This window comes from Salmo salar, chromosome 13 (assembly GCF_965601325.2).
Source record: "Salmo salar chromosome 13, fSalSal1, whole genome shotgun sequence".
Taxonomy (NCBI): Eukaryota; Metazoa; Chordata; class Actinopteri; order Salmoniformes; family Salmonidae; genus Salmo; species Salmo salar.
In genome coordinates, this window is record NC_138303.1 from 96262224 (window position 1) to 96333797 (window position 71574).

General features: G+C 43.1%; 1 long non-coding RNA gene and 1 pseudogene across 1 annotated transcript; one reads left to right on the forward strand and one right to left on the reverse strand.

The window, feature by feature from the left end:
• Positions 1-11523: 11523 nt before the first annotated feature.
• Positions 11524-14047, reverse strand: LOC106568257 (uncharacterized). The gene is made up of 3 exons (XR_006758468.2): positions 13789-14047; positions 12829-13326; positions 11524-11783 (listed from the first exon to the last, which is right to left on the reverse strand). It is a non-coding gene; the product is annotated as an uncharacterized LOC106568257 (long non-coding RNA).
• Positions 14048-20874: 6827 nt separating this feature from the next.
• LOC106568243 (membrane-associated transporter protein-like) lies at positions 20875-55911 on the forward strand (annotated as a pseudogene).
• Positions 55912-71574: the final 15663 nt, after the last annotated feature.

Below are 71574 nucleotides of genomic sequence, written 5' to 3' on the forward strand. Positions count from 1 at the left end.
CGGGTAGCCGGAAAGTAGAGCATTGCAGTAGTCCAGCCTAGAAGTAACAAAAGCATGGATTAATTTTTCTGCGTCATTTTTGGACAGAAAATTTCTGATTTTTGCAATGTTACGTAGATGGAAAAAAGCTGTCCTTGAAACAGTCTTGATATGTTCTTCAAAAGAGAGATCAGGGTCCAGAGTAACGCCGAGGTCCTTCACAGTTTTATTTGAGACGACTGTACAACCATCCAGATTAATTGTCAGATTCAACAGAAGATCTCTTTGTTTCTTGGGACCTAGAACAAGCATCTCTGTTTTGTCCGAGTTTAAAAGTAGAAAGTTTGCAGCCATCCACTTCTTTATGTCTGAAACACAGGCTTCTAGCGAGGGCAATTTTGGGGCTTCACCATGTTTCATTGAAATGTACAGCTGTGTGTCGTCCGCATAGCAGTGAAATTTAACATTATGTTTTTGAATTACATCCCCAAGAGGTAAAATATATAGTGAAAACAATAGTGGTCCTAAAACGGAACCTTGAGGAACACCGAAATTTACAATTGATTTGTCAGAGGACAAACCATTCACAGAGACAAACTGATATCTTTCCGACAGATAAGATCTAAACCAGGCCAGAACTTGTCCATGTAGACCAATTTGGGTTTCCAATCTCTCCAAAAGAATGTGGTGATCGATGGTATCAAAAGCGGCACTAAGATCTAGGAGCACGAGGACAGATGCAGAGCCTCGGTCTGACGTCATTAAAAGGTCATTTACCACCTTCACAAGTGCAGTCTCAGTGCTATGATGGGGTCTAAAACCAGACTGAAGCGTTTCGTATACATTGTTTGTCTTCAGGAAGGCAGTGAGTTGCTGTGCAACAGCTTTTTCAAAGTTTTTTGAGAGGAATGGAAGATTCGATATAGGCCGATAGTTTTTTATAATTTCTGGATCAAGATTCGGCTTTTTCAAGAGAAGCTTTATTACTGCCACTTTTAGTGAGCTTGGTACACATCCGGTGGATAGAGAGCCGTTTATTATGTTCAACATAGGAGGGCCAAGCACAGGAAGTAGCTCTTTCAGTAGTTTAGTTGGAATAGGGTCCAGTATGCAGCTTGAGGGTTTGGAGGCCATGATAATTTTCATCATTGCGTCAAGAGATATAGTACTAAAACACTTTAGTATCTCCCTTGATCCTAGGTCCTGGCAGAGTTGTGTAGACTCAGGACAATGGAGCTTTGGAGGAATACCCAGATTTAAAGAGGAGTCTGTAATTTGCTTTCTAATGATCATGATCTTTTCCTCAAAGAAGTTCATAAATGTATTACTGCTGAAGTGAAAGCCATCCTCCATTTGCAAAGGCTGCTTTTTAGTTAGCTTTGCGACAGTATCAAAAAGAAATTTCGGATTGTTCTTATTTTCCTCAATTAAGTTGGAAAAATAGGATGATCGAGCAGCAGTGAGGGCTCTTCGATACTGCACGGTACTGTCTTTCCAAGCTAGTCGAAGACTTCCAGTTTGGTGTGGCGCCATTTCCGTTCCAATTTTCTGGAAGCTTGCTTCAGAGCTCGTGTATTTTCTGTATACCAGGGAGCTAGTTTCTTATGACAGATGTTTTTAGTTTTTAGGGGTGCAACTGCATCTAGGGTATTGCGCAAGGTTAAATTGAGTTCCTCGGTTAGGTGGTTAACTGATTTTTGTCCTCTGATGTCCTTGGGTAGGCAGAGGCAGTCTGGAAGGGCATCAAGGAATCTTTGGGTTGTCTGAGAATTTATAGCACGACTTTTAATGCTCCTTGGTTGGGGTCTGAGCAGATTATATATTAAAGGGCACTTCATTTAATATACAGTGCCTTCAGAAAGCATTCACACTCCTTGACTTATTGCACATTTTATTGTGTTACAGCTTCATAAAAAAAAAAATATATATGTTTTTTCTCATTTACACACAATACCTCATAATGACAAAGTGAAAACATGTTTTTTGACATTTTTGTACATTTCTAAAAAATGTAATACAGAAATATCTGATTTACTTAAGTATTAACTACAATATTGTTGATCTATCCTCAGTTTTCTCAGCCATTAAACTCTGTAACTGTTTTAAAGTTATATTGGCCTCATGGTGAAATCCCTGAGAGGTTTCCTTCCTTTCTGGCGATTGAGTTAGGAAGGACGCCTGTATCTTTGTTGTCACTGGGTGCATTGATATACCATCCAAAGTGAAATTAATAACTTCACCCTGCTCAAAGGGATATATTCAATGTCTGCTTAAAATTAGTTTTTATCTACCAATACAGTGCCTTGCAAAAAAGTATTCATCCCCCTTGATGTTTTTTCCTATTTTGTTGCATTACAACCTGTAATTAAAATTTATTTTTATTTCATGTAATGGACATAGACAAAATAAACCAAATTGGTGAAGTGAAATGAAAAAAAATGACTTGTTGCAAAAAATTCAAAAAAATGTTAAACGGAAAAGTGGTGCGTGCGTATGTATCACCCCCTTTGCTATGAAGCCGCTAAATAAGATCTGGTGCAACCAATTACCTTCAGAAGTCACATAATTAGTTAATTAAAGTCCACCTGTGTGCAATCTAAGTGTCACATGATCTGTCACATGATCTCACTATATGTACATCTGTTCTGAAAGGCCCCAGAGTCTGCAACACCACTAAGCAAGCGGCACCATGAAGACCAAGGAGCTCGCCAAACAGGTCAGGGACAAAGTTGTGGAGAAGTACAGATCAGGGTTGGCTTACAAAAAATATCAGAAACTTGGAACATCCCACAGAGCACCATTAAATCCATTATTAAAAAATGGAAAGAATATAGCACCACAACAAACCTGCGAAGAGCGGGCCGCCCACCAAAACTCATGGACCAGGCAAGGAGGGCATTAATCAGAGGCAACAAAGAGACCAAAGATAACCCTGAAGGAGCTGCAAAGCTCCACAGCAGAGATTGGAGTATCTGTCCATAGGACCACAATAAGCTGTACACTCCACAGAGCTGGGCTTTATGGAAGAGTGGCCAGAAAAAAGCCATTGCTTAATTAAAGAAGGGAAAAAAAAGCTAACACTTTTGGTGTTCGCCAAAATGAATGTGGGAGAACCACCAAACATATGGAAGAAGGTACTCTGGTCAGATGAGGATACAAATGAGCTTCTTGGCCATCAAGGAAAATGCTATGTATGGCGCAAACCCAATGCCTCTCATCACCTCGAACACCATCCCCACGGTGAAGCATGGTGGTGGCAGCATCATACTGTTGGGGATGTTTTTCATCGCAGGGACTGGGAAACTGGTCAGAATTGAAGGAATGATGGATTGCGCTAAATACAGGGAAATTCTTGAGGGAAACCGGTTTGTCTTCCAGAAAGTTGAGACTGAGATGGATGTTCCCCTTCCAGCAGGACAATGACCCTAAGCATACTGCTAAAGCAACACTCGAGTGGTTTAAGGGGAAACATTTAAATGTCTTGGGATGGCCTAGCCAAAGCCCAGACCTCAATCCAATTGAGAATCTGTGGTATGACTTAAATATTGCTGTACACCAGCGGGGGAGTGGGGGGGTTTGGGGGGGGGGGGGGAAATAGTTATGCACGCTCAAGTTGTTTTTTTGTTTTGTTTCACCCAAAAATATTTTGCATCTTCAAAGTGGTAGGCATGTTGTGTAAATCAAATGATACAACCCCCCCCCCCATAAAACAATTTTAATTCCAGGTTGTAAGGCAACAAAATAGGAAAAATGCCAAAGGGGGTGAATTTTTTCGCAAGCCACTGTAGGTGCCCATTGCGTGGCATTGGAAAGCCTCCCTGGTCTTTGTTTGAAATACACTGTTCGACTGAGGGACCTTACAGATAATTGTATGGGGTACAGAAATGAAGTAGGCATTCAAAAATCATGTTAAACACTATTGCACACAGAGTGAGTCCATGCAACTTATTTTGTGACTTGTTAAGCACTTTTACCACTAAATTAATTTAGGCTTGCCTTAACAAAGGGGATTAATACTGATTGCCTGAAACATTGAAGTTTTATATTAATTTGTAAAAATTCCGCTTTTGTCACGATTCCCACCGACAGTGGCGCCCCCTCCTGCTCGGGTGGCGCTCGGGGGTCATCGTCACCGGCCTATTAGCTGCCACCGATTCCCTTTTGCTTTTCCCTTTTTTTATTTTGTGACACCTGTGGTCAATTAGCCATTAGAGGGGCTATTTAGTTTAGCTGGCCCACTCCTGTTCGTGCGGGATTAATGATTGTTTCTTGTCAGACGGCTTATGTTCGTGTCGACGTTGTTGGACGCCGTATGTATTTTCTCCCCTGTGTGTGGGAACATTTGTTTTTTTGTGTGAGTGTATATTAAAAACACCACTACCCTGTGTTCGCTGCTTCCTGCGCCTCATTCCTCCTCCACGATTACCATGCCGTAACAGCTTTGATATTATGGGATATTGGGGTTAGGCCGGTAACACAAAATCTAAATGTAATCCGTTTTTAAATTCAGGTTTTAAGACGAGGGAGAGATTATGTCTACATTAAAACACAAGCTTCCTTATTGTCTGCTTAAAAACAAGATTTAAAATTGCTATATAATATGTTGTCATGACGAACCGGTTTCCTCCTTGTGACATGGGTATCAGTGACGGCTGCTGAGGGGAGAATGGCTCATAATAATGGCCGGAACGGCTCAAGTCAAATCAAATCAAAGTTTATTTGTCACGTGCGCCGAATACAACAGGTGTACAGTGAAATGCTTACTTACAGGCTCTAACCAATAGTGCAAAAAAAGGTATTAGGTGAACAATAGATAAGTAAAGAAATAAAAACAACAGTAAAAAGCCAGTGAAAAACAGCAGCAAGGCTATAAAAGTAGCGAGGCTACATACAGACACTGGTTAGTCAGGCTTATTGAGGTAGTATGTACATGCAGATATGGTTAAAGTGACTATGCATATATGATGAACAGAGAGTAGCAGTAGCGTAAAGAGGGGTTGGCGGGTGGTGGGTGGCGGGACACAATGCCGATAGCCCAGTTAGCCAATGTGCGGGAGCACTAGTTGGTCGGGCCAATTGAGGCAGTATGTACATGAATGTATAGTTAAAGTCACTTTAGATGACCACTGACATGCTGGAGAAGTCTGCTCTTCATGGATGAATCCCAGTTTGAAGTGTACATGGCAGACTGTCAATGTTGTGAACAAAGTGCCCCATTCTGGTGTTCTGGTATGGGCAGGCAGAAGCTACGGACAACAAATACAATTGTGTTTTATCGATGGCGTTTTGAATGTACAGAGATACCGTCACGAGATCCTAAGGCCCGTTGTCGTGCCATTCGTCCACTGCCATCAGCTCATGTTTCAGCATGATATTGCACAGACCCATGTCGCGAGAATCTGTACACAATTCCTGGAATCTGGACATTTCCCAGTTCTTCCATGGCCTGTATACTCACCAGACATGTCACCCATTGAGCCTGTTTGGGATGCTCTGGATCAACATGTACAACATGTTCCAGTTCCCGCCAATGTCCAGCAACTTCGCATAGCCATTGAAGAGTGGGACAACATGCCACAGTCAACAGCCTGATCAACTCTATGCGAAGGAGATGTGTTGTGCGGCATGAGCCAGATACTGACTGGTTTTCTAATCCACGCCCATACCTTTAAAATAATATATATATTTGTGATCAACAGATGCATATCTGTATTCAGTCATGTGAAATCCATAGATTGGGCCAAATGAATGTATTTACATTGACTGATTACCTTGTGAACTAACTCACTGAAATTGTTGAATGTCAAGTTCATATTTTTATTCAGTGTAACATTCCTAGAATGTTTGAACGTTCATGTTTTTTATGGAAAGTTTCCTTAATGTTCTGAGAACATGACTGTAAATAGAACCATGAGGAACACTGAACATTATGCTGAAATTCAGAAATTGATGCAGAACATTTTTTATTTTTGAAATGTTCTCTGAACAATTTGAGAACATGCTTTTAAAATGAACCATGAGGAAACATTATTGGAAGGTTCTATGCAAAAAAAAACATAGGATAACCATGCTCTCACCAAGCTTTAAGAAACATATGGTTCCCAGACCATTGTGTTAGCTGGGTATATTAAAATTATTGCAACAAAATTGGACTCAGGGGGATTAGGCCCTCAGGGTCAGTAATTAATAAGAAACACAAACGAACCGACCATTTTACAAAATATAACATTGAAGTTAAACACTATGTAATATTGAGTGCAACAGTCTGCAGTATAGGATCTTCCCACTGGGCACACACTGGTTGAATCAATGTTTTTTCCCCTGTCATTTCAATGAAATTGTAGAAGGAAAACACAAAGCGTGGATTGTCTGAAATATCTGATATGCTACAAGAAAGGCACGAAAACAAACATCCAATCTGTATGGTAAACCACCTAAATTGATTGCAAGGAGATGGTTGTCTTGATACCACACAACTATGCAGCTATGTAAACTGTGCATGCATTTGATGATTCATAAAGTGTCAGTATCCGACATGACACAAAGAAAAATCAGAGCAAGATATCAGAAAGGAACACGTCTCCAATTTGATTTTAAATTTCAATGCATCAGTTGTAGATTTATGCAAAGGCAACAGCGAATTTAGAGAACGTACACTACCGTTCAAAAGTTGGGGGTCCACTTAGAAATGTCCTTGTTTTTGAAAGAAAGCCCTTTTTTTTCATTAAAATAACATCAAATTGATCAGAAATACAGTGTAGAAATTGTCAATGTTGTAAATGACTATTGTAGCTGGAAAACGGCTATTATTTTTATGGAATATCTACATAGGCGTACAGAGGCCCATTATCAGCAACCATCACTCCTGTGTTCCAATGGCACGTTGTGTTAGCTAATCCAAGTTTATCATTTTAAAAGGCTAATTGATCATTAGAAAACCCTTTTGCAATTACTTTAGCACAGCTGAAAATGGTTGTTCTGATTAAAGAAGCAATAATGCTGGCCTTCTTTAGACTAGTTGAGTATCTGGAGCATCAGCCTTTGTGGGTTCGATTACAGGCTCAAAATGGCCAGAAACCAAGACCTTTCTTCTGAAACTCGTCAGTCTATTCTTGTTCTGAGAAATAAAGGCTATTACATGCAAGAAATTGCCAAGAAACTGAAGATCTCGTACAACACTGTGTACTACTCCCTTCACAGCTCAAACTGGCCCTAACCATAATGGAAAGAGGAGTGGGAGGCCCCGGTGCACAACTGAGCAAGAGGACAAGTACATTAGTGTCTAGTTTGAGAAACTGACATCTCCCAAGTCCTCAACTTGCAGCTTCATTAAATAGTAGCCGCAAAACACCAGTTTCAACGTCAACAGTGAAGAGTCGACTCCGGGATTCTGGCCTTCTAGGCAGAGTTCCTCTGTCCAGTGTCTGTGTTCTTTTGCCCATCTTAATCTTTTCTTTTTATTGGCCAGTCTGAGATATGGCTTTCTATTTGCAACTCTGCCTAGAAGGCCAGCATCCCGGAGTCGCCTCTTCACTCTTCAAAAGCCTAAGATCACCATGTGCAATGCCAATCACGGGCTGGAGTGATGTAAAGCTCACCGCCATTGGACTCTGAAGCAGTGGAAACGTATTCCCTGGAGTGATGAATCACGTTACCTGCCCAACTGCATAGCGTCAACTGTACATTTTGGTCGAGGAGGAATAATGGTCTACCCGGCACAGCAGAAGAGGACTGGCCATAATAGGCTGTAATAGCAGCAAAGGGGGGGACCAACTCCATATTATTAATGCCCATGATTTTGGAATTAAATATTCGAGCTGGTGTCTACATACATTTAGTCATGTAGTGTATAGCAACACATAACCCAGTGGGAATACGACATGATAAAGACGTATTTTACTGGTTGAAATCTGGTCGGGACGTCTAACCAGATTAAGACGTCTTCGTCTTTTTTACGTCATGAAAAATGTGTTAACTGTTTTTTTTGGTTGAAATCTGACTAAACCAGTTATCTGTACTGGACAAAAATATAAACGCAACATGCAAAGTGTTGGTCCCATGTACTGAAACAAAAGATCCCAGAATCTTCCATATGTACAAAAAGGTTATTTCTCTCACATTTTGTGCACAAGTTTGTTTACACCCTTGTTAGTAAACATTTCTCCTATGCCAAGATAATCCATCCACCAGACAGGTGTGGTATATCAAGAAAGTGATTAAACAGCATGATCATTACACAGGTGCACCTTGAGCTGGGAACAATAAAAGGCCACTCTAAGATGTGCAGTTCTTTTCACACAACACAATGCCACAGATGTCTCAAGGTGAGGGAGCATGCAATTGGCATGCTGACTGCAGGAATGTCTATTAGAGCTGTTTTCAGAGAATTGAATGTTAATTTCTTTACCAACATTGTTTTTAGAGAATTTGGCCGCAGACCACGTGTAACCACGCCAGCCCAGGACCTCCACATCCCCTTTCTTCACCTGTGGGATTGTTTGAGACCTGCCACCCGGACAACTGATGACACTGAGGAGTATTTCTGTCTGTAATAAAGCCCTTTTGTGGGAAAAAAAACGAATTCTGATTGGCTGGGGCTGGCTCCCCAGTGGGTGGGCTTGGCTCCCATGTTTTGCGCCCCTGCTCAGTCATGTGAAATCTACAGATTAGGGCCTAATTTATTTCAATTGACTGATTTCTTTAACTGTAACTCATAAACGCAACATTTTCAATGATTTTACTATGTATGTTCAGTATAAATTCCTCTCAATTAATATAAACAATCTATATAAACATGTGCATAGTGTTTCATAGTGTTTGTGGGCCATGAACCTATTGCATACAGTATAAGACAATTGCACAATTACAGTGATTCAAAGTGGAGTAATCCCAGTGGGCAAAACCTGGTTAAAAAGACGTCAGTAAGAAGTATTTTTATTGACGTCTTATTCAGGTACACAAACTGCTTGAAAAATGACGTTTTTTTTAAAAACTTATTTTTACTGATCAGAATATAATGTATTTTTCTGACCGCCATAAGACCAGTTGCTCATAATTGTTACCACTATATTATGTAGCCTACTTGTCATAGTTTAAGACCTCATCGTAACCTGACTACAGCTTATTACCTACTCTTTGAAAAAATGGTTCTAAAAGTGTTCTTCGGCTGTCCCATAGAAGAACCCTTTTAGGTTCCACGTAGGACCCTTTTGGTTTCCATGTAGAACACTCTCTGGAAAGGGTCCTACATAGAACCCAAAAGGGTTCTACCTGGAACCAAACAGGGTTCTTCAAATGGTTTTCAAATGGGGACAGTGAATAACCCTTTTAGGTTCTAGATAGGACCTTTTTTATAAGAGTACTTTAAAAAGTATTGCAAAAGATAACGTTGGATTATGAAAAAATTGTTCATTACATTTCTATTTATTTCCATTGTCAACAATTAAAGTTAATCTGCAACATATTCTTACATTTAAAATAGATCAAGCAATGGCAAAAATCTTTTAAAAAAAAATATATCTTACATCTGCATACAGTGGGGGAAAAAAGTATTTGATCCCCTGCCAATTTTGCACGTTTGCCCACTGATAGAGAAAGGATCAGCCTATAATTTTAATGGTAGGTTTATTTGAACAGTGAGAGACAGAATAACAACAAAAATATCCAGAAAAACACGTCAAAAATATTATAAATTGATTTGCATTTTAATGAGGGAAATAAGTATTTGACCCCCTCTCAATCAGAAAGATTTCTGGCTCCCAGGTGTCTTTTATACAGGTAACGAGCTGAGATTAGGAGCACACTCTTAAAGGGAGTGCTCCTAACCGCAGCTTGTTACCTGTAAAAAAGACACCTGTCCACAGAAGCTATCAATAAATCAGATTCCAAACTCTCCACCATGGCCAAGACCAAAGAGCTCTCGAAGGATGTCAGGGACAAGATTGTAGACCTGCACAAGGCTAGAATGGGCTACAAGACCATCGCCAAGCAGCTTGGTGAGAAGGTGACAACATTTGTTGCGATTATTCGCAAATGGAAGAAACACAAAAGAACTGTCAATATCCCTCGGCCTGGGGCTCCATGCAAGATCTCACCTTGTGGGGTTGCAATTGTAACAGTGTAGGTTCCGTCCCTCTCTTCGCCCCAACCCGGGCTCGAACCAGGGACCCTTGCACATATCAACAACTGACACCCACCGAAGCATCGTTACCCATCGTGCCACAAAAGCCGCGGCCCTTGCAACGCAAGGGGCAACCCTACTTCAAGTCTCAGAGCGAGTGACGTCACCGATTGAAACGCTATTAGCGCGCACCACCGCTAACTAACTAGCCATTTCACATCGGTTACACTCACCCCCCCTTTGACCTCCTCCTTTTCCGCAGCAACCAATGATCCGGGTCAACAGCATCAATGTAACAGTGTAGGTTCCGTCCCTCTCTTCGCCCCAACCCGGGCTCGAACCAGGGACCCTTGCACACATCAACAACTGACACCCCACGAAGCATCGTTACCCATCGCGCCACAAAAGTCACGGCCCTTGCAACGCAAGGGGCAACCCTACTTCAAGTCTCAGAGCGAGTGACGTCACCAATTGAAACGCTATCAGCGCTCACCACCGCTAACTAACTAGCCATTTCACATCGGTTACACAATGATCATGAGAACGGTGAGGAATCAGCCCAGAACTACACGGGGGGATCTTGTCAATTATCTCAAGGCAGCTGGGACCATAGTCACCAAGAAAACAATTGGTAACACACTACGCCGTGAAGGACTGAAATCCTGCGGTGCCCGCAAGGTCCCCCTGCTCAAGAATACATATACATGTCCGTCTGAAGTTTGCCAATGAACATCTGAATGATTCAGAGGACAACTCGCCGTGTTTGGAGGATGAGGAATGCTGCCTATGACCCCAAGAACACCATCTCCACCGTCAAATATGGAGGTCTAAACATTATGCTTTGGGGGTGTTTTTCTGCTAAGGGGACAGGACAACTTCACCGCATCAAAGGGACGATGACCATGTACCGTCTAATCTTGGGTGTGAACATCCTTCCCTCAGCCAGGGCATTGAAAATGGGTCGTGGATGGGTATTCCAGCATGACAATGACCCAAAACACACGGCCAAGGCAACAAAGGAGTGGCTCAAGAAGAAGCACATTAAGGTCCTGGAGTGGCCTAGCCAGTCTCCAGACCTTAATCCCATAGAAAATCTGTGGAGGGAGCTGAAGGTTCGAGTTGCCAAACGTCAGCCTCGAAACTTTAATGACTTGGAGAAGATCTGCAAAGAGGAGTGGGACAAAATCCCTCCTGAGATGTGTGCAAACCTGGTGACCAACTACAAGAAACGTCTGACCTCTGTGATTGCCAACAAGGGTTTTGCCACCAAGTACTAAGTCATGTTTTGCAGAGGGGTCAAATACTTATTTCCCCCATTAAAATGCAAATCATTTTATAACATTTTTGACATGCGTTTTTCTGGATTTTTTTGTTGTTATTCTGTCTCTCACTGTTCAAATAAACCTACCATTACGATTATAGACTGATCATTTCTTTGTAAGTGGGAAAACATACAAAATCAGCAGGGGATCAAATACTTTTTTCCCCCACTGTACAGCAATTGTTCCATAATTCACCCACAGAAATTACATGCATAGAAATACTGGGAGTACATAAAGGCCCATTGATTTATTTGATTTAATAAGAGTGGTGTGAAGAGGTAGATCCTCATCAAGGACCTCTGAGCACAGAAGGCGATCTGGAGCGTAGTGGCCCTCTTGAAGAGTCATGTGATGGGTCAGATCTGGAGTGAAGCGAATCAGCGCATTACAATTTTACCAATTTGAAAAGGACATTCTTGAAGAAACTTTGGAATCAGCTGGGTAAAAGTGTTTCTATGGTACTAGTTAAAGAATTTTGTGGCAGTTACAGTGCCTTCGGAAAGTATTCAGACCCCTTCACTTTTTCCACATTTTGTTAGGTTACAGCCTTACTCTAAAATACATTACATTGTTTTTTCTTCTCATTAATTCTAATTTCTTCTCATTTCTTCTCACACAATTCCCCATAATGACGAAGCAAAAACAGGGTTTTATAAATGTTTGCTAATTTAACAAAAGAACTGAAATCACATTTACATAAGTATTCAAACCCTTTACTCAGTACTTTGTTGAAGCACCTTTGGCAGCGGTTACAGCCTTGAGTCATCTTGGAATGATGCTACAAGCTTGGCAAACCTGTATTTGGGGAGTTTCTCCCATTCTTCTCTGCAGATTCTCTCATGCGCTGTAAAGTTGGACGGGGAGTGTTGCTGCACAGCTCTTTTCATCTCTCCAGAGATGTTCGATTGTGTTCAAGTCTGGGCTCTGGCTGGGCCGCTCAAGGACATTCAGAGACTTGTCCCGACCCCACTCCTGTGTTGTCTTGACTGTGTGCTTAGGGTTATTGTCCTGCTGGAAGGTGAACCTGAGTACTCTGGAGCAGGTTGTCATCAAGGATTTCTCTGTACTTTGCTCTGTTCATCGTTATAGCATAGAGATGTCTTCAACAAAGAGCAACTTGCTCATAATGATTTGTAAAGCAAATCATATCCTATTTAACTTGACTTTTTTTCCAGGTGCAAAACCCCTGTCCTGATTCAGACACCTCATTTGAGTCATGTAAAGTTTCTCCCATTTCTCTTTTGCTCATTCTCCCTGTTGTTCACTAAAACTCACACACGTGCACAGTTGCAGAGAAGAGGAAGAGATTTGCGAATTATACCCATTTCTAACACTGTTTGTGGCAGGAATGATGACAGACAACTTTTGAACAATATAATATTTCTTTGCCTCTTTACATATACTTACATGTTTGTATATAACTTTCTTCTTTTAAGACTGCCAAGCTGTCCTCAATTGGAGAACCTCTGTCCTAGACAATGTCCTCAGGATTATGGAGCGGTGTGTTTATAAAAAGTTGTTAGAATATTACATCATGTATTATTATTAAGCAAAACTTTACCATTTAGAGAGGTGTTAAACATTTTCCTTATCCAACTGTCAAATTTTAAAATCCTCTTTCTTAATGTTTCAGATTGATTACCAATTAATGAATGTCCCACTTCAATATGAAGGGACAGAGGAGCAAACATGCCTTTGCTACCACTTTTAGTAGATTCTGACTGTTAAATATATTTTACCGCACGTTACTGTTATGTCGTATCCTGCATGCCCACATTATGCAAATCGTTAATTTAAATGTTTTATGCTTACAGTAAGTGTCATGAAGTGTTGCGGGCCCTCTGAAAAGTCCCCAAATATGCCCCTGAGCCGTGTTGGAGAAGAATCAGGACAAGGGTTTTGCACCTGGAAAAAAAGGCGAGATAGGATTGGATTTGATTTGCTATGCAATTATATATTATTAGAAGCGGTGCTATTTCAATTGGAACTACTTACACTACACCCTTAGAAAAAAATAGTTATTCAGCTGTCCCAATAGGAGAACCCTCTTGGGTTCCAGGTAGAACCCTGTGTGGAAAGGGTTCTACCTGGAAACAAAAATGTTTTTTCAAAGGGTTCTCCTATTGGGACAGCCGATGAACCCTTTCAGATTCTAGATACCACATTTTTTTTCTAAGAGTGTAAGATCAGAATCTTGAGCAGCTGAACAGCATGTCTCTTGGGCAATCCAGTCTTAGTGAGACCTGATGCAGAGAACTTTTATGATCATCAGCATAGCAAGTACAAACTTTGCTCTTACAATGCTGGTTAGTAGGAGGAAATACACATTGAAGATCAAAGTATCAAACATTTTTGCACACAACTTACTGTAAATGAGTATGGATTTAAGGAGGGGTGGTTCTGATCTCTCCTTTCCCTGGGATGTGCCAGAATATGTCACTGGTAACTGAGTGGGTGGCCAAGCACTGCTGTAGATGCCATACATCCAGTCACTGACATGTGTTAGCAGTTGACGTTACTCTTCAATGACACAGACCCCAAAGCAAATTAGGGGGAGGAAATAGGTTTTTTCAAATCTGTTATGCAGAGAGGTAGATGTTCATTCTTCCCTGTCTTCAGTCATTGTCGTCAGTCATTCTCTCCACAGAACAAAGGGACAGGGTGTACTTTATAACCCAGCTCTAGCCTGTGGTTGACCAATTAGAATTCCTTGCAATAAAACTGGGCCAATGGCCAAATAACAAGTATCCTATTTCAGGGTCAATGTATAAACAATTTGGACCAAAGAGAACTTGCCACGAGTCCTGGACTGAAATTCCTCCCATGTCTCTGACCCATTGATCATTAATCCCCTATTACTGAAAAAACACTTCCATCTATCGTTAGTACTCCAAAAAACAGTTATCAACCAAAATAAGATGTATTTTTCATGATTCAAAAAGACATCATAAAGAAGACGTCTTAATCTGGTTATATGACGTCCCGACAAGATTTCAACCCATAAAAGACGTTTTTATCACGTCGTATACCCACTGGGATTGATTTATGAGTGTGTGATACAAATGCTGTAGCCTGTTTTGGTGACAATTTATTGATGACAGAAAATGTTGCGTTCACAAATTATGATGGCATAATGTATACATCAATGCAATGCCAAAGAAATGTCAGACTTGAGACGTTAAATGATTTAGCATGTCATCTTTGACATCTTAAATAGGATCCAAGCCATAAGTGGTTGACTGAAACATTGTCGCTATCTGCTGGTAAGCATTGTTTATGGTGACTCACTGTTTTAAAATGGGTGGCAATTTGTATATGGCTAAATTCTTAAAGGCACTATGTGTAATTTCAACACCCTGACACTACCACTTTGTTTGGTAACTTGATTGATGGAGCTGGGGAAATACAGCCTAGTATGGGATAGGGTAAGGCATTTTTACTAAGCATTTATCAGATATTCTTCAAGAATGAACATGTAGCCTATAATGAGCAATTGAAATTATTGAACAGCAGGAAATCTTTCAGATTGTGCCCCTGAACACAAACAGTTCCAAGGCACTGATATTCTCGGTTTCCACTAGTTACCACAGCCACAAAGTAAAAATAGTCTATAGGCCTATTGTAAAAAATCATAAATTAAGACCAAAAAGTTCATTTTTGTTTTTAGGGTGAGGCATAAAGCTAGCAGTGTGATTAAGGTTGGGGTTAAGTTTAGGGTTAGATTTAAAATCAGAATTTAAGAAGATAAATTGTAGAAATGGGCGGGGTTTGACGTTATGGCAACTAATGACGACCAATATTCTTTAAACTTCAATTCCCATGCACCACCATCAGGAGTTGGACGTCATCAGGAAGTAACATTGTCAGAAATATTTTGTTCATGGTTTGTTGTTGTTTAGCAAAGGTTGGTATTTCTATGAAATAGAGTTAAGAGAACACAATTTAATACTTTAGACATTGGCACATTGCTATTTCTCTACATAGAATGCCAAAAGATAATTTAGCCTACGAAGCAGCAGTCATTGATTATGTTTAGATTTTAGAAAACCTTGTATCAACTTCAGTGTTTCTCCTATGCTACCCGCCCGACTGCATAGTGCACACTGTAAAGTTTGGTGGAGGAGGAATAAAGGTCTGGGGCTGTTTTTCATGGTTTGGGCTAGACCTCTTAGTTCCAGTGAAGGGAAATCTTAATGCTACAGCATACAATGACATTCTAGACAATTCTGTGCTTCCCACTTTGTGGCAACAGTTTGGGGAAGGCCCTTTCCTGTTTTGGCATGACAATGCCCCCATGCACAAAGCGAGGTCCATACAGAAATGTTTTTTTAGAGATTGGTGTGGAAGAACTTGACTGGCCTGCACAGAGCCCTGACCTCAACCCCATCGAACACCTTTGGGATGAATTGGAATGCCAACTGTGAACCAGGCCTAATCGACCAACATCAGTGCCCTATATTTGTGCATGTGCTGCCCAAACTGCGGCCTTCCCGACTGTAGGCATACCAATAACTGACAAAATAAAGGAAAAACCTGAGTAAATGAGGGATACAAATGATGTTTAGGGGTGTATTTTCCTGGCATTGTTTAGGTCCACGTGTAGAATCTATGTCGAGGAGCATTGAAGCTGTTCTGGCAGCTTGTGGTGGCCAAACACCCTTATAAGTCACTATGTTGGTGTTTCATTTAAATATTATCTCAAGCACATACAGTTGTATGTGCTTGAGATTATATTTAATCCACAGTTCTTTTTTATTTTTTAACTATTGATCCTCTGTGGCTAAATGATGCTCTCTGGTGTATTTTGAACATTGAAAGTGGGTTCCTGTGGTTGTATATTTTTATTTTTTGCCTCAAAGGGCCCCCTATGGGCTTGGGGCCAGCCACTGACTCACACAATTGACCAGTCATATTTATTCAATAAAGGCAGGCCCCCCAGTTACCCATATGTGCTCCTACCTCCTCTCCTTCCCACCCCATTTGACGATTAGCAGAGCGTCAGCAGGCAGCAGCAGGCTGTCTACACTCATTGAGAGCGGGCTCCTGAATCTTCCTATGGTTAGCAGTTGCCGTAAAAATGGTGGCATGGGGCCACCCTTTATTTTGTTATGTTTGAGTCACTCAGATAGAATAAGAACATAGCATAAGAACATAACATAAGCCATGGCAAAATGTGTAGAATTGCAGGAAATGAGCTATAAAACTGCATATTTTCTGTCATCCCCATGATAAAATGTGTAGAATTGCAGGAAATTTGCTTTAAAGCGGCAATCAGCAGTAAGTGTCCCCCTCCTTGTTTCAGTAAAAAGCTAAGGGATAGGGCTGGAGAAATATAACCTGTCTCAAATTCATAGACAGAGCCAACGGATGGAAGGACTGACCATCCATGATATCAAAATTATAGTTTTAACCATGTTTACATTTACTTTGTTTACAAACATTGGAGTACAACAAGCTTATCTTTTGGGTTCTGATGGGTATGACATTTGAACTAAGCTCATGAGGCATTTATACACTGAACAAAAATATAAATGCAACATGTAAAGTGTTGATCCCATGTTTCATGAGCTAAAATAAAATATCTGAGATATTTTCCATGTGCACTAAAAGCTTATTTCTCTAATTTTGTGCAAATATTGTTTACATCCCTGTTAGTGAGCATTTCTCTTCGCCAAGTTAATCCATCCACCTGACAGGTGTGGCATATCAATACGCTGATTAAACAGCATGATCATTACACAGGTACTAGGGACAATAACTGCACAATTTAGAGTTGCCTTTTTTGTCACACAGCACAATGCCACAGATGTCTCAAGTTTTGAGGTAGTGTGCAATTGGCATGCTGACTGCAGGAATGTCCACCAGAGCTGTTGCCAGAAAATGTTATGTTCATTTCTCTGCCATAAGCCGCCTCCTACGTCGTTTTAGAGAATTTGGCAGTATGTCCAACTGGCCTCACAACCGCAGACCACGTGTATGTCGTAGTGTGGGTGAGCGGTTTGCTGATGTCAGTGTTGTGAACAGAGTGCCCCACGGTGGTGGTGGGGTTATGGTATGGGCAGGCATAAGCTACGGACAATGAACACAATTGCATTTTACTGATGGCAATTGAATGCGAAGAGATACCGTGACTAGATCCTGAGGCCCATTGATGTGCCATTCATCTGCCACCATCACTTCATGTTTCAGCATGATAATGCATGACCCCATGTTGCAAGGATCTGTACACAATTCCTGGAAGCTGAAAATGTCCGAGTTTTTCCATGACCTGCATACTCAAACATTTCACCCATTAAACATGTTTGGCACGCTCTGGATCGACGTGTACGACAGCGTGTTCCAGTTTCTGCCAATATCAACAACTTCGGATAGCCATTGAAGAGGAGTGGGACAACATTCCACAGGCCCCAATCAACAGCCTGATCAACTGTGAACTATGTGAAGGAGATGTGTTGCGTTGCATGAGGCAAATGGTGGCTACCAGATACAGACTGGTTGTCTGATCCACGCTCCTACTTACTTTTAAGGTTTGTGTAACCAACAGATGCATATCTGTATTCCAGTAATGTGAAGAGATGATCGTGGACTACAGGAAAAGGAAGGCCGAGCATGAGGCCCCACAAACCGGGGGCTCAGTTTCTTGCAGGGCAGGTGGAGTGGGAGGTTCCTGGTTGAGAGCCAGATGCGATCCCCAGGATGGAACACAGGGGTCTCACTGCGGAGACGGTCTGCCTGCTCCTTCTGATGATGGACGGCACGCTGGAGTCTCACGTGCACATTGTTCCAGACCTCCTCCGCAATCCGGAACCACTCATCTACCACAAGAGCCGTGGCCTGGCCCAGGGTCCACGGGGCCAGGGCCAGCTAGAAACCCAACACACACTGGAAGGGGGTCAACCCAGTGGAGGAGTGATGTAGAGAGTTCTTGGCGTACTCTGCCCAAGGAAGGAAATGTGCCCACTCACCCTGCCGGTCCTGACAGTGATGCCTCAGGAACCTCCCCAGCTCCTGATTCATCCTCTCCACCTGCTTGTTAGACTGAGGCCGATATCCGGATGTGAGGCTAACCGTGACCCCAAGCTTCTCCAAGAAGGCCCTCCATACTCGGGATGTGAATTGTGGGCCACGGTCTGAGACAATGTCCTCCAGAAGGCCATAATGCAGGAAGACCTGCTGGAAGAGTGCCTCAGTGACCTGGAGAGGAGTGGGAAGACCAGAAAGAGGGATTAAATGACATTACTTGGAGAATCTATCCACTACCACCAGAATGGTGGTGAAACCATCAGAAGGGGGAAGATCAGTAACAGTCAATGGATAGATGGGACCAAGGTCGCTGAGGCACGTGAAGCGGCAGGAGCTTCCCTGCTGGATCATTCCGGGGGAACTTGGTTTGAGCACACACGGAACAGGAGATGACATATCGCGTAACATCCTGCACCAAGGTGGGACACCAGTACTTCTCAGTGATGGAATGGATGGTGCGAGAAATACCTGGATGTACAGCGATGACAGCTGTGTGCCCAGGTCAGCAGCCGATCCCATATCCCTGTGAGAACGTAGATGCGCACGGGAGGACAATTCTGGGGTATGGGCTCCCTCTCTAGAGCCTGGCAGATGTCCACATCTACGTCCCAAACCGCTGGACCCACGACTCGGGAGGATGGGACTATTGGTGCCTTCTGGACAGGAGCCTCTCCCGAATCGTAGATGCGAGAAAGGGCATCGGCCTTGATGTTCTTAGAACCTGGGCAATAGGTCAGCGTGAAGTCGAACCTGGTGATGAAGAGGGCCCACCGGGCTTGGCACGGATTCAGTCTCCTTGCCGTCCGTATGTACTCAAGGTTCCGATGGTCGGTGAGGATGACGAATGGTTCCTTGGCACCCTCAAGCCAGTGTCTCCACTCCTCTAATGCCAACTTCACCACAAAGAGCTCCAGATGTCGTAATTCCTCTCTGCAGGAGAGAGTTTCTTGGAGAAGAAAGCACAATGATACAATTTTAGTGGGTCCCCCTGTCTTTGTCACAAAACTGTCCCCACACCCACCTCCGATGCATCTGCGTCAACCACAAAAGGTAGCATGGGATCTGGGTAGGTGAAAGGCCTCGTCGGCTGCTGAGACCAAACCGACCTACGAGGTCCACCCTTGAGGAGGGAGGTGAGAGGGGCAGCGACGGCACTGAAGTTCCTGATGAAGCGGCGGTAAAAGTTGGCAAATCCCAAAAAACGTTATAACCCCTTGATGGTGGTTGGGACTGGCCATGACTTTACCGCATCTACCTTATTGTCCTCCATCCTCACTCCCTGCGGGCTGATTTGGTAGCCCAAGAAGGAGACAGCCCTCTGGAATTGGCACTTCTCAGCCTTGACGAACAGGTGATTAGCCAAGAGGCGTTACAGGACTGCTCGAACGGGAGTGATGTGATCCTCCAGGTTGGTCGAGAAGATCAGGATGTCATCGATGTACACAATCACCTGATGTCCAAGCATGTCTCTGAACACCTCGTTGCTGAATGCCTGGAACACTGATGGAGCATTGGCTAAGCCAAATGGCATAACCAAGTACTTGTAGTGACCAGACATCGTGCTGAACGCCGTCTTCCACTCGTCCCCCTCCCGGTTGCGAATGAGATTGGACCTGCGGAGTGCCTACAGTTTGGTGAAGAACCAGGCCCCGTGGAGCTGCTCGATGGCTGACAGCACCAGCGGGAGAGGGTACCGATACTTCGTGGTGATGTCATTGAGACCACGGTAATCGATACAAGGGCGTAATCCTTCCTCCCTCTTGGCCACGAAGAAGAAACCAGCCGAAGCAGGGGACGTGGACCTGCGGATGAAACCCTGTTGGAGCGCCTGTTGAATGTAGTCCTCCATGGCCTGGGTCTCTGCCACTGACAGAGGGTAGATGCGTCTGCGCAGAGGTGTAGCACCGGAAAACAGGTCAATGGCACAGTCCCAGGGGTGATGAGGAGGGAAACTGGTAGAGCGAGTCTTGGAGAATACCTCCCTTAGATCTTGATATTCCTCTGTGATGTTGGGCTGAAGGGCAACCACAGGACTCTCAACCAACGTGGAACCACAGGGGACAGGAAAGCAGGTCTTCCGGGCATTAAGGTGACCAGTCGGTGATTCTCATCCTCGATCATGACATGGTAGGGTTGTGGCGCTGAAGCCAAGGTAGGCTGAGGATGATCTTGTGAACTGGTGCACTGGTGATGAAGGGGATGTTGTCCTGGTGATTGGGCTCAACGGTGAGGGTGAGTGGTTGGGTGATGTGTGTGATGGTTCCGGATCCTAGAGGCCGACAGTCAAGACCTTGAACCGGAAAAGGAGAGAAGAGCAGGTAGGTAGTAATATTGAGAGCAGAGACAAGGGTCTGATCCATAAAGTTACCCGTGGCGCCGGAATCCACTAATGCTGTAGACACAGGGCATGAGGGACAGTCAGCCAGAGTGATGGGTACTAAAGAGTCTAACAGGAAGAGCAATAGATTGAATACTCACTCCTGGTTCAGGGGATGTAACATCACGTGATCATCCATCTACTTTTTTGACCTTGGAATCAGAGTCCTCCCTGCTAATCAAGGGAGTAAACGTAGCTCTTTATTTTTGTGTAGAAAGCCTTAGCATTTTTTTCTGAATCATCGTTGTCCAAAAACGAATGTAGTCCACTGATTTCCCTATCATTTGTGTCAAAGCGGCCATTACCAAACCCTGCAATTAAACCCAGAGTGAAATCAATTGCACTCTTCTGGTCTACTACTGTGCCGGGTTCCAATTAATTCAGTTTCTCTCCTCCTTTGGCCTAAAAAAGGCTAAGCTTTCTGCATCTTGGTTGTTTTGAGTCTGACAAAGCGTTTATATGGCGACTGCTTGGTTAGCTGTAGTTACTTTCCCAATTAGCTGGTGGCTGTATTGAAAGGGCATTTTTCCCAGGGTTTGCAGTGGTCTGTCTATTTGATGGTTATGAGTGCAGGGTCTATAGAAATAGACAGTGTCCCTGGCCCAACCTCAACTACATGACTCCAACTGTAGTTGTTTGCAAGAGGCTTTAGTTGCTTAGTGATGCATTGTCTTCTGTTTCTGGGCATGTGGTGTGGGTGTTTGGTTCTGAATAGGTCGCACCTGACTAATGGTACATTTTCATGTTGCTTCTCAGTACTTGTATTCCGTTTTTGAATGTATCTAAAGTCTGTTCCTCTCCATTAACTGTGTTTCTGTGTAGGAGTTATGGAGAAGCTGGGCATGGGTCCAGAGGAGCTACTGAAGGAGAACCCTCGTCTGTTCTACTCATGCCTCACTGGCTATGGCTTAAGTGGGGCCAAGGCTGCTGGCCATGACATCAACTACCTCGTCATGTCAGGTAGAAACAACTTCACTGGAATAAAACTCATATTATTTCTCTGACTTTCCATCAGTGACATAAGATGTGGAACGGCTTCAGTTAAAAATCAAATATAGGAAAACTTGTGTACCAATATTGAATTTTAAAAGCCTGTTACAGTGCCTTCAGAGAGTATTCACACCCCATTACTTTTTCCACATTTTGTTGTTACAGCCTGAATTTAAAATGGATTAAATTGCTTTAAAAAATATATATATTTACAAATTAATTAAAAATGAAAAGTTAATGTCTTGAGTCAATAACTATTCAACCCTTTCTTCCCTGATTGCTCAGCTCTAGGAAGAGTCTTGGTGGTTCAAAACATTTTCCATATAAGAATGATGGAGGCCACTGTGTTATTGGGCACCTGCAGAAATGTTTTGGTACCCTTCCCCAGATCCGTGCCTCGACACAATCCTGTCTTGGCGCTCTACGGATAATTCCTTTGACCTCATTGCTTGTTTTTTGCTCTGATATACACTGATCTGTGGGACCTTTTATATAGACAGGTGTGTGCATTTCCAAATCATGTCCAATCAATTGGATTTACTACAGGTGGACTCCAATCAAGTTGTAGAAACATCTCAAGGATGATCAACGGAAACTGGATGCACCTGTGCTCTATTTTGAGTCTCATAGCAAAGGGCTGAATACTTTATGCAAAACTTTCTAAAAACCTGTTTTCACTTTGTCATTCTGGGGCATTGTATGTAGATTGATGAGGAAAATGTGTTTATTTACTAAATTTTAGAATAAGGCTGTAACGTAACAAAATGTGGAAAATGTGAAGGGGTCAGAATACTTTCTGAATACACTAAGTTCAGGAGTAAAAATGTGTCACATAATAGGTTGCATGGACTCACGCTGTGTGCAATAATAGTGTTTAACATGATTTTTGAATGGCTACCTCATCGCTGTACCCCACACGTACAATTATCTGTAAGGTACCTCCGTCGATCAGCGAGTTTCAAACACAGATTCAACCACAAAGACCAGGGAAGTTTCCCAATGCCTCGCAAAGAAGGGCACCTATTGGTAGATGGGTAAAAATAAAGCAGGCATTGAATATTCATTTGAGAATGGTGAAGTTATTAATTACACTGTGGATGGTGTATCAATACACACTCACGACAAAGACACAGGCACCATGAGGCCAATGGTGACTTTAAAACAGTTACAGAGTTTAATGGCTGTGATGGGGGAAAACTGAGGATGGATCAACAACTGCATAGTTACTCCACAATACTAACCTAAATGACGGAGGGAAAAGAAGGAAGCCTGTAAAGAATAAAAATATTCCAAAACATTCATCCTGCACTAAAGCCACTAAAGTAATACTGCAAAAAGTGTGGCAAAGCAATTCACTTTTGGTCCTAAATACAAAGTGTTATGTTTGGGACAAATCTAATGCAACACATTACTGAATAATAATACATGGGACTTACATAGCGCTTTTCATGGACCCAACGTGTCTTTACAACTGAGTACCACTCTACATATTTTCAAGCATAGTGGTGGCTGCATCATGTTATGGGTATGCTTGTAATTGTTAAGGACTGGGGAGTGTTTCAGGATAAAAAAAATAAACTGAATGGAGATAAACACTGGCAAAATCCTAGAGGAAAACCTGTTTGTCTGCTTTCCACCAGACACTGGGAGAGGAATTCACCTTTCAGCAGGACACTAACCTAAAACATGAGACCAAATCTACACTAGAGTTGCTTACCAAGAAGACACTGAATGTTCCTGAGTGGCCTAGTTAGAGTTTTGTCTTAAATCTACTTGAAAATCTATGGCAAGACCTGAAAATGGTTGTCTATCAATGATCAACAACCAATTTGACATAGCTTGAAGAAAAAATAATAATGGACAAATGTTTCACAATCTAGGTGTGGAAACTATTAGACTTACCCAGAAAAACTCACAGCTGTCATTTCTGCCAAAGGTGCTTCTACAAAGTATTAACTCAAGATGGTGAATAGATATTTCTGTATGTCAAACATTTCTAAAAACACGTTTTCACTTTGTCAGTGTCGTGTCTTTGGGCACCATTAACTGAAGACATGTTTATCAAAATAACTCCCTGTAATTATTATCACGCGATTAAACTGATTAATTGTTTAACTGTAATTAACTAGGAGATCGGGGCACCAAGGAAAATATTCAGATTACAAAGTTATAATTTTCCTAATATAACTTTCCTATATCATAACATTATATACACTGCTCAAAAAAATTAAGGGAACACTTAAACAACACAATGTAACTCCAAGTCAATCACACTCCAAGTCAACTGTCCACTTAGGAAGCAACACTGATTGACAATACATTTCACATGCTGTTGTGCAAATGGAATGGACAACAGGTGGAAATTATAGGCAATTAGCAAGACACCCCCAATAAAGGAGTGGTTCTGCAGGTGGGGACCACAGACCACTTCTCAGTTCCTATGCTTCCTGGCTGATGTTTTGGTCACATTTGAATGCTGGCGGGGCTTTCACTCTAGTGGTAGCATTAGACGGAGTCTACAACCCACACAAGTGGCTCAGGTAGTGCAGCTCATCCGGGATGGCACATCAATGCGAGCTGTGGCAAGAAGGTTTGCTGTGTCTGTCAGCGCAGTGTCCAGAGCATGGAGGCGCTACCAGGAGACAGGCCAGTACATCAGGAGACGTGGAGGAGGCCGTAGGAGGGCAACAACCCAGCAGCAGGACCGCTACCTCCGCCTTTGTGCAAGGAGGAGCAGGAGAAGCACTGCCAGAGCCCTGCAAAATGACCTCCAGCAGGCCACAAATGTGCATATGTCTGCTCAAACGGTCAGAAACAGACTCCATGAGGGTGGTATGAGGGCCCGACGTCCACAGGTGGGGGTTGTGCTTACAGCCCAACACCGTGCAGGACGTTTGGCATTTGCCAGAGAACACCAAGATTGGAAAATTCGCCACTGGCACCCTGTGCTCTTCACAGATGAAAGCAGGTTCACACTGAGCATGTGACAGACGTGACAGAGTCTGGAGACGCCGTGGAGAACGTTCTGCTGCCTGCAACATCCTCCAGCATGACCGGTTTGGCAGTGGGTCAGTCATGGTGTGGGGTGGCATTTATTTGGGGGGCCGCACAGCCCTCCATGTGCTCGCCAGAGGTAGCCTGACTGCCATTAGGTACCGAGATGAGATCCTCAGACCCCTTGTGAGACCATATGCTGGTGCGGTTGGCCCTGGGTTCCTCCTAATGCAAGACAATGCTAGACCTCATGTGGCTGGAGTGTGTCAGCAGTTCCTGCAAGAGGAAAGCATTGATGCTATGGACTGGCCCATCCGTTCCCCAGACCTGAATCCAATTGAGCACATCTGGGACATCATGTCTCGCTCCATCCACCAACGCCACGTTGCACCACAGACTGTCCAGGAGTTGGCGGATGCTTTAGTCCAGGTCTGGGAGGAGATCCCTCAGGAGACCATCCACCACCTCATCAGGAGCATGCCCAGGCATTGTAGGGAGGTCATACAGGCATGTGGAGGCCACACACACTACTGAGCCTCATTTTGACTTGTTTTAAGGACATTACATCAAAGTTGGATCAGCCTATAGTGTGGTTTTCCACTTTAATTTTGTGTGTGACTCCAAATCCCAACCTCCATGGGTTGATAAATTGGATTTCCACTGATTATTTTTGTGTGATTTTGTTGTCAGCAGATTCAACTATGTAAAGAAAAAAGTATTTAATAAGATTATTTCTTTCATTCAGATCTAGGATGTGTTGTTTAAGTGTTCCCTTTATTTTTTTTAGCAGTATATTATATTATATTATAGTATAGGCCGATTATCTTCTGGTTTAAATGGTGAATTTTACCTCGCATCCAGTCTCATTCCAAATGTCGTAAATTGTTGTATCTGCACGAATCCAGCCTTTACTAAAAGTCATCCATACATCAATTGTCTTAAAATCATTTATTTACTAAACTAAGTAATTCACAGAAATTATACAAACAGTTGGTTATCGTTACAAAGCATTGGTGGAGTAATGTGCCCTAGTGGGCTAAACAGGCATGGCGGCCTGTTAAACAAACAAGGGGGGTGGGGGCAGTGGAGAAGGCACACAGAGTTGATAAATATTAACAATTGATATGCTAATCCTTTGCACATGAACACTCACTCATTTGGAAACAATTGCAATCAATATATATATTTACGCTCAGTGTGTCGTCGATCTTCGTTGGAAAGGTCGTTCTGTTGGAGAGTTCTCTCTCTCTTCGTTAGAAAGGGTCTTTCAAAGCGACATTCATTAATGTCGTTATAGAATGGATGTTTCGTCGGTCTTCGCGTTCGATGATATCGAGTACTTAGCTGCAGACTAATAATTAATATCAAAGACTTGTTCTTATTCTGTCGGTATCGATCGTCTAAAAGTTAACCACGTGGTGTAGTTAACTTTCAGTAGAGGAATTAGATGGTCAAACCTATTGGCCAACTCGCCATGGAGTGGAGGCCTGGTCTGAAGAAAGTAAATCAGGGTGGGGGTTTTATACGTGAACATAGGACCAGGCGTCATGTGACAAGCCTGTTCTGTCTGTGTCCCTGGGGGGCGTGCCGATGACTGATTTAAGCTTTGAACAGAAATACATTCTATCACATTAACATCAGTACATAGCTTCTCAACGTATTCCAAATAGCTTTATCCTTATTAATACATTTTATACAACCATTTAGATGCAAGTCCCATAGCTGAGGCTATTATATAAACAGTATTATGGTAATATGGCTATATTGTCTCTTCTGAGTATCACAAAATTGTACCAAGCGGACCAGTTCATAGCTGGATTCTTCACCGATCTTTTATACCTTCTCCAGAACATAAATGTCGTTCGGTTCCCCAATTCTGTGAGTTGGAAGAATTTCCTTTGTCTCTCTATGAAACCCCTCTGTGTCTCAACTAGGCCAGGCGGCAGGACATTCTCCTTTAGAATTTTACGACCCCTTCACACAGGGCCTGGGTGGGGGGAGGTAGGTTGGGGGATTGGTGCAAGGGGGAGGGGTCAACTGTCCTCCCTGTACTCAAAGAGGGCAACGTCATGACATTAGTATTGGGTATTGTGAAAAGATGGGTGAGAGAATTTTAGAGAATTCAAGCTGTAGCACAATAAAATGTGGAATAAGTCAAGGGGTAATGATGTGCCCTTTAATATGGAACACAGGGAAGATTCAATTAATCAGATTTTTAGCCCACTTAACCCAAAAATGTAATGTCACCATCGTTGTAAAGCCCTAGTTACTTTGTTGCTTTGACAAAGTCGTTTCTGAAGACTATAATTTATTTTGCGTGATTAGTGATTCATTTACATTTCCCCTTATAACCTGTTAAGTGAACTGAACTCTGGTTTTAAAATGGTGAAATTATATGTGCAAAAGAAACAATTAAATGTTTTTGTTTTGTGGTGGAAAACTGAGCAGGTTGAGCATAACACATCAACCCTGTTAACTATAGATAGATAGGCTAGAAATGTTTTAAGAATACATTTTTTGGGGAAGCTTGCATTCAATTGCCCCTCCATTCCCCCTGTCACAATGGGAGTTATGGTGGATTTAAGATGAAAACTTCAACCCTGTTCATTTAATTGCCACTTACTATAGCCATGTTTCTATGCGTTTTAACGTGCTCTTTATGACAGAATGTAAACATTTGGTGAAATAACGTTTTTTTTTGGGGGGGGGGGGGGGGGATTTACATTGCCCAAAAGGCACTTTATTGGTGGAATGACCCATCTTTTAAACTCAGGCTAATTCAAACCTATTGTTATTAATAATGTATCATATTTCAATTATCATCTGGTATATAATTGAAGGCTATAAATTCAATGACTATGGTTTATTATGTAGCTAATGACTTTCCATTACACTAGACGTTTATTTTAGATAATTTACAGCTTCCTTTCTATGTACTGTACCATTGTCCATACAGACATAAAGGTATCTCCCTCCAATTCTGCCTCGCTTACTCCATGTATTCCCCTCCTCTTGTGTCAGGCTTGTTGTCCATGCTGGGTCGGAGCCATGAGAAGCCCTACGCTCCTCTGAACCTGGTGGCAGACTTTGCGGGCGGGGGTCTGACGTGTGCCTTCAGGGTGGTCCTGGCCCTGCTGGAGAGGACCAAGTTGTGCAGAGGGCAGGTCATTGATGCCAGCATGGTGATAACGAGATCAGCCCAGTTGAGGTCTAAGCAGATCACAACCCTCAGTCCACTTCTACACCCACAGTGCTGTTCTCAGTACACCTACAGTAAATGCTTTCTAAAGACCAATAGTGAAATAATGTTCTGTAGCTCCAGGTACATCTGTATAATGCATATCATAAGACGATAGACATACTGGTTTGTACGTTGCAGCATATTGTTTTTTGCCTAAAGAATGTCGTAGGATATAATGTTTATTTAATAGAAGAAAACTCTGAACCAGGGCCCTCAACAACAACAACAGAAACTTCCAAACTTTTTTCTCTGCTCCTGAAACCTGAACACTGCTCAGACATGGAAATCACAATCACAACACAATCAGCACGTCTTGTGGTGAGCTAAGTACAATCCCCCTCCACACTGCAAAATCACAGATCAATTTCATCTTTTAAAAAACATAGCACCACAAGTAAAAAATACTGTGATATTTTTATGCACTCATATGTACAGTAGCATGTGCATTTTAGAGAGATTCTCCGGTACTTTTGTATACTTTTTAGCCAGCAGTTCTGAAAGTAGTGCCCACGAGCCAAAAGTGGTCCCCGAAAAATGTTTACTAGGTCACATATGTGCAACACGTCATTTCTCTCTCTCTCCAACCACTGAGCCGTTGGGTCCGCCCTGCAACCAACCTCATTGGGTAACGCTGGGCAGGCCTTGTGCTAGCTGTCACTCAAATGCGATTGGCTAGAACTTCAATTGCTAGGGTGCTGGCCCACGTGGGGAGAAATATAGGAAAAATAGTGAGGCACAGCTTCAAGAAAACGGTCGCTTTTAAACTAGGGATTTCATGGCTAATTGAGGTATGTCATTCATTCTGCTCATAGATAATGCATGTATTAACTACACATTGGCTACAAATAGGTGGGATGTAGGATGTGCTCAAGGTTTGGTTTTATTGACTTTTGCCGCAGCTCACTGTCATATTTTATATGTTGGTAGAGCCCTAGACGCTATGCCGCCTGAAGCCCCATTTCTATTTTTCAATGAATATATTAACCTCCCCTCCATGATCGCTGTAAACAACATTACGTTTGCTTGTACTTTCTTTTTCCTCCAGGGTTTGTGGGCACTTTTCCAAAGATAGAGGGGCTGATGCGGTTTCTTCTCTCTTCTAATTATTTGTCCCGTTTTCTAGAAGACCCTCTCAGAGGTAACGGATGTAGCCACTATGCAGAGTCTCCCTGTCATGACTTTAGTAAGCTGTGGGTAGACAGAGGCCTTGTTCTTCCACCAGCTCAGAGGATCTGCAGATCTTTGGAGGAGGGGCTCCTCCAAATAGGATCAGACCTCCATTATGGCATCTGCTGAGGGATTCCTTCGTGCTGCATCCCCAGTTGCTCTCTCGTCAAACAGCAGACGTTTGTGGCAATACTGCTGGTGCTTCTACTCCATCTGATCCCTCTTCTTCCTGTTGCCCTGGTTCCTGAGCCAGCTGACTGATGGGACTGTCCCTTCCTGCTGCTGAGGTTATTCTTTGAAGAGCCTCATCAATCGCTCTGGCGTCACTGAAGGCTAACATCTTAAATCTGGGGTCAAGTGCAGCGGTTTCTGATAGCACGTGACTATATTCCATTCTGTGGAACTTTCTGTCCATTGATGAACATAGGGTGTCCAACTCTGTCACATGTCCTGTGGTTACATTTGCTTCTCTCTGGCGGCTGGCTGTGATTCGCTGCAGACCCTTACACAGGAGTATCATTTTTGAGGCTGTCACATAGCTGAAAAGAGAAAACAGTAACTTATTAGTTCAGGTTCATGTTTTGTCTACTGATACTACATTCTCATCTGCAGCTCATATACATATATAATACTGGATGAAATAATGATGTATTAATAACTGCTTACTGTACCTCTCTCCACTGATCTCCACAGTGACCTGCTCAAAGGGTTCCAGGACTCTGCACACCTCCTCCACCTCCCATTCCTCTTGGGTCAGAGCATCAACAGGTGCATTGACAATGGCCAGGGTAGAGATGATGGCATCCTTTGACTCAAGAAACCGCTTCAACATATAAAATGTTGAATTCCACCATGTAGTGCAGTCTTGTTTAGGCCTTAGCTCAGGCATCCCCATCATTCGTTGTGTAGACTTTCGTTTTTCAGCACCTACTGTGCTCCTGTGGAAGTATTCCACAGCTGCTTTCGCTTTGTCCACAGTGGGCTTCATCACCTTCAGAGCATCTCTTACAATCAAGTTGACTGTGTGGGCAAGACATTTTGGTTGTGTTAGCTGCATTGTCGCTAACACAACAGACCACTTTTCCATCTACTTGCCATTCTCTGGCCACTCTCAACAGTTCCTCTGCCATGTTCTCTGAGGTATGTCTGTCGCTGAACTCAAAGCAGTCCAGAAGACAGGTAGACATCGAAAAATCTTCAAATAAGTGACATGTAACCGACATGTAAGAAGTGGTTACCCTTGATGTCTAGCGGTCAGTGGTAAGGCAAACTGCAGTATATTTTTTTACTCTTTCCCGCACTGAAGTCTGTGTGCTCTCGTACAGTTGTGGAATAAGTGATTTTCAAAGGGTTTTCCTGCTTGGAATTCTGTACATTGGAATTAGACTATTGCTATAACTTCTAAAACCTCTGTCCTCCACGATTGGAAATGACTGGAAATCGGTGGCAATCATTTTAGCCAATGCAATATCAATTTGGGCTTGTTTTTCTACTGACATAGACTGGTCCATAGAAGACTGCGTTGCTGTGGGTCGTGGAGTAGGCCTACTTGACTGAGTGGATACATCTCCACGTGTGGAGGTGCTGGCTCCACCACTATCACTAGCAAGCCCGCTAGTTTCTCAAAGCTCCGCTATAGCTAGCTTCACAGTTGGGTGCATAGTTTGCATATGCCGGTGTAGGTTGTGCGTAGAACCGGCTGTATATGAGATTTTATTTTGGCAAATTCTACACTGTGCTCTAACATTGTCTACATTATTAAAATACATCCAAATGCTACTGTGCTTCTGACTCATTTTCCAACTGTTGTTTTCACAGCTGGCCTTCCTCTCTCTCCTCAGCTGCTAAGTCTGTGACTGAGTGAGTTGGCTCGGCCCTCCCTCACGCATCTTTGGTTCATTGGTTGACACTGCGTGTCTGATTGACAGGAACAACAGGTGAGGCTGTTAGTCTGAGCAGACAGTCAGAACGAATGTGTGCGCTTAAGCATTTAGGCCTATATTATTATTATATATTTTTTTGTTCTTTGAATTAGTTCATTCTTGTGAGCGGACCAAGTAATTTGGCGTCACTCTAAAGCAGAAAAGTGGAATAAACGAGTCAGGAGTTGGTTTCTTGATTGAACAAAGTTCTCTATTGAGGGATTTTGGTCAATACAAACACTCCAACATAATTAATAAAAATCTCCCAAGGAAAAACATACATCTTCTTTTCCAGATGAAACAGGAACACAATACGATTATCTTTAACCTGTTTGGGATAGGGGGCAGTATTTTCACGGCCGGATAAAAAACATACCTGATTTAATCTGGTTACTACTCCTGCCCAGAAACTAGAATATGCATACAATTAGTAGATTTGGATAGAAACCACTCTAAAGTTTCTAAAACTGTTTGAATGGTGTCTGTGAGTATAACAGAACTCATATGGCAGGCCAAAACCTGAGAAGATTCTATACAGGAAGTGCCCTCCGTTTGAGGGTGGAATATGCTTGTACATATCTGTTGAACCTGATATAACCGACACAAGTCCTTCATCAACCGGTACATGAACGGGGTTCCCTGATCAGTTGGGATCGTCTTGGGAAGGCCCACCCGAGAGAACATCAGGAACAATTCCTTGGCAATTCCCTTTGACGCCATGTTACGCAGGGGTATGGCCTCTGGGAACTTGGTAGCGTAATCTACGACCACTAGGATGTACTCGTGTCCTCTAGCGAATTTTGGGAGGGGTCCCACGAGGTCCATAGCTATGCGTTCAAAGGGGGTCTCTATACAGGGGAGAGGAATCAAAGGGTTACGTAGGTGTGGCCGTGGGGCTGTACGCTGACATTGATCACACGTCCTGCAATACCTGGCCACGTCCCGGGTGACACGGGCCCAATAGAATCTCTGCATGATGCTGTCGATAGTTTTGTCCTGTGCCAGGTGTCCTCCTAGGACGTGGGAATGGGCTAACTGTAGGACTGTATCCCTGTATGGTCTAGGCACCATTAGTAATTCCTGGTTTCCCCCCCTTCGTTGCATGTGTATAACCCTTCGCAGGTGTCTTCATCGGTGGTTTCCTGGAATATCTGTCGTAAACGTTGGGTCGCTATTTCTTCCTCTGCTCCAGAGGACGAGGTCGAGGCTACGTCTCCTTGAAGGACTACTACCTCGGGCTTGGATTTAGTTTTTTTCTTCCTTCCTGTCCCCCTTCTTCCCGTGCATAACGTCATCTGCCGAAGCTCTTTATATAGGGGACAGTCTCTCCCGATCAATAATGGCACCTTCAGCTGGGGTACTTTCCCTGCCCTGACTGTACACCTTCCTTTCAAAGTGAGAATAGACAGATTCACGGTGAGGTAATAGTGGGTGTCTCCATGGATACAGGACACAGCTACTTTGTCTGGTAGCAGTGTTGTGGAGGTCACCATCCGCTCCTCTACTAACGTAACCATACTTCCCGAGTCGAGAATGGCTACCACATCTTGTCCTTCTACTCGAACCGGAATCTCTGGGGCTGGGGCTATTTCTGCTAACCAACAGTGTTGAGCCTGCCCTCTCGAACCGGGATGCTTTGGGATGGGCAGCGGACTCCGTGACCTTGGACTCGTCCTTGTTAGAACATTGTGGGGCATAATGGTCTGGAGACTGACATTTATAACACCGCCCTGCTGGGTGGGGGACGACTTCTCCCACCTCCGGAGGGGGTTTGGACGTTTCGGTGGCGGACGCACCGGGGTGAGTCGTGGTACGGGATTTGTAGAATCCTTCCGTTCCTCCTTGACACCTTTTAACAACTCCCCTTTAGATCAGTATGTTTCTACTGCCTGGGCTATGTCGTCGGCTGACAATGGGTTGGCTTGCCCCACGACCCTTTTTAAGTCATTGGGTAATTCCCTCAATATCTTGTCCACTACGAGGGTCTTGATTACATGTCCTACCCCCTTTCCGGGTTCCAGCCACTGTTTCGTCAGTTGTATTAGTGCGAAGATCTGGGCACGGATGGGTTGGTCAGCCGTATAGGTCCATTGATGGAACTTTACGGCTCTATCTCTGGCAGTCAGCTGGTACCGGGACAGGATCTCGGTTTTTAGTCGCCCATAGTCCGCAGCTTCGTGGGAATCCAGGTCAAATATATATATTACTACGAAGTTGCTTAGCAGCTAGAAGCAGAGTTGTCATGTCTGTCGGCGCCATCTTCTTCATTACATATGAAGGCGTCCTACGCCGAAACGTAAGCCTGTTTGTTTGTCCCGTGAATAAAACTCAGATCAATGCAGGCACAGAGTTCTCCTTTTTCTTTATTTTCCTGGATAGTCGCCCGTTGAAGTGTTCTGGAGTAAGGAATATATATATTGTGGCAAAGAAGGGGGTCGAGTGATAAATGGCAGATATGTGAGGGCAGAACTAATAAACGGGCTCTGCCCGATCACTAAACTGACCACCCCGATCAGAACTACAGATCACAAAATGGCCGACTGCCAAAACTACAATTCCCAAAAGCAAGGGGAACCCTCAGAAGGTGGAGCCGACCCACAGATAAAAGGTCAAGAAAAACCAGGAAGAGAGAGAGAGGGCGGGAAGGATCTATGAACCATAGAGAAAGAGAAAATCTACATTGGCTGGATTTACCGTGTACGAGCTGGACTGTTTTGGACTTACCTATTGGCGTTTAGACCTGGACCTACCGAGAACCAGATTTGTGTACCGAACCCTGCTATCCTTGACCTTACCTGCGGCCTGGGTGGACCAGGACAGCGAAACAAACACACAGGTACTGTCATGTTTGAAAGAACTTTCATTCTGGGCTGACTTTGGTGACAGTTTCCCACTTAATTTGTGACAAACGCTCCTAACTTTGAAGAGGTTTGCCACACCACAAAAAAAAAAAAAAAACCTGACTCCCCTTTGGAGTGCTAACTAAACTTTTTTTAATTTAAAAAATAATAATTCTACCTAACCAGCGGTATGCTTAATCCAGTGCCCACATTCTCCACCACGTGTGGCAAACCTCTTCAAAGTTAGGAGCGTTTGTCACAAATTAAGTGGGAAACTGTCACCAAAGTCAGCCCAGAATGAAAGTTCTTTCAAACATGACAGTACCTGTGTGTTTGTTTCGCTGTCCTGGTCCACCCAGGCCGCAGGTAAGGTCAAGGATAGCAGGGTTCGGTACACAAATCTGGTTCTCGTTAGGTCCAGGTCTAAACGCCAACAGGTAAGTCCAAAACAGTCCAGCTCGTACACGGTAAATCCAGCCAATGTAGATTCTCTTTCTCTATGGTTCATAGATCCTTCCCGCCCTCTCTCTCTCTTCCTGGTTTTTCTTGACCTTTTATCTGTGGGTCGGCTCCACCTTCTGAGGGTTCCCCTTGCTTCTGGGAATTGTAGTTTTGGCAGTCGGCCATTTTGTGATCTGTAGTTCTGATCGGGGAAGCCAGTTTAGTGATCGGGCAGAGCCCGTTTATTAGTTCTGTCCTCACATATCTGCCATTTATCACTCGACCCCCTTCTTTGCCACTATATATACTGCTCAAAAAAATAAAGGGAACACTTAAACAACACATCCTAGATCTGAATAAAAGAAATAATCTTATTAAATACTTTTTTCTTTACATAGTTGAATGTGCTGACAACAAAATCACACAAAAATAATCAATGGAAATCCAATTTATCAACCCATGGAGGTCTGGATTTGGAGTCACACTCAAAATTAAAGTGGAAAACCACACTACAGGCTGATCCAACTTTGATGTAAAAGTCAAAATGAGGCTCAGTAGTGTGTGTGGCCTCCACGTGCCTCTATGACCTCCCTACAATGCCTGGGCATGCTCCTGATGAGGTGGCGGATGGTCTCCTGAGGGATCTCCTCCCAGACCTGTACTAAAGCATCCGCCAACTCCTGGACAGTCTGTGGTGCAACGTGGCGTTGGTGGATGGAGCGAGACATGATGTCCCAGATGTGCTCAATTGGATTCAGGTCTGGGGAACGGGCGGGCCAGTCCATAGCATCAATGCCTTCCTCTTGCAGGAACTGCTGACACACTCCAGCCACATGAGGTCCAGCATTGTCTTGCATTAGAAGGAACCCAGGGCCAACCGCACCAGCATATGGTCTCACAAGGGGTCTGAGGATCTCATCTCGGTACCTAATGGCAGTCAGGCTACCTCTGGCGAGCACATGGAGGGCTGTGCGGCCCCCCAAAGAAATGCCACCCCACACCATGACTGACCCACCGCCAAACCGGTCATGCTGGAGGATGTTTCAGGCAGCAGAACGTTCTCCACGGCGTCTCCAGACTCTGTCACGTCTGTCACTTGCTCAGTGTGAACCTGTTTTCATCTGTGAAGAGCACAGGACGCCAGTGGCGAATTTTCCAATCTTGGTGTTCTCTGGCAAATGCCAAACGTCCTGCACGGTGTTGGGCTGTAAGCACAACCCCCACCTGTGGACGTCGGGCCCTCATACCACCCTCATGGAGTCTGTTTCTGACCGTTTGAGCAGACACATGCACATTTGTGGCCTGCTGGAGGTCATTTTGCAGGGCTCTGGCAGTGCTTCTCCTGCTCCTCCTTGCACAAAGGCGGAGGTAGCAGTCCTGCTGCTGGGTTGTTGACCTCCTACGACCTCCTCCACGTCTCCTGATGTACTGGCCTGTCTCCTGGTAGCGCCTCCATGCTCTGGACACTACGCTGACAGACACAGCAAACCTTCTTGCCACAGCTCGCATTGATGTGCCATCCTGGATGAGCTACACTACCTGAGCCACTTGTGTGGGTTGTAGACTCCGTCTCATGCTACCACTAGAGTGAAAGCACCGCCAGCATTCAAAAGTGACCAAAACATCAGCCAGGAAGCATAGGAACTGAGAAGTGGTCTGTGGTCCCCACCTGCAGAACCACTCCTTTATTGGGGGTGTCTTGCTAATTGCCTATAATTTCCACCTGTTGTCTATTCCATTTGCACAACAGCATGTGACATTTATTGTCAATCAGTGTTGCTTCCTAAGTGGACAGTTTGATTTCACAGAAGTGTGATTGACTTGGAGTTACATTGTGTTGTTTAAGTGTTCCCTTTATTTTTTTGAGCAGTGTATATATATATATTACAATTGTAGTAATAGTGTTCCTCTAATTGCTTCAGTAGTTAATTAATTTTCCTGAGAACATCTTCCATCTACTGTAAGCCCTGTTGACTCATTAAGGGTTTGTCCTGTACCATTCAATTGTAATTGTGTTAATGGCAATATGTCATTACGAGACTAAGGGCAAACAGAAGGAGGAGGAGAGAGTGATGACCCTTGACTGTAAGTACTCTTTCCTATTAGTCATAATATTGACCTAAGGTTAATGATGATTCTACATGATTGTGTCAATGTGCCTCTGAATTGTCTTGGTATGATATTCTCAGGTTTTTACTGAGCTGCCTGTATTTTATCTATCATTTTTGAAAGATAAATGGGCACCTTTATTAATAATATTTTTTGACAATTTGTATTAAAATACTTTAAGGTTATGTTTCTTGATTATTTAGCTGTGTAGTACTACTGTTAGAACAATGTAATGCATGATGTTCTGAAGCCTATAATGCTATTTGATTATATAATTATCACCCCAAACTGTAGCTTTAGGGCAGGAATATAATTGCTACATGCATAAACTATATAACAATCAACAAGTTGTAAACTGATAATATACTAAGGATTTTCATCTACAATGGATGGAAACCTTTTCTAATTTCCCCCATTTTTTTTTATTATACTACTTAGAGATGGATAATGTAAAGTTTCACCTCCCTCCTAATCTGATTCCATTGGATTAGGAGCCACCTGTTGGAATTCCGGAATCCCATTTCACATTCCCTGCTTTGAGCATATCCTTCATAGAGTATAATGTAACTACTACTATTAAGATTACCACTGCTTTGCCTTTCCACCTTTATAAACCATAACATTTAATATAATTCTAAAACTGCAGAGTAAATACTGACCTTGAATACATTTTTCTTCTGCACATTATCAGTTTTGACATGCCAAACAGGGCATAAAGGAAACTAAATTACCATAGAGATGGTGTGTTTGTACACAATCTCACTGTTTCAAGTGCAACTAGCATAATGTATCTACTGTAGCCTGATGGAATTGTCTTCTGACGAGTGGCGTCACTCCTACGCATTGCTCGTCTCTCACTGTATCTGACACAAGACAATGACCTGATGAACCACCTTGATAAGAATGTTCGCTTCATCCATAAAGGTAAGTCAAAGACCGTAGAGGTTGTGTTTGAAGTACAATTATACTGTTTTAAATGCCTCTAGCATAACTCATCAATGTGGTCCCTCATGGTTAGTTAAGAATGTTCACTTCCTCCCCTCAAAGTAGTCTATCTATTGTCCCCTCAAACAAGTGACCGTATTGTAAGAATATTTCGAAGATAAATACACAACGCAGAGGACGAGAGGTCAATAGAGTACTAACAATCAATGGAAATAGTGTTTTTTTCTGTAATATCAATGGGTCAGAGACATGGGAGGATTTCAGTCCTGGACTCCTAGATACATGACAAGTTCTCATTGGTCCAAATTGTTTATACGTTGAACCTGAAATAGGATACTTGTTATTTGGCCATTGGCCCAGTTTTACTGCAAGGAATTCTAATTGGTCAACCACAGGCTAGGGCTGGGTTATAAAGTACATCCGGTCCCTTTGTTCTGTGGAGAGAATCACTCTGAAGAGAATCACTGAGGACAGGGGAGAATAAACATCTACCTACCGCATGATTTGTTCTCTTTGAGTAAACCTAGTTTCCTCCCCCTGATTTGCTTTGGGGTCAGTGTTATTGAAGAGTAACATCAACTGCTAACAGTGTGTAGGCCTCACTCATTGGAATGTTTAACTCTGGAACACAATATGACTACGTTAGTGTCCCAAGGACTCAAGGTCTGTTGAGAATGTGGCCTTTTAATCTGTCCGACTCTAAGCATCTGACTGCCTCCCTGGGTTGAGCCCCTCTGACGCTTCCTCAGGTTCCTCTGACGGGGCGCAGGAGGACGGGAGAGGGGTGGCGGGCAGGGCTCCCAAGAGAAACTCTGTGAATTGCCTCAACGTCCCACATGACTGTGGCAGGACGAGCTAGCTAGTGTCAGGAGAAATACAGTATTATGACGTATTATAAACTGAATAACCTTGTTTTCTCAATGGAGATGCAGTCGTATCAGGTGAGAGCCCATGGCTATCAGACATACTGTTCTAGAACTAGTCTTTGTTTTGTTAATAGTGGTTATGGAGTTGGGCAGCTTGGGTATGAGAAACCAAAATACTTTCAGGGCTCATATTCCCATGTCTATCTCAAATAACGTTTTGTTACAGAGACATACTTAATATATTTAATTTAAACTTTCGCCTAATGGGCTGTTTCAATGTTTTATAGAAAATGTACTGTCACCTCTGAAATTATTGAGCAAAAAAGACTGTGTATAAAATAAATAATACAAATACTGAGTTATTCTGTATGCAAAAAAAATATTGAAATATTTTTTGATACTAATACATTTGCTCAGAGAAAAGTATTTTGTTTAAAGGAAAATTCCACTCAAAAACAAAGTCTCAAAATGTTTTGCTTGTCAGCAATCAAGTTTTCACGATACAGTATGTAACTTAAAACATACAGAAATCAACCCGTGTGATGTGTTTTGTTGGAAAGCGGATTGAACCAGGTTTTCTTCTGGGATTTTGCCTGGGCTGTTTGTCTGGCAGTTTAATGTGTTTCATAACCAGTAATGAGAGAGTTTCCTCAGTGTGTCTAGACAGAAGGTTAAATGTTCCTGTTATTTCCACTGGGCTGTTTCTCTCCACCAAGTTGATTGCACAAGATGTTCAGCAATTATTCCAGAAAGCTCAATAGTGACCTTGAACAAGAACAATTATAGAAACCACCTCACTGAGATGTGGACAAAATCCTGAGAGGAACTGGAGTCTCTCAACACCTGCAAAGAATAGGAATGGCATATCCTTACACCTGCAAATACTGAGACGTACGTGTTTAGCCCATACTTCTTTTCAGAAACTGTATATCATTGTTAATTTTCATATCCATGTAGATAGACTGAATTTCTGAAAAGAGGTTGTTTCATTTATGTATGGTAAGCTGGGAAGACCTGGGTCAAGTACATATGTCAAATACTTTAAATATTTTAGCTGTTCTTGTGGATCGAAATGTATAAATTAAAGTAGAATACTACTGTAAATGCATTCGATAAGGGATTGTATTTGCTTTTGCAACAGTATAGTACATAGACCTGACAACCTAACATTTTTGTTTTCAGTGAATGCCTACTTTGTTGTTTGATATCCTCAAAATAGTTTTGCCGGATTTCACCTTCTCTGTAATAATACTGTACAATACAAAGTGTGGCCATTTACAGTACTTTTGTTAAGATGATTATCTCCATTCTTCAACAGTTAGTGCTATTCGGGATCCTTGGGATTTCCTTACCCTAACCCTTGGGGTGTCCCTACCCTTACCCTAACCTTAACACTTACCATAACCATTTAAAATGTCAACATAAATTGGGTAGGGACGTACCAATGATCCCAGATAGCAAGGACCGTTCTTCAACACTGTTGTAAAATGTGATCTGTGATATAGTAAATTGGGATCTGGGATATAATCATAATGCCACTGGGCCGTTATGTGTTAGCTACAGTACAATATATTGTGATTTTCCTACAGTGGATGAAACTAAGCTTTGATGAAAGTTCTTGTATTTCTCTGAGATCAAAACCTAAGCCACAATGCATCTGACAATCCTAATAAGACTTCAACACAACACCCAACTGGGATTTGCTATGTGATTTGTAATCACCAAAACTTGAATGCCGCTGTTTAGGTTTTATTGCCATTGCAATCTGTCAGGCATTTGTTTCTCTCCCATGATAAAGGACATTATTCAGTTTATTTGTGCTCCACTGTGCACAACATGATTATGACAATCTGATTCGCTACAGTATTTATTTTTGATGAGCATGAACACTAAATAACTCTTGTGAAGACTAATACTAATATTTATGCAGTGTTAGATGGGGGGTATTAACATAAAATTGATTAGGAGTTGTTTTTCTAGCCAGACAGTCATGCTGGCAATGTGTTGTTTTTCAGATTGAGTTTCTTTTTTTGAAATGCAAATTGAAAACTATTTCTAATGGAGTTTGGATTTTAAAATGGCCTTTACATTTTGTTCCAACACAATGCATGTGGTTTCAAAACAAACTATTCCCTCCTATGTGGTGAATGAATGGTTGTATTAGCCCCAATCATGCTCTTGATGAAACAGTAAGTATCATGATGATCAAATGTGTTTACATGATATCAAGGTGTTAACAAATCCACTGACTCACTGTTTACCTCAGAAGCCCTGTAATATACACTGAGGGTACAAAACATTAGGAACACCTGCTCTTTCCATGACATACTGTAGACTGACCCAGTGAATCCAGGTGAAAACTATGATCCCCTATTGATGTCACTTGCTAAATCCACTTCAATCAGTGTAGATGAAGGGGAGGAGACGGGTTAAGGAAGGATTTTTAAGCCTTGAAACAATTGAGACATGGATTGTGTGTGTGCCATTCAGAGGGTGAATGGGCAAGACCAAATGCCTTTGAATGGGGTATGGTAGTAGGTGCTAGGCGCACCGGTTTGAGTGTGTCAAGAACTGCAACCTTGCTGGGTTTTTCACGCTCAACAGTTACATGTGTGTATCAAGAATGGTCCACCACCCAATAGACATCCAGCCAACTTGACACAACTGTAGGAAGCATTGGAGTCAACACAGGCCAGCATCCCTGTGGAACGCTTTCGACAGTCTATGCCCCTACAAATTGAGGCTGTTCTGTGTCTTCAAACTAATTGCTGAGGGAAAGACGTACCTCCTAAGGCAAATTAAAAATATTCAGCTGCAATACCCCACCAAAATCAAACACAGAGCATTCAGAAGTATTTCAGTTATTGAAAGTGATATTAATGAGTAATCTGTGACATAACTTGAGATGAAGAGGTATTCTCCTGTCTTTCTCCTCTTTTGCAGCATTAGTACAGGAAAGGTCACTGAAGAAGATATGGGCCATCATCATAGTCATGTTTGGAGTGGTGCTATTTGACTTTGCAGCAAACGTCCTCGATGGGACAGTCAAGGCCTACCTCTTTGATGTCTGCTCGTACATAGACAAAGAAAGAGGACTGCACTGCCACACCCTTCTCACTGGTAAGCAATGGCTGATGACATGCAGTAGCCTCCCTCCCACTTTGTCAGAACCTGGTGTTGGGTTGATTGGCTGACATATATGCTGTCTGGATTGATGTAGGTTTACTTTGATATGTATTTATACTGAACAAAAATACAAACACAACATGTAAAGTGTTGGCACCATGTTTCATATGCACAAAAAAGCTTATTTCTCTCAGCTTTTGCGCACACATTTGTTTACATCCTTTGTCACATAACACAATGCCACAGATGTCTCAAGTTTTGAGGGAGCATGCAATTAGCATGCTGACTGCAGGAATGTCTACCAACGCTGTTGTCAGATCATTTATTTTTAATGTGTCTACCATAAGCTGCCTCCAACGTCATTTTTTGGAATTTGGCAGTACATCCAACCGGCCCACAACCGCAGAGCACGTGTAACCACGCCAGCCCAGGACCTCCACATCCGGCTTCTTCACCTGCGGGATCGTTTGAGACCAGCCACGCGGACAGCTGATGAAACTGAGGAGTATTTCTGTCTGTAATGAAGCCCTTTTTGTGGGGAAAAACTCTTCTGATTGGCTGGGCCAGGCTCAGCAGTAGGCCACCCATGGCTGCGCCCCTAACCAGTCATGTAAAATCTATAGATTAGGCCCTAATGAATTTATTTAAATTGACTGATTTCCTTATATGAACTGTAACTCAGTAAAATCTTTGAAATTGCTGCATGTTGTTTTTTTGTTCAGTGTAGTTTGATTATTTATTATTAAAGAAAAGTACCACTCAAATATTTTGAGTGTTTTATTTCATTAGTGCACTCTCAAAATGTTTTGCTTGTCAGCAGTTAACTTTTCAAGATGCAAAGTGTCACTTCAGCATCATGATGGTGTATTTTGTATCATATGATAGTATGTTTTGCATCATCATGATGGTGTGTATTGCATCATAAACTCAACAAAAAAAGTACTGTCAACTACGTTTATTTTCATCAAACTTAACGTGTAAATATTTGTATGAACATAACAAGATTCAACAACTGAGACATAAACTGGACAAGTTCCACAGACATGTGACTAACAAAAATGTAATAATGTGTCCCTGAACAAAGGGGGGGTCAAAATCAAAAGTAACAGTCAGTATCTGGTGTGGCCACCAGCTGCATTAAGTAATGCAGTGCATCTCCTCCTCATGGACTGCACCAGATTTGCCAGTTCTTGCTGTGAGATGTTACCCCACTCATCCACCAAGGCACCTGCAAGTCCCAGGACATTTCTGGGGGGAATGGCCCTAGCCCTCACCCTCTGATCCAACAGGTCCCAGACGTACTCAATGGGATTGAGATCCGGGCTCTTCGCTGGCCATGGCAGAACACTGACATTCCTGTCTTGCAGGAAATCATGCACAGAACGAGCAGTATGGCTGGTGGCATTGTCATGCTGGAGGGTCATGTCAGGATGAGCCTGCAGTAAGGGTACCACTTGAGGTAGGAGGATGTCTTCCCTGTAAGGCATAGTATTGAGATTAACTGCCTCAGTCCAGCCTCTCTCAGCCATCCTGTACCTGTCCCGCAGGTGTGATTTTTGGATGTACCAATCCTGTGCAGGTGTTGTTACACGTGGTCTGCCACTGCGAGGATGATCAGCTGTCCGTCCTGTCGCCCTGTAGCGCTGTCTTAGGCGGCTCACAGTACGGACATTGCAATTTATTGCCCTGGCCACATCTGCAGTCCTCCTGCCTCCTTGCAGCATGCCTAAGGCACATTCACGCAGATGAGCAGGGACACTGGGCATCTTTCTTTTTGTGTTTTTCAGAGTCAGTAGAAAGGCCTCTTTAGTGTCCTAAGTTTTCATAACTGTGACCTTAATTGCCTTCCGTCTGTAACCTGTTAGTGTCTTAACAACCGTTCCACAGGTGCATGTTCATTAATTGTTTATGGGTCATTGAACAAGCATGAGTTTAAACCCTTTAAAATGAAGATCTGTGAAGTTAATTCATAAAAATCAAAATATCTTTGAAAGACAGGGTCTTGAAAAAGGGATGTTTCTTTTTTTGCTGAGTTTATGATGGTGTGTTTTGTATGGAACGCCATTTGGGTCTTTGCGTGTCAAAAAATATACATGTCAAATAACACTATTTGACGTGTCAAATAAGCTTGTTGACCAATCAGAACCTGCATATGACTGCATATCTTATAATAATTTAATGCGTTCAGACATTTTTTATGTAGTCATTACACATTGATTACACAATCACTCGCATTTCATATGTCACAACAATTCATCATACGTATGCTATGACGCTGGTAAAGTTGACTCGCGCACCTACGGTGCTGGTCATAAAATACTAGACAATGTTCTTCCTCAAAAACATAGCAAAACGACAATCTGTTTCAGTAACTATATAGCTTGGTGTCATCATCTAAAATAACCCTAATTTATAAGACCATTCTTATTTGATTAATGGGGGTCGGACCCATCTATGTGAAGCTAGCCACAATAAGGATTAGCCACAATAGTGACTTTGCGGTTTGTCTTCAAAAGTATGTCATTGACAGTGATGCAAATGAATACAAATAGTAGAATTATGGCATAATTGAATAAATAATGGTAAACGAGGTTGGAATGTTGTTTATATAAAATCAACAAAAGACAATTTGTTAATTTGACAATCTGTTGAAATCACACTGGATGTATTATACTTCAGAATTGCATTGGGGGAATACTTATTTCACTGTACAGCCTTACCTATGGATTGTGGATCAATGACATGGGGTATCAGTCTACTCAGTGACAACCAGAGAACATTAGCATCGTAGCTCTTATTGCGGGACTCTGAAACAACTGTGAATTCAGCCACATTTATTGTCAAGTGTATTGAACACTATTCCAGAGGAAAAACAATACTGCGTGGATGTTTTGGAGTCTGAACTCTGAGGAGGATGTAGGGAATAAATATATTGGGTATTGAATAGACTGATACCCCATTTCATTGATCCCCAATCCTTAGGTAAAGCTGTACAGTGCAATATGAATGTCAATACACACAATAGGCTGACTGGGGAGGCGATTTCACACAGTCACAGTCCCGCGATAAGAGCTACAACGCTAATATTTGCGTAAACTCGTCACAGTTGTGTTCTGTGGGTGTCACCGAGTAGACTGATGCCCCATTTCATTGCTTCACATTCCAACCTTGTTTAACATTATCTAGTCTATATATGGCGTGAATCCACCAATTGTAACCTTCTGCATCACTTTCAAAGAGATACTTTTATTTTGAAGGCAAACTGCAAATTCCCCTATTGTGCCTAACCCTTATTGTGGCTAGCTCCACAACACATAACCCAGTCCGGTTGAGCCTCACTAGCCAGATGAAGCTAGCTGGCTGCTTATAACGTTAGCTTTGGGCAACAGGGTTAAGTAGCTGGCAGGCTATTTATTTTCATGAACTGAAGTTCAATTTCAATAGGTGAACATCAAGTGGCTACCTAGCTAATACTTACACACAAGGATTCCTAAATCATTGCTAAGAATAATGAAAATGACTGCAGTTTCTACTGGTCATTGTTTCCAGGCTCGTTGTATTGGTTCTAGCTAGGAACCAAGCTAAAGCTAGCTAGCTACCCCCGAAGTTGTGGTCGAACAAATAATACTTTATTACCAACGTGGTATTGAAAACACATTGTTTGTGGCTGGTGTTTGCAGACTTCTTATGTACAGCTTTGACAGTGCTACTGTCATGATTATATTTAGGAGAAGTAGAGGAGTCAGGCGCAGGACACAGGGATCAATGTAAACAAACGTGTTTACTTAAATAATCAATAAGTCTTCTCCGAGGACAATACATATCGCGGAGAAAGCACCTCCGTTCACACACAACAGGAAACAATTACCGACAAGACAAACAGGAAATGCAATGGTTTAAATAATAAACATAATTAGGGAAAATCAAAACAGGTGTACACAATAAAGACAAAACCAAACGAACAGTGAAACATCGATCGGTGGCAACTAGTAAGCCGGTGACGTCGACCGCCGAACGCCGCCCGAACAAGGAGAGGGGTCGACTTCGGCGGGAGTCGTGACAGCTACTGATAGTAATGGTGGCGCTTAGTTTGCACGTGCAAATTCAGAACACACAACATTCTATAATAGAACTGTGTTATTTGACGAGTCAAATTAAAAGCTTATTTATTTGACGCGTCCTTCATTTCACGTGTATCTTTGTTGACATGCAAAGACCCAAACGGCGTTCCATAGTTTTGCATCGTCATGATGGTGTGTTTTGAATCATCATGATGGTGTGTTTTGCATCATCAGGATGGTGTGTTTTGCATCATTAGGATGGGGTGTTTTGCATCGTCATGATGGTGTCACATCTGCTCCTGCCACACCCCCTAGTGGACATCCGGTGTCTCCTTGACCTGCAGCCACTCCTCCAGTACACACGCTCTCTCTCTCCCTGTCCCTTTCTGTATGTTTGTGATTGTGTGGTTGGAGACAGGTGTGCTGGAGCCAGAGCAGATCCTCACCAGCTGTAACTCATTCCATAAACGAGACCTCTACAAATACTCAAGTCCTGCCATTTCCACTCTGCCAGATTGTAATCTCTCCTAAGTCAGTTTATGCGTCTAGCTATTTATGATTATTCAAGATCCTGTTACCCTGCTGTGTCTGTTTCCCTACCCTATATACACTGCTCAAAAAAATAAAGGGAACACTTAAAAAACACATCCTAGATCTGAATGAAAGAAATAATCTTATTAAATACTTTTTTCTTTACATAGTTGAATGTGCTGACAACAAAATCACAAAAATAATCAATGGAAATCCAATTTATCAACACATGGAGGTCTGGATTTGGAGTCACACTCAAAATTAAAGTGGAAAACCACACTACAGGCTGATTCAACTTTGATGCAATGTCCTTAAAACAAGTCAAAAATGAGGCTCAGTAGTGTGTGTGGCCTCCACGTGCCTGTATGACCTCCCTACAACGCCTGGGCATGCTCCTGATGAGGTGGCGGATGGTCTCCTGAGGGATCTCCTCCCAGACCTGGACTAAAGCATCCGCCAACTCCTAGACAGTCTGTGGTGCAACGTGGCGTTGGTGGATGGAGCGAGACATGATGTTCCAGATGTGCTCAATTGGATTCAGGTCTGGGGAACGGGCGGGCCAGTCCATAACATCAATGCCTTCCTCTTGCAGGAACTGCTGACACACTCCAGCCACATGAGGTCTAGCATTGTCTTGCATTAGGAGGAACCCAGGGCCAACCGCACCAGCATATGGTCTCACAAGGGGTCTGAGGATCTCATCTCGGTACCTAATGGCAGTCAGGCTACCTCTGGCGAGCACATGGAGGGCTGTGCAGCTCCCCAAAGAAATGCCACACCACACCATGACTGACCCACCGCCAAACCAGTCATGCTGGAGGATGTTGCAGGCAGCAGAACGTTCTCCACGGCGTCTCCAGACTCTGTCACGTCTGTCACGTGCTCAGTGTGAACCTGCTTTCATCTGTAAAGAGCACAGGGCGCCAGTGGCGAATTTGCCAATCTTGGTGTTCTCTGACAAATGCCAAACGTCCTGCACGGTGTTGGGCTGTAAGCACAACCCCCACCTGTGGACGTCGGGACCTCATACCACCCTCATGGTGTCTGTTTCTGACCGTTTGAGCAGACACATGCACATTTGTGGCCTGCTGGAGGTAATTTTGCAGGGCTCTGGCAGTGCTCCTCCTGCTCCTCCTTGCACAAAGGCGGAGGTAGCGGTCCTGCTGCTGGGTTGTTGCCCTCCTACGGCCTCCTCCACGTCTCCTGATGTACTGGCCTGTCTCCTGGTAGCACCTCCATGCTCTGGACACTACGCTGACAGACACAGCAAACCTTCTTGCCACAGCTCGCATTGATGTGCCATCCTGGATGAGCTGCACTACCTGAGCCACTTGTGTGGGTTGTAGACTCCGTCTCATGCTACCACTAGAGTGAAAGCACCGCCAGCATTCAAAAGTGACCAAAACATCAGCCAGGAAGCATAGGAACTGAGAAGTGGTCTGTTGTCACCACCTGCTGAACCACTCCTTTATTGGGGGTGTCTTGCTAATTGCCTATAATTTCCACCTGTTGTCTATTCCATTTGCACAACAGCATGTGAAATTTATTGTCAATCAGTGTTGCTTCCAAAGTGGACAGTTTGATTTCACAGAAGTGTGATTGACTTGGAGTTACATTGTGTTGTTTAAGTGTTCCCTTTATTTTTTTGAGCAGTATATATTTTTTTAACCTTCATTTAACTAGGCAAGTCAGTTAAGAACAATCAATCAATCAAATGTATTTATAAAGCCCTTTTTACATCAGCTGATGTCACAAAGGTCTGTACAGAAACTCAGCCAAATAACCAAAACAGCAAGCAATGCAGATGTAGAAGCACGGTGGCTAGGGAAAAAAAACTCTCTAGAAAGTCCGGAACCTAGGAAGAAACCTAGAGGAACCAGGCTATGAGGGGTGGGCAGTCCTCTTCTGTCTGTGCCGGATGGAGATTATAATAGAACATGGCCAAGATGTTCAAACTTTCATAGACAACTAGCAGGTTCAGATAATAATAATCACAGTGGTTGTAGAGGGTGCAACAGGAGTAAATGTCAGTTGACTTTTCATAGCCGATCATTCAGAGTTAGAGACAGCAGGTGCGGGAGAGAGAGAGTCCAAAACAGCAGGTCTGGGACAAGGTAGCACGTCCAGTGAACAGGTCAGGGTTCCATAACCGCAGGCAGAACAGTTGAAACTGGAGCAGCAGCATGACCAGGTGGACTGGGGACAGCAAGGAGTCATCAGGCCAGGTAGTCCTGAGGCATGGTCCTAGGGCTCAGGTCCTCCGAGAGAAGAGAGAGAGAAAGAGAGAAAAAGAGAGAGAATTAGAGGGAGCATACTTAAATTCACACAGGACACCGGATAAGACAGGAGAAATACTCCAGAAATAACAGACTGACCCTAGCCCCCCGACACATAAACTACTGCAACGTAGATACTGGAGGCTGGGACAGGATGCGTCGGGAGACACTGTGGCCCTGTCCGACGATACCCCCGGACAGGGCCAAACAGGCAGGATATAACCCCACCCACTTTGCCAAAGGACAGCCCCCACACCACTAGAGGGATATCTTCAACCTACAACCCTGAGACAAGGCCAAGTATAGCCCACGAAGATCTCCCCCATGGCACAAACAAAAGGGGGGCGCCAACCCGGACAGGAAGATCACGTCAGTGACTCAACCCACTCAAGTGACGCACCCCTCCTAGAGACGGCATGGAAAAGCACCAGTAAGCCAGTGACTCAGTCCCCGTAATAGGGTTAGAGGCAGAGAATCCCAGTGGAGAGAGGGGAACCGGCCAGCAGAGACGGCAAGGACGGTTCGTCGCTCCAGTCCTTTTCTGTTCACCTTCACACCCCTGGGCCAGACTACACTCAATCACAGGACCTAATGAAGAGATGAGTCTTCAATAAAGACTTAAAGGTCGAGACCGAGTCTGCGTCTCTCACATGGACAGGAAGATCAGGAAGAACATTCCATAAAAATGGAGCTCTATAGGAGAAAGCCCTGCCTCCAGCTGTTTGCTTAGAAATTCTAGGGACGGTAAGGAGGCCTGCGTCTTGTGATCGTAGCATACGTGTTGGTTTGTACGGCAGGACCAAATTGGAAAGATGGGTAGGAGCAAGCCCATGTAATGCTTTGTTGATCAGCAGTAAAACCTTGAAATCAGCCCAAGCAGGAAGCCAGTGTAGAGAGAACAAATTCTTATTTACAATGACGGCCTACCAGAGAACAGTGGGTTAACTGCCTTGTTCAGGGGCAGAATGACAGATTTTTACCTTGTCAACTCTGGAATTCGATCCAGTAACCTTTCGGTAACTGGCCCAACGCTCTAACCACAAGGCTATTTGCCGCCACATCATGATGTGTTTTGCATCATCATGATGATGGTGTGTTTTGCATCATCATGATGATGGTGGGTTTTGCATCATCATGATGATGTGTTTTGCATCATCATGATGATGTGTTTTGCATCATCATGATGATGTGTTTTGCATCATCATGATGATGTGTTTTGCATCATCATGATGATGTGTTTTGCATCACCATGATGGGGTGTTTTGGATCATCATGATGGTGTGGCAAGTGACACTTTGCTTCTTGAAAACTTGCTGGGACTGTATTAACAGTGGACTAAACAAAAGATATTCCTTGACCTTCATTTTGACTACCCTCACAACTCACAAAAATGTAGTAGCCTGTGAATTTAGAGGTGACAACTCAAGTCAATTAGTGGCTAAATGCATGGAAATATACAAATAAAGAAACCAAAACATTTCATATTGTGTTGAAAAAGGCCATGTCCAAGAGCTTTGAAGTATCTATTGATTATTATTTTAGAACTAGAGTTGTTTCCATCTCTAGATGTTTTTAGAGATTAGTGAAATGTATTATTTTTGAGCATGTGGAATGTTAATGGGATTTATGGTCTTTGGTTTTATATCCATTAATTCTCACTCGCTCTGTATCTCCAACGATCAAATTAGAATTCTGTAAAACTTTAATTCCTTGACATATTTCATCTATGACTCTGCATTTTCGGCCGATTTATAAGGGTCTGTACTCCCAAAGTTGTTGACTGTTTTTATTCTTGGCAGTTACTGTAGCTAGCAGTTCAAGACACATTTCAGTTGAATGCATCCAGTTGTACAACTGACTAGGTATCCCCTTTCCCTTTCTCAGCTGTTAGCAGCCATTGGCTAGCAGTTTCTTACTGGCAATAAAAACAGATGATTGCCACCATTTTTTGTTGTTGTAGTTACTCAATTATTTAATGTAACAAATCAAACATACAACCTCAACAATTCATGGTAATTAATGGTAAACTTGTAAACAATTCATGTAGACTGTGTTTATTTGAAACAGGCAATTATTTGCTGAAATGTATGCTGTTGCCCGGTTGTTTGAGACCTTTTTAAAAAAAATTTTTTATGGTAATGCAGATGTGACTTTTTCTAAACTGCTTCTTTAGATTGATACAAAATGGATAAAGTTGTACTAGTTTCTCTGCAATACCATACCATTTACCATAATGGAAGGAAGGTGCTAGGGTTGCAAAATTCTGGGAATGTTCGATAAATGCCATGGTTTTCCTGAAATCCCAGTTGGAGGATTTCCAGATTCAGAAGGGAATAAACAGGAAATCTAGAATTCTCCAACCAGGATTTCTAGGAAACCAGGGAATTTATTGAAAGTTCCCTAGAGGGGGGCAGTGATACTATTTATACAGTACATACATATATAGCCTACGTTGTCTTTCTCTATATATGGCTCTAGAGAGGGTTTTTGATATTATAGTCAGGGAATAGTGCAGTGACATTCGTGGTACACAAAATGAGTAATTTATGAGAACGTTTAATTTGCAAGCAGGTTTCTTATAGGTAGGATGCAACATTTAGGGAACATACTGTGTGTCCAGACTTAATGCAGGCAGATACTTGACATCCAATCCTAATCCTGACACAGTCAAAAGTGCTGCACAATTTATGAGAAAGATTGATTTACAGGTTTCTCATTGTAGGGTGCTGGTGTAAGAATTGAGGGAACATATGTCCAGATTATTGGGATATGTCTAACAGAACAAGCCACTTATCTGTGTGCAGGATCACACATACTACGTGACAAAACATATTTATCATTACTCTCAGGTTCTCTGAGATAACCCAGCCTCAACATTGGATTGTGACATGAGCTTTACGTTCAGATGTAAGAAGCATTCTTTTATAAATCAGACCTTGTGGGTATTAATACAGCACACATCATATTCATGGTACAACCACCACAGGTGGTCATATGCAATCCAGGAATTGTACTGTATTTGAAAACATTTGCCTGAGGTGATTTTGACAATTTCCATGAAGATAGTGTACTCACTATCTGATGATTGCTTACATTTACATAATTTAGCAGACACACTTATCCAGAGCAATTTACAGTAGTGAGTGCATACATTTTCATACCGGTCCCCCGTGGGAACCACGCCATGCTCTACCAACTGAGCCACATAGGACCTGGGCTATGACTAGTGGCCTTGGGCACCCATCACCTGACCTGATAATCAATCGGTATTGTGCCTTTTGTCTGTTGCAGGGCTAGGGGGTGCCTTTGGGTACCTCATGGGAGCCATGGACTGGGGTCACTCGTCCCTGGGCCGACTGCTGGGGTCAGAGTACCAGGTCATCTACTTCTTCTCTGCTCTGACCTGGACGGTATTCCTCATTGTGCATCTCAGCATCCAAGAGACACCCCTGGTCAAGGACGGTAGTTTGGACTCGTTACACCCCAATGCCCTCCTCATCACACACAGTAGCAGTGGTGGCTATGGATCCCTGCATGGTTCCATGTCCAAAGAGTTGGAACCAGACCTCCGGCCTTGTTCATTCTCTGACCTGACGGAGGCCAATTCAGTCACATCCAGCTCCAAACAACCTAACAAAGAGGTCTGTCATAGACACAGGAAGGAGTCTAGTCTGTCTGACATTCTCTACACTGTGGGGGAAAAAAGTTGTTGATTCAATTTACAATTGTAAGGCACCAGCTGCAATAGGATTGTGAGTTTGCTCAACAAAAATGTCACACACCAACTTTTTGTTGTGCGTTTGCTCAAATCTTATTGCAGCTGGTAGCGTTACAATTGTACTTTGCATATTATTATTTGTATTTGTTTTCCAGTGTACAGTATGAAATCCTGACTTCAAATCAAATTTTATTTGTCACATGCACCGAATACAACAGGTACAACCTTACCGTGAGTACAACCTTACCGTGAAATGCTTACTTACAAGCCCTTAACCAACCATGCAGTTCAAGAAATAGAGTTAAAAAATATTTGCTAAATAAACAAAAACATTTTATAAAAAGTAACACAATAACAACGCCCTGACCATAGAGAGCCCTTGGTTCTCTATGGTGTTGTAGGTCAGGGCGTGACTAGGGGGTGTTGTAGTCTTTTCATTTCTATGTTGGTGCTCTTGGTATGGTTCCCAATTAGAGGCAGCTGATGTTCGTTGTCTCTAATTGGGGATCATACTTAAGGTGTCATTGTTCCCACCTGCTTTGTGGGATATTGTTTTGTGTATGTGCATGTTGCACCACTACTTTCACGTTTCGTTGTTGGTTTATTGTTTTGTAGAAGTTTCACTTAAATAAAAGATGTGGAACTCTAATCACGCTGCGCCTTGGTCCGCTCTGTACGACGATCGTGACAATGTGCCTCACCCTAATAATCTTTCCCCTCATCACTTAGCCTACTGTTCTGACTTGGTGATGCACATGTAGCCTATAGCCTGTGTTAGGGAAATGGAATCGTTGAATATTTTAAGAGCTTTCATTGTCTGCTTATATGCCCCTTTATTTATCCTACAGTTCTGACTTGGCGTACAGGGAGAATACTGTAAGAACGGCCCGTGTTCTGAATTCTGTCGCTGTACATTTCAAAAGTCCTGAATAAATAGTTATATTGACTACGTCCTTCCTAGCTCGCTCATTAATGTCTTAGTCAAAATTATGGATTGCCTCTTATCCGCTCGTCATCCCCTTATTCCCCCCCCCCCCCCCCCCCCCCGTACAGGTACATCTCAATTGTCAGTAGAAACCACATTTCTTTAAGCAAGTCAACCATATCAGCTATGTTTTTTACAAGGCCGGTAATTGAGGCTGAATGAACTGTTTCGCTGCCAGACAAGGTTCTGCTGATAGCCAGGTGTACCAGTGGTAAGGATTCACTCCATGGTGCTGAAAAGAAAGCTCTGCTGTGGGACAGCTTTATGTAGGCCCTAACAGTTTGTGGGCACCGTTTGTCACCGTACTAGTCCAAATAATGTATTGTTTAGTGTTGTGTAGTGGCTTCGCTGGCATGCATCAAAAAACATTTTAGGGAGTTTGCCCCACCAAGATTTAGATGCTAAAATCCCCACTGGCACTAACACACGGTTATATTAACAGAATTCCACTTTTCATCTAGACTAATTTTGACCAGCTAATAGCCTAACCACTGATCAAACAACATTATGGACTACATGTTAAAATCCTCTTGCTGCAGGATTATTTTGCTGTTATAATTCAGGTCAAATTAAGATCCTACATGTGTAGCATTGAAATTAGCTCTGGTGTGTGGCAATGGTGACCACTCCCCAGTCATTGCGAGATGGGAGGATTGTTAGAGGACAAGGGTCATGTAGTTATTCTTAGTTACCGGCGGCAGCTGGATTACATGCATGGATACCTTGATGTTGATGAGACCAGGCAGTCATCAGGGTGTAAGACAGCCATTGAAAGTGTAACTCTGTGTTGATGTTTTTGTCGCACTGCTTTGCTTTATCTTGGTCAGTTCACAGTTGTAAATGAGAACTTGTTCTCAACTGGCCTAGCTGGTTAAATAAGGTGAAATAAAATAAAAAAAAGGTTATAATGTCACATCGTACACACAAATAAAGTAATTGAAACGGCCATTATACTGTATTACATGTATAGGTAGCTCATATCCTGGAATTAAATGAATGATATGATCTCTAAGGCCAGACAGTCATTCAAACCAGTGCTCTGAAAGAGTTTCATTGAAACTCAGACTAGCATTCAACAATTCAATTCAGCACCATAGCATTTAACAATGGTAATTTAATGATGATGGATATTTATGCCCAGTGTGTAAATATAGCTGGAAATGAATGATGACTTTGCAGAAGTAATTCAAAATTCTATGAAAAGAGTCAGGAAAGAATTACTATGTATCCTTGCTAAAGGAGACTATTATAGCAGGCAAGGTCCTCCATTATCACAGTAGCCAGACAGGGTACTTTGGTGCAACCATATAGATTCTCATATTCATTTTGATTTTCCAGAAGCATTCCTAGAAAAGGTTTATGGAGAATGTATTTTGGGATGATGATTCGAATAAATGTATGATGTCATGACAATCTGTGTACACTTAAGCAATAGAAAAACGTTGAATCCTACAGAGCACAGAACTACAGTATATTAAACCAGAACATGCTTAAAGAAAGAACACATGGTTTTACATTTTTTTCTCACCCATTTCTTTAAATGTTTTCTTTTTTAAATTCCTTCTCTTCCTGACTTGTTAAAACATCATTTTTACAGCATAAGGCTAGTGTATCTGTCATTAGCTAGTAGCTTTCATCTGACGTCTTTATTCTTATCTGACACCCTGCTGTTCCTTGTTATTTTTTAAATTTCCTCTGTTCTTGACATTCACTGACTCCCTGCTGTCCCATGTGAGACCCTCTGAAGTCTCATGATCTAATGATCTGCCATGTGTGTGTCTCTATCCTGTGTCTGCCTGCAGAAGAAGAGGATAACACTGAAGTCCTGTCTGCTGGCTATGATTAACATACCCAGTCTCTGTGTCACTTACCTGCTGGGATGGACCGCCTTCCTCTGCAGCATGCTCTTCTTTACAGACTTCATGGGACAGAGAGAGAGGGAGAGAGGGAAAGAGAGAGACCATTAAAGGACAAACTAATTATATCACTCGGACTACTAATGATTACCCTTATTTGACAGTGGTCATAAGAGAACATAATGTTTTCACTCCACTATGCGATCGAGGTTCATCACTGTGTTCATTAAAAGGCTTCCTGTCTATTTATTTAGCACCATCACAACATGCCCTGATTGGTGGGTAGTCTCTCGTCACAGCCTTGGCTGATTTGGTTCTGTGTGCCCAACTATTAATTGCTCTGTAATGAAGACATTGACAGACCGGATTGATAGTGATCAGGTCTGATCTGATCTGCATGCTGATGACTGCTCTTACGCAGGCTGCAGTCACACGGTGGTGGTGGTGATTTAGTGGTTGAGACTGAGGCAAACTAAGCAGCAGGTCAGACCTAAACATACCGTGCTTTGACTGTATCAATAGAGAGCAGTGGCAGATGTGGTTTGTGACGTTGACACAGGCTTTGGCAGCTATAGTAACAAATGGGATGGAGCTTGTTAACTGTTACAAGCTACTGTACAGCACATGCATTATAAGATAAATACATCATCGTCCTCCATCACTTCATGCAGGCACTGGCTTTATCTTAACCCTCAACCACCATACCACCACTTATTGATTATATGTCAGAGGAGTGGGTAGAGATTGGAGAGACATATTGAATCGAACACCACATTTACGTAAGTAACTAGTTCAATTCATATTCAGCTGTGGTGGTGACTTTGTCTCCATTGTGCATGTAATTATCATAAAGTGTGTGCAATAATGGTTGAGTTATTGTGTGTGATGACACACACATTGTGTAGGGCAACCCGTATGCCTACCATAACTCCACAGCCTATGAGCAGTATGAGAGACGGGTGGAGATTGGATGCTGGGGTCTCTGTATCAACTCTGTCTCCTTGTCACAGGTGTCGAAATGAGTAGACCAAGGTGCAGCGTGGAATATGTTCATCTTGTATTTTAATGCCAAAAATGAACACTTTACAAATATACTGCTCAAAAAAATAAAGGGAACACTTTAACAACACAATGTAACTCCAAGTCAATCACACTTCTGTGAAATCAAACTGTCCACTTAGGAAGCAACACTGATTGACAATAAATTTCACATGCTGTTGTGCAAATGGAATAGACAACAGGTGGAAATTATAGGCAATTAGCAGGACACCCCCAATAAAGGAGTGGTTCTGCAGGTGGTGACCACAGACCACTTCTCAGTTCCTATGCTTCGTGGCTGATGTTTTGGTCACTTTTGAATGCTGGCGGTGCTTTCACTCTAGTGGTAGCATGAGTCTACAACCCACACAAGTGGCTCAGGTAGTGCAGCTCATCCAGGATTGCACATCAATGCGAGCTGTGACAAGAAGGTTTGCTGTGTCTGTCAGCGTAGTGTCCAGAGCATGGAGGCGCTACCAGGAGACAGGCTAGTACATCAGGAGACGTGGAGGAGGCCGTAGGAGGGCAACAACCCAGCAGCAGGACCGCTACCTCCGCCTTTGTGCAAGGAGGAGCAGGAGGAGCACTGCCAGAGCCCTGCAAAATGACCTCCAGCAGGCCACAAATGTGCATATGTCTGCTCAAACGGTCAGAAACAGAGTCCATGAGGGTGGTATGAGGGCCCGACGTCCACAGGTGGGGGTTGTGCTTACAGCCCAACACCGTGCAGGACATTTGGCATTTGTCAGAGAACACCAAGATTGGCAAATTCGCCACTGGCGCCCTGTGCTCTTCACAGATGAAAGCAGGTTCACACTGAGCACATGTGACAGAGTCTGGAGATGCCGTGGAGAACGTTCTGCTGCCTGCAACATCCTCCAGCATGACCGGTTTGGCGGTGGGTCAGTCATGGTGTGGGGTGGCATTTCTTTGGGGGGTCGCACAGCCCTCCATGTGCTCGCCAGAGGTAGCCTGACTGCCATTACGTACCGAGATGAGATCCTCAGACCCCTTGTGAGACCATATGCTGGTGCGGTTGGCCCTGGGTTCCTCCTAATGCAAGACAATGCTAGACCTCATGTGGCTGGAGTGTGTCAGCAGTTCCTGCAAGAGGAAGGCATTGATGCTATGGACTGGCCCGCCCGTTCCCCAGACCTGAATCCAATTGAGCACATCTGGAACATCATGTCTCGCTCCATCCACCAACGCCACGTTGCACCACAGACTGTCCAGGAGTTGGCGGATGCTTTAGTCCAGGTCTGGGAGCAGATCCCTCAGGAGATCATCCGCCACCTCATCAGGAGCATGCCCAGGCGTTGTAGGGAGGGCATACAGGCACGTGGAGGCCACACACACTACTGACCCTCACTTTGACTTGTTTTAAGGACATTACATCAAAGTTGGAGCAGCCTGTAGTGTGGTTTTCCACTTTAATTTTGAGTGTGACTCCAAATCCAGACCTCCATGTGTTGATAAATTGGATTTCCATTGATTATTTTTGTGTGATTTTGTTGTCAGCACATTCAACTATGTAAAGAAGAAAGTATTTAATAAGATTATTTCATTCATTCAGATCTAGGATGTGTTATTTTAGTGTTCCCTTTATTTTTTTGAGCAGTGTATAACGAAAATGACAGCCGACAGTTCCGTCAGGTACTTACAACAAAACAGAAAGCAACTACCCCCCCCCCCCCCCCCCGCCCCCCGAAAGGTGCAGACTCCTGGCCGCAAACCTGAACCTATTGGGGAGGGTCTGGGTGGGCATCTATAATTGGTGGCGGCTCTGGTTCGGGGCGTAGCCCCCACACCGCCCGCTGATCCCCCCGCTTCTGTGTCGCCGGAGGAACCAGACCGTGGAGCAGCGCCGGAGGCTCTGAACTGCCGACCGCCACTGAAGACTATGGGCTGCAGGCCGCCGCTGAAGACTCCGGGCTGCAGGCCGCCGCTGAAGACTCCAGGCTGCAGGCCGCCGCTGAAGACTCCGGGCTGCAGGCCGCCGCTGAAGACTCCGGGCTGCAGGCCGCCGCTGAAGACTCCGGGCTGCAGGCCGCCGCTGAAGACTTCGGGCTGCAGACCGTCGCTGAAGACTCCGGGTTGCAGACCGCCGGTGGATGCTCTGGACTGGGGAGAGTCGGTGGAGGCTCCGGACTGAGGAGCGTCGCTGGAGGCTCCGGACTGGAGAGCGTCTCCGTAGGTTCCGGACTGGGGACCTTCGCTGCAGGCTCCGTGCCATGGATCTTCACTACTGGTTCCGCGCCATGGATCATCACTGGAGGCTTTGTGCCATGGATCATCACTGGAGGCTCCAGGCCATGGATTATCACTGGAGGCTTCGTGCCATGGATCATCCCTACAGACTCCGGGCCATGGATCATCACTGGAGGCTTCGTGCCATGGATCATCCCTACAGGCTCCGGGCCATGGATCATCACTGGACGCTTTGTGCCATGGATCATCCCTACAGGCTCCGGGCCACGGATCATCACTGGAGGCTTCGTGCCATGGATTATCACTACAGGCTCCGGGCCATGGATCATCACTGGAGGCTTCGTGCCATGGATTATCACTACAGGCTCCGGGCCATGGATCACTGGAGGCTTCGTGCCATTGATTATCACTGGAGGCTTCGGACCATTGATCATCAGACTGGGGAGACGCACTGAGGACTGCGTGCTCAAAGCAGGCACCGGCCATACTGGGCTATGGAGGCGTACTGGAGGAAGAGTGCGAGGAGCAGGCACAGGACGTACTGGGCTATGGTGGCGCACTGGAGGGAGAGTGCGCGAAGCAGGCACAGGGTACACTGGGCCTTGGAGGCGCACTGGAGGTCTGGCGCTTAGGGCTGGCACAACCCATCCTGGCTCGATGTTGACTATAGCCCGGCAAGGGCCGAGCGCTGGTACAGGACAAACTGGGCTGTGCTGGTGAATGAGGGGTACCGTGCGTAGAGCAGGTGCAGGATAACCTGGGCCGAAGAGACGCACTGGAGACCAGATACGTTGAGCCGGTGCACTTCTCCCTGGCTGCCGGCCAACTCTAGCACGGCAACGGTGAGGAGCTTGCACTGAGCGCACCGGGCTCGGTGCAAGTCTTAAACCCTCCTTAGGCAATCTACCCGTGTGCCCCCCAAAAAATATTTTGGGGCGCTGCCTCTCGGGCTTCCGTTGTTGCTTGCCTAGCCGTTCCTCCCAGTATCGCCATTCCGCCTTCGCTGCCTCTATCTCCCATTGCGGACGGCGATACTCCCCAGACCTTGTCCAGGGTCTTGCCCCATCTAGGATCTCCTCCCAGGTCCACTCCTCTGAGCCATACTGCTTGGTCCCGCTCCTCCTCCTGGAGAGTGCACGCTGCTTGGTCTTCTTGTGGTGGGTAGTTCTGTCACAGGTGTCGAAATGAGTAGACCAAGGTGCACCGTGGAATATGTTCATCTTGTATTTTAATGCCAAAAATGAACACTTTACAAATATAACGAAAATGACAGCTGACAGTTCCGTCAGGTACTTACAACAAAACAGAAAGCAACTACCCACAAATAACAAAGGAAAAACAGGCTGCCTAAGTATGGCTTCCAATCAGAGACAACGATAGACACCTGCCTCTGATTGGAAACCATACCAGGCCAAAACATAGAACACAAAACATAGAATGCCCACCCACCTATCACACCCTGGCCTAGCTAAACAGAGAAAACACAGCTCTCCTAGGTCAGAGCGTGACACTCTGTTCTTTATTCCTGTTGTGTCGCAGCATACATAAGTAAGACATTATTGACAGGTAGCCTAGTGGTTAAGAACATTGGGCCAGTAACTGAAAGGTTGCTCGTTTGAATCCCTAAGCTGATTGGTGAGCATGGAGATGTGCCCTTGAGCAAGGCACTTAACCCTAAATGCTCCTGTATGTTGTTCTGGATAAGAATGTTTACTAAATGACTAAAACATAAATGTAATTGTAGTCATCCAATGTCCACAATAGAGCCATAGCTAATATCCTTTGCGAATGTTTATTTTGTTGTAAAGAGACTTACTGTATGCTTCACTCCTCATTCTAAAGCTTATGAGTTCATATCTTGTCTGCTCATGTCCAACCAACACAGGGAACTTTCCACAGAAGTTTGCTCCGAGCCTGCTTGGCGACTGTGGTATATGTTGTGTGACACACACGGATGTAATAACGTATACCCTTAAGCTAAGTCACAGCACAGAACGTATTCCATCATTCACTGCATAAGTGCATAGCAGATGCTTAGAATTTGATTATTGTTCGGTAATTGATTTAATTAAGTAAGACTTACTTGTCTTATAGTTAAACTCCAATCACTGAAAGTAGAGCATGGAGAACAAACAAAATTGATCTTCTGTCTATGGAGAATAATGACACACATTTGCATGCATTAGATCCAATGCCAGTAAGCAGAACAGCAGGTCATCGTCATTCCATGTAACTGAATTACCAATGATGCCGTGTTTGTTTATTCACTGGCATTCACATTTTTGATACAAGGTAAGCAAAGTAATAAGGAGCACTATCTATTTAGTTATACCTGCAGCAGGGGCGGAAATCCCGGGGGGGACGGGGGGGACACGACCCCCCCATCCTGGGAAAAATATGATTTGTCCCCCCCAATATATCACTGAAACATAGCTATGTAATTTAAATAATATTAATAATACGCAATGAAAGCAATTGTGCTGATTATAGACACTTAATAGCGCGTTTTTAAGTTTCAAAAGATTGCGACCCCCCCACTCTTTGCCTCACAATGGTTTGATCCACTGCCAGTTCCTTAGCTTGCTAGGTAGCAGAGAGGTCGTATCTACTGTCTGAAAGGTCTCGTTGCAAAAGCTAAATTGTCGCAAGGGAACTTTTATTTATTTTATTTCAACTTTATTTAACTCGGGTAACAAATATTATAGCAAACACCACTGAAACGGAATTGGTGCTCACTAGCTTTGCAAATTCAGCTATTGTTGGAAGCCAGCCAATATGAAACAAACTATTAAAATTACAAAAGGTTGCAGCATATGTTGTGTAAATGGTGAACTCATACAGCTGTCAACTCTTGTCATTTTAATCCGTTTCACATTTGCTAGCTACCTTTTAGATCGAAGTCCATATAGAATGATAGAAGATAAGATGATAGAAGCCCATCTCCTACTGTAAATAACCTACACACTGTGTGTGTGTGTAGCCAGCCAGCCAGGTAGAAAAATGGCAGAAAAAAGAAAAAAGACGGACATCAGAGTATTTTTCAGTACACCAAAACGCAAAGTAAGAACCCTAGTAGCCTAATATCTCAAAGACTAGTTGATAAAATGTTCATAAGAAAGAAGTGAAATGCTAATAGAAATGTTTCACATTGATGTCATTAGGCAGAGCAGGCAACAGATGGCACACAGACAGCAGAGTTGGGGACAGATATGCAGGGACAGACTGGCAGAGACAGGGAGTCTCAGGTAAGTTTGTTGAGTCTTTGTTTGGCAACATTATGAAAGGTTCTAATTTTTGTTATCTTGTAAAATAGGGAGATAATTGGAAAATGCCATAGATACCCCCACTCTCAACTTAAACTGGTGACTGAACTAAGATTTGTTTAAGGCAATGGTATTGCTGTTTTGATTAATTGTGTAGTTTTGGGTACCGGTAGTTAGGAGTACAGAATGAAATTCTGAACATCATGGCCAATACAGTCATTCAAGGCATTGCAGCTGAGATTAGGTCTCTTCCGATTGTACAATTTTCAGTAATTGTTGATGGAACTCAAGATGTCTCTGGTGCTGAACAGGAGAGTGTCTGCCTGCGTTATGTTGACCATGACCTTGTCCCTCACAAGGAGTTTATTGGGCTATACAGGGTGTCGGAGACAACAGGCGAGGGCATTGCGAAAGTGGCAACTGATGTGTTGTTGAGGCTCAATTTGCCCATGTCTGGCTTACGTGGGCAGAGCTACGATGGTGACTCTAAACATGGCAGGAAAATACACAGGTGCACAGGCAATTGTGAGGAGGCAGCAGCCATTAGCCCTCTATGTGCATTGTGGAGCACACTGTGTAATCTGATTACACAGGCTGGCTGCACAGCCTCCCCACTGATCCGGGATTCCCTTTCTTGGGTCCATCAGTTAGGTGTCCTCTATGGCCAGTCAGGAAAGTTTAAGAGCATGTTTGAATCAATTGCCACGTCCAAAGATACAAATCTGACCACCCTGAAACCCCTATGTCCAACGAGGTGGACTGTGCGGAATACTGCTATTAGAGCTGTGCTAGGGCAGTATGAGCGGGTACTAAGCAGCCTAGAGGAGATGGCAACAACTGCATCCAAGACAGCTTCAACCGCCAGTGGCTTATTCGAGCACTTCAGCAAAGGCAAGACTGTGTTGGGCCTCACACTTGCCTCTGCTGTTCTTGGAGAGCTTGAATGTCTAAACATTTCACTGCAGAAGAAAACTCAGACTGTCTCTGGTATGCAGGCTGCAGTCGAGTGTGTGCGGTCATCTCTTAGGGGCAAGAGAAATGACGAAAGCTACCTTGCACTGTATGAGAAAGCAACAACATTGATTGACTCTATTGAATCCATTGAGACACACTCAAGACGATTTGCTGGCAAAGCAGTGGATCACTATAGGGCAGAATTTTTTTGTGTTGGATGGTGTGGAGGTTCAGTTTGGCGACCGTTCTGACCAGGACAGTCTAAACGTCCTGCAAAAGTTGGAAAGAGCGCTTCTCACGGGGGAGTTGGATGAGTCTCTAGATCAGTACCCAGAGCTAAACATAGATTCTCTTTCAGTGCAGATCCCTCTCTTTCACAACAAATACCCCTGTAGCAGCAGTGGAGAGGCAGCAGAGGTCCTCAGGAGGCTTTAGTACATGACAGTACACTTACTAATTATTTATTTCATGTTATTTTATTTAAAATGTCATACTTTGTGTGACATACTTGTCCATAGCTGCTGTTTGAAGAGTTGAGACACAGACTGAAGGATATTTTGGTTGATTTATTTGGGTTATTCATTGAAGTAGTTATTTTGCTTTTAGAACTGTACTTATTTTTAGCTTTTTGTTCTTGTAAAGCTATTGTAGTAGACTCAGGCCAGTGGCACATATTTAATGACTTTATAAATGTATCAGAAAAAGTAAAATTAAAAGGTCAATTCAATACGGAGAACAACTTTGTGATGTTACTCAATGGAGATTATTTTAGACGAGATCACACCATGTTCATTGTATTTACGAAAACTGCACCCATACATTGTACAGTACCATTGCCACCTACTGGCTTTTCTTGGTATTGCTGGTTGTAAATCCAAATACCTGCAGACATACTGGACTGATAAGGAACACTGCTATAACTATTATTAGTAGTAGTATTATGATGATTTAAACATTTGAACAAGTTGGGACAACCCTTCTGTTAACTACTGTACCTATCAATTATCCAGTAGTAGTAAGTATGGTTCCTCAATATACATTTAACATATTACAACGTAGGCTATGTGTTACAGCACTACTTTTGGTGTCCCCCTCAAGAATTGCTCTTGAGAAAATTTAATGTAATTGTCCCCTCCAAAGTTGATGTCAGATTTTCGCCCCTGACTGAGACAGGCGCAAATCAAACAGGTCTCGTGTGATACTTAACTTGACATTTCTGCCATCCATCGTGACATTGTGGGAGGACAACCAGCCTTTCAATTAATGGTAATGCATTTCTAATATGCAATAAATGCTAGGTTACACAATTTCTTATAATAACAGTCTCCAGTATCATCATTTCCAAGCAAACAAAAACAGGGAGAAGGTCGAATCGGTAGACATGCTGAGATAAAAGAACATGCTCTTTGTGAGAATTCAGCCAGCCTTCACAAGATCATAACATGCAAATGTGTCCCATTATGTGTTTTACACCTTCAGAAGAGGAATTTTTTATATATTTATTTTATTTAACCTTTATTTAACTAGGCAAGTCAGTTAAGAACAAATTCTTATTTAAAATGACAGCCTACACCGGCCAAACCTGGACGATGCTGGGCCAATTGTGCACCGCCCTATGTGACTCCCAATCACAGCTGGTTGTGATACAGCCTGGATTCGAACCACGGTGTCTGTAGTGACACATCACCATAGCTAAAGTTACATGTCAGTTACACTACTAGTTCAGCAGTTACCTTGCCATCTACATCAGTCAAATAAAGAGTAGCCAGTTTCTGCTCTGCTCGCTTTTACAACTAAGAGAAAATGCTCAACACACACAGTGACAGCAGCTGCAGAGTGTCTTTCAGAAGCTTTGCCTTCACACAGCCTATCCGCACGCTCTGTGGTGTCCGCGTGGTACTACATCTGTCCAGCCTGCTGAAACCGGCAAACAGCCTACCCGACTGCTCTGACGCATCTGCATGGTCCTAAAGCACACCAATGGCGCTTCTGGTATCACAGTGCAATGATAAAACTGGGGTAGACAAAAATGCAATTTTAGAATGTGGGGGGTCATGTCCCCCCCCCCCCCCCCGCCCCCTGTCCCCAGCGGAAGTTGCACCCATGTTAATATTAATACTTTAATTTTGAACAAATTAACGTGTAAAATTGTATTTCAGAATGTAGCAATACTCTATATTTTAGAGGACACTATTAGGAGTATAATGACACGAAGGTGCTGTCTGTATCATGTACTGTTCAAGGATCATTGGGTCTTACATGTATAGGTCTAAAAAGGGCCTAAAATGGCTACTTTCATCATGATTTTCTAAAAAACCTGTTCGTTACAAATGTAAAAAGTATATCAAACATCCTTCCTACCCATGAATGTTTCTATGTGAAAATGTTTTTGAGGCCATGCTGGCATAGAATCACCCTATATTATAAGACAAGGAGTGGTGAGGAGTGACATTTTCATCTCTACCCATGGCATAAAAGCTATGCTGGAGTAAATCCAAATGTGTCTTAATACAGTGAGATGACAGAGTGGACCCAAGTGCATCACTAGAGCTGTTCGTGATTACATTGTTACTTCCGATCTCCGTGAGATGGTTGACTTTCTGTCCTTCCAACCCCCATCTCCCCACTCCCAATTCACATGACTATATTAGTCTGGCCATAGTTCAGCGTTACCTGCTGAGCCTGTCAATGCTGAGTGATCAACAATTTGTTGGTCAGTATGTGACCAATGCTAAGAGCAGGTGTGGCCTTCACAACAGACACACGTCCCAAATACCCTCCCCTCTCTACAGACAGACAGGACAACCTCTCCCTCTCCTTAAATCAGCAATCAGCTGTAGAAACAATAACAAAGCCGTCTCCCCGGTCCTGGTTCGGTAAAAAGCTGAGGGATGGGGCTGGAGAAATTTAACCACTTAAATTCATAGACAGAGCTATGGATGATATCACAATTATTGTTTTAACCATGTTTTAAGGCTATTTAGTGTTTGTTAATATTTTCTTTTTTTTAAACGTTGAAATAAAACAAGCTGTTATTTGGGGTTCTGATGGACTACACTCATGAGGCATATATAAGTTATATTCTTCAAGAATCAATGGGTACATATCATTAATTCATAAGTCCAAAAATGTATGTGGCAACTGCTGATTGAACCTTTAACTTTAACGCAGATGGGTCATCCCAGCTCAAAAAGTACAAGAAAGAGGATTTCAACACCCACCATCTCAGATTGTTCTGAAATCGTTTCTGTTAGAAACAGATAAGATTAGCATTCCTGCAACATTATTTTGTCAAAATATAATTAGATCTCTGAGAAATTAAGCTAATTCATTGCACACAAAATGGCCATTTTAATATATAGCATTCATATAATATTTAATAAATATTGTACCTAACATCTAATTTTTCTAACAATGAGTTAGCAATCCAAAGAAATGGTGAAAAGCCACCCACGGACACCCCATGCCAATCCTACCATAACAACGAGTATATGGTATCAGTTCTCTATGTCTGACAAGTAGTATGAAGCTGCAGCTCAGAGTATTATTTCTTCACCCTATGTAACATATTCTCAGTGAATTTGGTGATGTTCAGAGAAATTAGTAATTGAAGTTGTTAGGTTTATGTCCCACCCCACATCCTGATATTACCAGGTTCTGACCAATAGATGGTGGTGGTCCCTCTATCAGGTGAAAATCTGATACTTTTGTTGGCCACTGTTTCAAATGTTGTTTCGCAAGTCAACTGTACATAAAGTGCATTTGGAAGGTATTCAGACCCCTTGACTTTTTCCACATTTTGTTACGTCACAACCTTACTCTTAAATGGATTCAATACTTTCCCCCCTCATCAATCTACACACAATACCCCATAATGACAAAACAGGTTTTTAGACATTTTTGCTAATTTATTAAAAAAAAATGAAATATCACATTTACATAAGCATTCAGACCCTTTACTCAGTACTTTGTTGAAGCACATTTGGCAGAGATTACAGCCTCGAGTCTTCTTCAATATGACGCTACAAGCTTGACACACCTAAATTATATTTGGGGAGTTTCTCCCATTCTTCTCTGCAGATCCTCTCAAGCTCTGTCAGGTTAGATGGGGAGTGTCGCTGCACAACTATTTTCAAGTCTCTCCAGAGATGTTTGATTGGGTTCAATTCCGGGCTCTGGCTGGGCCACTCAAGGACATTCAGAGACTTGCCCCGAAGCCACTCCTGCGTTGTCTTGGATCTGTGCTTAGGCTCGTAGTCCTGTTGGAAGGTGAATCCTTGCCCCAGTCTGAGGTCCTGAGCGCTCTGGAGAAGGTTTTAATCAATGATCTCTCTGAACTTTCCTCTGTTAATCTTTCCCTCAATCCTGACTAGTCTCCCAATCCCTGCCACTGAAAAATATCCCCACAGATTGATGGTGCCACCACCATGCTGCCAGGTTTCCTCCAGTCGTGACACTTGGCATTCAGGCCAAAGAATTCAATCTTTGTTTCATCAGACCAGAGAATCTTGTTTCTTAAGGTCAGAGTCCATTAGGTGGCTTTTGGCAAACTCCAAGCGAACTGTCATGTGCCTTTTACTGAGGAGTGGCTTCTGTCTGGCCACTATACCATAAAGGCCTGATTAGTAGAGTGCTGCAGAGATGGTTGTCCTTCTGGAAGTTTTTCCCATCTCCACAGAGGAACTCTGGACGTCTCTCAGAGTGACCATCAGGTTCTTGGTCACCTCCCTGACCACGGCCCTTCTCCCCCGATTGCTCAGTTTGGCCGGGTGGCCAGTTCTCGGAAGAGTCTTGGTGGTTCCAAACTTCTTCCATTTAAGAATGATGGCGGCCACTGTGTTCTTGGGGACCTTCAATGTTGCAGAATTGTTTTTGGTACCCTTCCCCAGGACTATGCCTCGACACAATCCTGTTTTAGACAGGTGTGTGCCTTTCCAAATCATGTCCAATCAATTGAATTTAACACAGGTGGACTCAAATCAAGTTGTAGAAACATCTCATGGATGATCAATGGAAACAAGATGCACCTGAGCTAAATTTTGACTCTCATAGCAAAGGGTCTTAATACTTACGTAAGTAAGGTATTTCTGTTTAGATTTTTTTTAAATTTGCTCAAATTCATAACCTGTTTTCGCTTTGCCATTAAGGGGTATTGTGTGTAGATTGATGAGAGAAAAAAATAATTGTATCCATTTTAGATTAAGGCTGTAATGTAACAATGTGGAAAAAGGGAAGGGGTCTGAATACTTTCTAAATGCACTGTATATTATTGTGTTTATGCTTCATATACAAATCATCAAAAAGTATTTAAATGTATTGTGTAACTCAATTGTGTTACTTATAGATGATTTGGATATGAAGCACGAAAATGCTAATTTACAGTAGGTATAGTACCATTCACTTGCATTGGATTTGTGCCACGTAAGGAAACCTATGTAATTTTGTAATTTGGGTGAACTATCCCTAATATCAGAATGTAGGATGGGACATAAACATAGTATCTTCAATGACTCATTTCAATGAACAGAGGAAAACAAATCCCACAACTCACTGAGAATACAGGACACAGGATGAAGAAATAATACTATTTGCCACAGCTACATACTACTTGTCAGACATAGCAAACTAATACTACACTGAAGAAAAACATAAACGCAACATGGTAAGTGTTGGTCCCATGTTTTATGAGCTAAAATATAAGGTTCCAGAAACATTCCATATGCACAAAAGCTTATTTCTCTCAAATATTGTGCACAAATTTGTTTACATCCCCGTTAGTGAGCATTTCTCCTTTGCCAAGATAATCCATCCACCTGACAGGTGTGTCATATCAAAAAGCTAATTAAACAGCATGATCATTACACAGGTGCACCTTGTGCTGGGGGACAATAAAAGGCCACTCTAAAATGTGCAATTTTTTTACACAACACAATGCCACAGATGTCTCAAGTTTTGAGGGAGCTCGCAATTGGCATGCTGACTGCAGGAATGTCCACCAGAGCTGTTGCCAGATAAATTAACATTAAATTATCTACCATATGCCACCTCCAATGTCGTTTTAGAGAATTTGGTAGTAAGTCCAACCGGCCTCACAACCGCAGAGCACGTGTATGGCATCGTGTGGGCGAGCGGTTTGCTGATGTCAAAGTTTTGAACAGAGTGCCCAATGGTGGTGGTGGTGGGGCTATGGTATGGGCAGGTATAAGCTACGGACAATGAACACAATTGCATTTTATCGATGGCAATTTGAATGCACAGAGATACCGTGACTAGATCCTGAGGCCCATTATCGTGCCATTCATCCACCACCATCACCTCATGTTCCAGCATGATAATGCATGGCCCCATGTTGCAAGGATCTGTACTCAATTCCTGGAAGCTAAAATGTCCCATTTCTTCCATGGCCTGCATACTCATTACACGTCACCCATTGAGTATGTTTGGATGCTCTGGATTGACGTGTACGGCAGCGTATTCCAGTGCCCCCCAATATCCAGAAACTTCACACAGCAATTGAAAAGGAGTGGGACAACATTCCACAGGACACAATCAACAGCCTGATCAACTATGCTGTGTGAAGTGTGTGTCGCGCTGCATGTGACAAATGGTGGTCATAGCAGATACTGACTGGTTTTCCCAGTCATGTGAAATCCGTAGATTTGGGCCTAATGAATTTTGACGATTTCCTTATATGAACTCAGTCAAATCTTTTAAATGATTACATGTTGCGTTTATATTTTTGTTCAGTGTATATATACTTGTTGTTGGGGTGGGATTGGCATGCAGGGTCCGTGGATGGCTTTTCACCATTTCTTTAGATGCAATGTCTTACTCATTGTCAGAAAAAAGTTTGGCCCAATTCGGATGATAGGTACTATATTTATTGAATGTTATATGAATCCTATTAAAATGGCCAATTATATTTTATATTATATTTCAATAAAATAACATTGCAGAAATGCTAATCTTATCTGTTTCTAACTACAGAAACGATTTCAGAACAATCGGAAGTGGTGGGTGCCATGATTTTCTGAAATGACATGGAACTACCCAGATGTGAAACAGGCCTCGCTAAGACATAATGCTTTTCTATTAGTGTTTTGGTTTAGAAGTGAACACAGCCTTTCAGGATGTAAATAGGGAAAGGTTTGGCTTTGGATGGAAAAAGTGATTAATGAGATTAACTTTAGCCAATCTGCACTTTACTTTATGGTCAACCCTTCCTGTCACCTTCAGTAAGGACATCTCTGGACAGCACTTTTCACTGGTTAGTGAAAATATCTATAAACTTAGGACAGTTTTGATCCAAATCTGAATTTGATCTAAATCATTTAGATTGATTATGGTAATATATCTCAATAAAAAATCATACTTTCCATTTTCTTTTAAATTCAATTAGCATAATCTAAATTATTTGGATCAAATTCAAATTTGGAACAAAACTCTCCTGAGTTTAAAGATGTCTACTATTTTACCCATACTATCTCAAATTATCTGTATTATCCACCTGAGAACATAATGCACCGCAATAAAGTCCCAAATGACTAACTGTAGTCCAGTCTGCCGATGCACGAGGCTGATTAATTTCAGTAGAGATAATCCCTAAAGCACTGCTTTAACTATAAATTGGGGAAATACTAATACTGCATAATAAAACAGATGGAACGATTTAAAAAAAAGTCCATAAGTGACAAAGCAAAAGATTTTCCCACCCTTGTACAAAAGTTTTCCCACCCTTGCTCCCTGGTGGTCAGTGGTTTAAGGCACTGCAGCTCAGTGCAAGAGGCGTCGCTACAGTCCCTGGTTCAAATCCAGGCTGTATCACATCCGTCCGTGCTTGGGAGTCCCATAGTGCAGCGCACAATTGGCCCAGCGTTGTCCTGGTTTGGCCGGGGTAGGCCGTCATTGTAAATAAGAATTTGTTCTTAACTGACTTGCCTAGTTAAATAAAGGTTAAATAAATAAACACAAATCCTCAATTTCACTACCATAGAGCACACATTTGTTAATGTGCCTGTTTTCCACTCTCCCCTCTGATAGATTAGTCAATTACACTGATTTATTTCAAGCTAAACATCTCATCGTGTTTCAGCTCCATTGCCTAGTAATCTATTCTGTTATCAATCTATTTACTCCCTATTGTAATGATGGGGCGGTGAGTCGGAAGCAGGTGAAACATTTTAATAAAACAACAAAACCAAGAACACAACACTAACATAAGGCAGGACATCGATACACAAGAACAATACAAACTGGTAAGTGAAATGGGGACTGACATATAAAGAGGAGGAAATTATGAAGGTAATGGAGTCCAGGTGTGAATCATAATGATAATGATTCCCAGGTACACGTAATGATGAGTGCCAGGTGTGCGTAATGATGAATCCCAGGACCGGTGGTTAATATTCTGGCGACGCCGTACGCCGGAGGGGAGGAACAGGAGCAGATGTGACACCTACAGTATAGAGCAGGACATGAAGGGGATTTGTGTTAACTAGTTTATTGATTTGGAGATGAGGCATTGCTTCTAATTCTGCTTACCAGTCATATTCACAAGACTCTTCCCCAGCCACTCTTATTCAAGTATTGTGTCACCACATCTCCCATTCCCTTCAGTTTTACCACATGCTTTTCACTACATGTTTTATAGTGTGAACTGTGAATACGTTTGTCATGAATACATTTTGTTGAGTGTGCATGTGTGTGTGTGTGTGCATGCTCGCTCATGTGTGCATATTTGTGTGCACACTTGAGTGTGAGAGTGTTTCTTATGGAATTTCTGAAATGAATTCTTTCCTCTTGTGACATTATACGTATACAAATGGCACGTCTTCCATCCTCCCACCAGGTGCAGAGGAACCTGGGGAAAGGTAATCCTGCTGGACAGGATCGAGGCACCGGCGTGGATTGTGCAGCTGGTTCAGACATCGTAGGGGCGGGACTGGGCTGTTGGTCAACATGGCAAGAAGTGTAATTGTGGTGGTCCTCTTCACATCAACAATGTCTCTACTTGGTTGTCTGTTCATCGCCCTCTTCATCAGATATGTAGAATAATCTCTTTTAATAAAGATATTTACGAAGACCCTTAAACCTGGTCTCCCTCTATTCTTTAAAGCCTTTGAAGGGTTTTGTGAATGGCTTCAAAAGCTGCATTATACAGTTGAAGTCGGAAGTTTATGTACACCTTAGCCAAATACATACATGAGTTTGAAGGTAGGCCTT